At 35.5% G+C, this 72,089-nt stretch overlaps 1 protein-coding gene across 1 annotated transcript; it reads left to right on the top strand.

The window, feature by feature from the left end:
* Window positions 1–1,703: 1,703 nt before the first annotated feature.
* LOC149179954 (phosphoenolpyruvate carboxylase kinase 2-like) lies at window positions 1,704–44,198 on the top strand. Its single transcript, XM_089413710.1, has 3 exons — window positions 1,704–2,271; window positions 2,356–2,670; window positions 44,047–44,198. Exons 1-3 carry the CDS (start codon window positions 1,704–1,706, stop codon window positions 44,196–44,198), a joined length of 1,035 nt encoding a protein of 344 aa, XP_089269836.1.
* The last annotated feature ends 27,891 nt before the right edge of the window (window positions 44,199–72,089 follow it).

Raw genomic sequence — 72,089 nt, forward strand, 5'->3', positions numbered from 1 at the left:
ACATATGCAGAGCTCTAAAGTGTTTGTAAACCAGAAAGGACGAAAATATAAATTCTGGCCTATAGATATGCATGCAAACAACTAAAAATCAAGACAAGCCGAAATTACTCACAAACATAGGGAAAACGAAATTAACCCATTAATGAAACAACTGCAACATATATGTTCTGCATCGAGTTAAATCGGAGGGCTCATCCATGAGCTCAGAACATGTCGATGAATTTGATCAACAGCCAGCCAAAATAAAATATAAACGCATTGATTCGCAGTGAAAATTATACCCAAATAAAAAATTAATTTGACTTAACATACGTCCATGTATTCTAAACAGAAGTATCGCACTGCAGAGTAAACACGCAGAATCACGAAATAAATCATGTGTTCAATATAGTCTAGCTTTCGCTCTAAAGCTTCTGCATCTAGTCTTAGATCTCATAAATAAGTAGAATTCAGGGAATTGAATTTCATGGCTTGAATATTACATTTAAAAGAATCAGATGCAGATCTTATCTAATTTGTAACACGTTCTAGAAATTAAATGCGAGCAATAAAGAGGAATATTAAACAAATTTCTCACCAAAGGCTCCTTTGGAGACAAGGTGACACTGGATTCAATCCCGAAACCCCGCTATTTATAACCATAGAATCCAAAATTCCAGTCATTTCTTCTTTCAAATCAGGCAAAATAATAGAGCAAACGCCGTGACAAAACAAAGCGCTGATCCTTTCGGAATCCTAACTAAAAGGAAGGGTCAACCATGCTTAACAGGTCACAGAAAGTGATTCGATCACTACCCGCCTTATTCGAATTCAAATCTCGGGTATAAAGCATAATTTCGGTCTCACACAACCACTAAAATCGCATGAATAATCAATCGGTCTTCCAAAAACATTTCGCCCTATAGCCAAATGCAATTACTAAATTTATAATTGGGAGCTACTAAAGTGGTCCATCACTTTGATCTGATCTCTACCTTGATTTGTGGTTTTTTCTAACACATAGCTTTTAGAAGCTTGATGGAAGCTTAGCTATATGTTCATCTGTTTGGTCCCCAAGCTCATATCTCAATCCCCTTCAGTTTTACACCATCTAGCTGAGATAGCAGAGCTTAGAAGTGCCTTCAGATTAGTTGTCTTCTTCCTTTTTGCATGCGCAGCTGGAGCGTGGTGTTTCAGAAGGAAATTGCATCAACAGTTTCACCAATGGCTGGAGGTAATTCGTATCATTAAGTTTCAGTGATTCTTTTCAGTTCTTTCCGCATGCAGAATCGTTGTTTAAGTTTATTAGTTTTCTAACCATTTCTCGACTCAATTATTCCAAATTATTTTTCAACGCATAGTAGCTGTCTTGATTAAAAACAATTTTTCCTTCCGGTAATGTTCAAAGAGAAGTTTTAGAACAACGGTTTGTTACGGTAATAGTAAGAAATGGTATAAATAGATACCGCTGGTTACAATGTTTCCTCGCAATACCATTCTGCTTCCCCTCTCAAATTTTCAGCTCTCCTCCCCGGTACAACCGATCGAATAGCCACACATATCATACTTTACGTTATTGAATCTCCTGGCTGTTCTTTATCCACGCGTGGGTTCGCCATTACGTTCGAAAAAACTGCTCCGCTCTGTTCTTTAGAACGGCTCCTGTCAACAAACCGTGGTGTTAAAATTATATCGTCAACCGTTTGAGGGACGTTGAAGAAGCCATGCTGCGAACGATAAATTTTCTGTGCCGTTGTTGGAGCAGACGGGCTGACGATGAAGACGCTCACGAATTTCTCATGGAGAAGAATTATGAAATTGTGGAGGTGATTGGTAAAGGACGGTTGGGAGTGGTACACAAATGCATTGACAGGACAACAGAAGAGCAATTCGCGTGTAAAAAGATGCCGGCTACCGAGAACGCATTGAATGAAATGAATATATTCCAAAGTCGTCTACCCGGCCGACACCCAGGAATCTTGAAGCCCATAGCCCACTACCTGCAGGAAACGGTGCGTACATATGGCTCGTCGAAGGATGCGTACATGGTTTCAGAGCTGTGTGATGGGGGAAATCTCCAGCGTTTTATTGACTCCTATGGCGGCGTTCCTGAGAGACTAGCAGCCAGAATCATCCAATCTCTTGTCCAATCGCTTCAATACTGCCACTCATGCAAAATCATTCACAGAGATGTAAAGCCATCGAGTATTTTTATATTAAACAATGGAAGGAATGCACGTCCCTGTACATGGGTTTTTAAACTTGGGAATTTTGATAGGTCAATTTGGAATGGTACGTTGCAGAAATTTTCTTGAAAATTTATTTGTAAATTTTGCAGTCACTTGTAGTACATTGATGCATTATTTATTTTTGCAGGTCCGAAAAATGCAGTCATTAAAATGGATAACGTGGGGACATTGGTATATTCTGCTCCAGAGATGTTGGGCGGAACTGGGTACTCGTACGAGGTTGATATATGGAGCGCAGGAGCGGTGTTGTACCGTCTGCTCTTCGGGAGGACACCGTTTTATGCAGTGGACGATGCCGCGCTCATGTATGAACAAATACAAAATACAGAACCAAAGCTGAGTGACCCCTTCTTGCCCTCCATATCGGAATCCGCAAAGGAACTCGTTCTTGGAATGCTGCAGAAGGACCGCACGCGCCGATTTTCTTGCGATCAAATCTTGAGTGAGTTTTCATTTTCTTTCCACTTTCTTTATATCCAAACATTGGTTAGGATGGGCGAGGTACTAAATTATTGTTTAAACGTGATGGTTCAAATCTTGAGTGAGTTTTAATTTTCTTTCCAGTTTCTGGATGCCCAAAATTTGTTTAGGATGGTCCAAACTTTGTTCAGGATGGGCGAGGTACTAAATTACTGTTTAAACGTGATGATTGCAATGATGTAGATCATCCTATCCAATATAAAATTGGACGTGGGTTTCGGCTCCACCATTAACACAGAGATTGTGTCTACTAGCGGGAAAGATGATGAAGATTGACCAGGCGAATACAGATGAATAAATCGTTGGCATGGCCAATACAGATGATGAAGATTCACCAGGCGATAGTCTGTAATGTTAATTGGCTTGTATCTTATTATATCACCGATTCACCAGGCGATAGTCTGTAATGTTAATTTGCTTGTATCTTATTATATCACCGCATATTGAGAGATTTAGCTACGAGTCAAATGTAGTCAATAGTTACTCCGTGATCTGCTATGTTATACAATGTGCAAAGTGCACGCCGTTGAAAAACATTGAAAGGGTTTATAATTCCTTTATTTTGACATCCATTTTATAAATGTACATTTGAGTAAATCATTGAATTATCTTTAAACAGTTTATATTTGAGAATTATTTTGAATTTAATCAAATATGATGTTCGACATCAAATGCAATCTAAGCAAACGGTTCACGATTTAATCCGATATAATGTTTGAGAAAGATGTTTTCCATTTTTTATGTAGTTATAGAGAACCATCTTTCCATTTTGCTTCACATAATATAGCTATGGAGGCAATTTTTTTGATTATGCTAAAGACGATAGATACGATCAGAATTAAAATTCAGATGGAAGTGATAAAGGGACTGAATCGTTAAATCCATACTCCGAGATCTGCACCTACAACTAACGGTCCTAGGCTCATTATCATGCTCATACGTACATCCCAATGACTCATGAGGAGAAATTAATGAGGAGAAATTCTTATGTTGCATGCAATTAGAAGGTTAGCATGTTAGGACGATTTTCTTTCTTTATATTGCATGAAATATTTATTTCTGAGCATGTATATTCGTGTGTTATGCTTTGAATATGTATAATAATATTGCAGGAAGCACTGGTAAACCTGATGACGGGTATGTTACCTTTACCATTGATGATTAATTAATATGATCTTTCCATGAACATCCAGGAAACTCTATCATAAGTTTGGATGCATTGTTAGACGCCTTATTGCAATGTGGTTTATGTCCATATTTTGCTGTTGACAAAATTCATGTTAGGATGTCTTTTATGTATAGATTTTATGTGGTCGGTCTAATAATTCATGTTAGTATGTGTTTTATGTATAGATTCTCTGTGGTCGGTGTAATCATTGTCGTAGTATTTTCGAGCAATAGTATTTTCGAGGAATCAACTTATTGTAAGCTGACAATTTGGTGAAGAATGGGGAAGTGCACTTAAAAAGGAAGGATATTTCAGCTTAGCAATTAGGAAGTTTTTGAAATGAAAAAGTGTGTGTCTTAAAGTTAACATTTGAAAGGAAAATAAATGTAATTTAATTGTATTTTATTTTTCAAACTTGAAAATTCATTCTTAAGATAAAAATAGCTTTTACGTGAGAAGAGAGAAGGTTATTAATTAAAATTTTGAAAATGTTACAATTATATGTATTAAAAAAGGTTTCGTGTTCATGGTTGGTGTGGGTAGTTTCATGATAAAATGGTATGCTATTTTATAATTTTATGACCATAGTATTTGTGATTTCAAACATTAAAGGCTTTGCAAGAGTAGGATAACACTGTTTATTGTGATTTTAATCACCAATTAATGGCGGTAGTAAGTATTTTTTATGGGGATATTACTATCTTGGGTGGTTGGGTCACGAATGTTGAATGTAGTGGCAAGAAGTTAGAACCCTATATGCTAGGCTTCTAATGATGTTTGGTAGTCTTTCAAGTCTAGGAGTCTCCACAACAGTAGGGTTAATAAATTGAGAATATGATCCATGATAACCCTTTTGGGATATGTTTCAATTAGTTCCACAATATTCCACTTTTAAATGTGGTTGCAATCACTTCAAATTGGGTGATAGTAATATCCCAATCATAAAACCTTATTGAAAACTGGTTTTAGAAGTTTGAGACTAATTATCTCAACCTTTAGAGAATCTAAAAGTTTATTTTGTATTGAAGTATTTAAATATGATTTTTTAGTTATTTCAAATGAAGATATGTTAACATGTTCATGATCCCATGTTAAAATTCACTATGTCGTATACAAAATATCTTTTAAGTATATGCTTGATGCTTCTAAATTTGGATTGATTTGATGTATAAGATTTAAAAAGGGGAAAGTATAACTAAAGTAAATCTAGCTTATATTTTTATACATAAACATAGAAATCATAATGTAAGATGTATGTTATGTCTTGGAAAATGTATAATGGTTTCGGAGTTGTTCATGGGTTAGGGTTCCATGACCCCACACATTACATTAAAATGCAACCTTATACATATATGCATTACGATATATTTATATATCGTGGACCACTCTACAGGTAGTTATTTACCACCAAACTTCCCATCTATTGGGCTCTGTTAACTGACCAGTTTTAATTAGTTTTTCTCTAGGTTTGGGTTGACCCATTTCTCGCTCCACACATCTACACTAATGATTTGTTAAGGTTTTTTTTTTTATGGAAGAAACAAAAAACGTGAAACACGGACTTCCACATTAAGTCATTCAATATTTGGAGTCTCCTTGATTCCTCAATAGCTTATGGAAACAGATCAATCTCAGTCCAGAGATCCCATGGAAACCCTTGAAGGTCCAATCAGCACGACAAACTTACAACTATCACCAAAAATCATATGATTCCCAAAACGCTGCAACTGAATCAATTACAAGCATGGTCCATAAGCATTTTCACTTAACTAGTGATAACACAAGCTTGCAATCATCTCATTCAAATAGGAATTTGAGGCGACTTGACCAAAAAATTCCCCATTATATGAATACCGAGTATGGAGTACCAATCAAATTGATCACCATCTCTAAACCCAATTATTTAAGAAGACATTTTCCCATGACATCTCCACACAGAGATAACAGACTCAACCTTGAGACTTCAATCTTAACAAGTGCATCACAAGGATGCATTTTTGTATGGAATACACCACTTTAATCTAATTCATTCAAGCTCATGAGGTCGTCCCTCAAACAACAATAGATGGATATTTATTAGATTAAGCCCTTAATAAAATGGATGTGCAAACCTAACACCATGATATTCATCACTGAAGGCTTGAAGAACGCTCAATGAGGATAAAAGAGGAAATCCTCCATATTACCACCTTGCAACACAAAAAGGAAATACATCCTTGAAATCAATATAATTAGCATATTGCAATAAAGAAGAAGAATTCTCATGCTAGTAGTGTTGTAACATAACTAATATTTTTACATGCTATATCAACAACCTTAAAACAATAACAACACATATGATTCAATTGCATAAATATGTACCACACAAGCATGTCTCATGTATTAATGAAATCATTCCAAACCGTAAATACAAGGCACATTCATTAACATAGACAACACATGAGATACACTTATGAAGTTTTGGGTAACTAAGTCTAGGGTTATCAATCTCAACCCAACCATAGATCGTTGCAGCCAATTCTCACTTTCATTTATCATACCTGAGCTATTTTGGAGTGCTTGAGGCAAAGTCCTTTCTAGAAAGGAAACCAATCCATATTTTCAACTGAACAAGGATGCAATACCTTGACCCAGGAAGCCTCTTCTCGTTTTTTCTTTAGCTGATCTCTCAATTCCTCCTCCTTGTAACCCTCTTCTCAAGGAATTTTCAGCGGGTAATTTTCTTTTCTTTTTTAATTCAATGCTCTTCACAACACTCTTCCTCCTTTTTTTTCCATACACACTCATAGTTTATAGGTTAATATGAAATTATCCTCCATGTTCATCCACGGGAGTCTTCATATCTCCTTCATTTATGTCTCCTAACTAAGAAAATAGTTCCTCCTTTCTCTAGGCCCCACACAACCCACTCAAATTTGACATCATGACCATGCTAGCTCCATTAATTTTTGTCCTATTTTCTTATTGTTAGAGGCCAAGCACATTTTTCCCAATCATTTTCATTGCAGTTATCTTAATGCCGAGTCAGCTTATTCAATTGCCCCAGCCAACCACAACTCATGTAGTTAGCTTTTCTCATTTCCTCAAGCTATCTCAATTTTAAGAAAACTAGAATATGTGTCCGATCTGTCAAACTTTGTGTAATTACAATTATTTAGAATTGGGAGATAATTTCACTATGGATGTTATAGTTCTATAGTGTAGATGAAACTTCTTTACTTCCATCGACAACCAAAATACTCAAATATAAATGGATGAAAGTGTCGTGATTTTCCTTTAGGTAAATAAAACTTGCTCCTCAAATTGGAGAAGTAATTAATGATTTCTTCAAAGTAGAATGTGTTGAAGGTACATATCACTTATATTAATTTATTTTAATTTTTGTTAAAATAAAGGTGCTTAATTTTTGTTATATAAAAGTTGGACATAGAAAAAAATGAATTTAGAACCAAGTAATTATATAATTTAAATTATGTAGATATTTTTATAATAATTTTTAATGGAAAAATTGTAATGCAATACACTTGGTATTGTGAAAGGAAATAGTAAAAAGTTAGACAAAATGTCATTATTTTCTCAAATCAACATTCAAGTTCATTAAAGAGAATGTCAAAATGCACGAGTATCCACTGGATAAAGAAAAAATTAAACTTGCATTGGTAGTTTGATCTCCAAATTTCCATGGATATATTTCATTGAAACAATCTAAGTAATGGATTGTAACAACATATCTATTAAAATTACTGAAATATATACTATTAATTTTTTGTATTCAATATCATTTTGTTAGGAATTACTATATATAATGTGACAATAAAAAATAGAAAGAAACACACACACCATCCATAATACACACAAATATTTTTTATGGAAAATCCTTACTCAACTAGAAGGTGAGGTTATTTTGTTTGTTTTTATTTGTTATTTCATTTTCTCATTTTTATTTTTTTCTATGGAAAATGATGAAGTACGAAGGTAGATTTACTCTCTATGGAGTTAATTCACGCCTATGGCATGTCTAGTTGTGATAGAAAATTAATTTCCACTAAAAATTGATCTTCCCAAATATGAAGCAACATAAAATAAGAGAGAATATAATCCCTACTCCTCTAAGTAGCTTGATTTATAACATAGTGCAATATCCAATTAGGGGTAATGTTAAAATATGTCAACCCTCAACTAGAGTTATAGGTTTTAACCTTTTATATTATTCTTCATAGTCTAGAAGAAGCTCGCCAAATATGCGTAAGTAGTGACGACTATAATGACACTAGCTTATACCATTGTTATCAAACATCATAAATCACCTAAGTACATGCAAAACACCACTTTCATATGCAATGTAATTTTATAGAGAGAACATACTATAATTTCAACCAAGCCATTAAAAAGTGACAAGTACAATAGTGATGACCATAAAATAGAAGTCACGGTAAAGGCAAGCTCTCTTATGATCCAAAAAAATACTAATTCCCAAATAGGAATGGAAACTAGTTTTTATAGATAAGAATCATCATGATAATTGCTACATTACCACATAGTTGTTACTCAATGAAAAGGGTCATGAACTAGAAGTATAATACCCTACAAATGACCCATAGCCATTTTCCACATGGACTTGATATATATCTTAAGTACCACCACTAATTGTACTTCCACTAGAAAAGCATTCGAACATGTATAATACAAAATTATTTTAAGGGAGATAGTAGCCTCATAACCTACTTATAATGCATATCCAATGGGTGATTACAAATGGAAATCCCATTAAGGGAGCCAAAATGATCTATGAAAATATAGAATGGAAAAAGGTCCATTTGAAGGTGCTTAAAGAAAATAAAAACATGGCCAACAACTACCTCTCATCTATTACTGAGTGTAAATAATGGAAAAGTGAAATTCAATAACCTTATAAATGAATTAATCCCAATGCTCATGTTGACTTGTATTATTCTATCCTTTTAACCAAGTCACTAGAAAAGGAATAGATAAATAAGTGTATCCATACAAGAATATGAGACATTAAAATGGGAAGCCCTCGTAGGGAGCCATAAATAAATAATAATTTGTTTGGGAGAATGGGTAATATTTTTTATGTGAGTTCTTCCTATGATGATCATTTCCTCATTATCATTCATATGTTAATAAGTTGAAGGGTTTTCCAACTACAAACTAATCACCTTACAAATAACATATATCAATTTTTCACACATGCATAATAAGCAACTTTCTTTCCACCAGTATTTGCATGTAATGGCACTTCCACTAGAACAACTATATCACATCTACTATACATTAGTCTTTCAAGAAACACACTATCTTCATAATCCATCTAAAATGAAAATCTAGTAAAGCATTACAAAAGGAAATCCCTTCTAGGTAGCACAATTATCCCTAAATCTCTGTAATATAATGGAATGAGATTGATCTATGGGTTCCTAAAAAATAAAGCATAACGAATAACTACCTCTCATATATTACTAAGTGTAAATAGTTGTATACTAAAATCAAAATTACCTTACAATTGATTTAAGACCCGGGCTCATGCAAACCTATCCTATTTATTAAATTGATATGATAAAATGCATGTTTAATGAAAATACATTCTATCCTTCCAACCAAGTCATCATGAAAGAAAAATGAGCAATATAGGTCACCATAGACTAGTCAGTACAATAAAAAGGATGCCTTTCATATACAGTGATAAAAAAACACTAACCATGTAAGAATAGTGGAAAAACATTTTTTTATATATGTTTCTCCCATTATGAGAGATACCACATTAAAAAAAAACAAATGTATTAATTAGTCGATAAATAGAATTTGTATACCCTACAAAGTACCCATAAATTTTATTCCCATGCACCCAACAAATAGCTCACTCACTACCATTATTAGCATGAAAAGACACTTTAATCTATCAAATAATGACACATTTACATTTCCTTAAATTATTTCAAGAAATACAGTAGCTTCATAACCCACTTATGATCCAAATATAATGAAATATTTCAAAAGGAAATCCGCATTAACAGGACAATACAATCTGTAAACATCCTAGGTAGAATGAAAACGAGTTTGCTTACAGGCTCCTATGAAGCACAACAAAAAACTACATCTCACTTTTTTCTTGGTCTAAATGGTGTAAGAATAAAATCAAATCACCTAATACGTGACTCAAGTCCTATTTCATGCTAACCCTTTCGGGGAGCCACAACAAACACAAAACCTCTAATAAGAGTGTTTTTTTTTTCTTTTCTCACTCTCGTAATGAGCATGCCCGCCAATATGACCCATCTATTACTAGGTGTAGAGGGTAGTGATTCTAAATATTATTGCAATTTATAGAAATTGTGGCCATTATTTAGGTGGACCCATCAAACAACTCATTCACTAATACAATTCTCATGAATGATAGATTAAATAACAAAGGAATTATATCTATAATATGTTGTAGCCATCGAAGAAACACATTATACTCATAATGTACTTGCAATGAAAATTTCATGATATTTCAAAAGGTAAACCCTCTTAGAAGGTAAAAATGAGTCATGAACCTCCTAAGTGAAAATAAAAAGGGTTCATTTATAGGTGCCTCTCTCAATGAGCAAGGACAATAATGACCTCTCATTACCTATAGTGTAAGTGATGTAAAGTTAAAATATAATCATATTACGTATGATTTAAGGCTGATAATCATTCAAACTCACTTCATTTATCAAATTTTTATGCACAAAATTCCTCACGCCTAAGAAAAGAAAGTTAATGAAAATACTTTCTATTCTTTAAACCATGAAACTAAAAAGGGGAGAAGCACAATATGTGTCACACCCCTCCTACCACTTTACCTATATTATTCTTAATGTCACAAATGTAATACTGTCTATGTAGTGTATTGTTGATTTTGTTTATTTTTTTATAACCCATTTATAGATTATTGATATCGTACTTAGGAAATGCATTTGGCTTAGGTTCTCAATGTTATAATGGAGATGTTTTAACGTAAGTCTCCTTTGGCCCAATAACAAGTTAGGACTATAGTTACATCGTTGGGTACACTCATACATTGAGCATATAATGGTAATTCATGCACTTATATGATTTTCTACCTATATAAGTCCATCACATAGCTCCATGGTATGAATGGAACATTAATGGTTCCATGTCGAATTACATTTTATTTACCTAACCTATTCCACTATTTTGGCCCAAAATGTTGAATTGATATATAATTGTTCTCCAATTGAATTTCATTGCCAATCTACTCATTAACCATACATGTTTCCCATGTGTATTGCATACCCAGTCACATGAATTCTCACTGGTTTTGATGTGAGAAGACATCAATGATCCAGATTGTTCCCTGTTTAATCCATGACACATAATCACTGTAGGAACCCTAATGTTTTCTATCCTCTCATTTACCCTTAGTTGCTTTTGTTACATTTCCTCTAGAGTTGAGGGTTCTTCCATAGTGTTAGGTGGCCTCTGGTGTAGATGCCACTAAGTCCCTTTTCTATCACTATCCCTCAACTCATTTTACTCAGTTCAATCGACACACTGTCACTTGGTCTATGCCATTTTGCGTTGAGGTGGTTTAACATCATTACCCTTCAATAGTTTCCCTTGCCACCAGAGGATTATAAATATAGAAATGATGGAAAACATGCCTACAAGGTAAATAAGTCTTAGCCCATCTTTAGCTTCAACAATATTTTCACCACCCAACTTAGAAATTCCTCTAAAATATTTTTGTTTAAATCATCTAGGGTTTTGCCATTTTTTAGTGTAGGGTCAACAAGGATGGATACCATCGCTTTGAAATACGTAGATAGGTAATGCTCTTATTCTTCCAACAATATCTTACACTTTTTAATATTTTCTTCATTATCATGTTAAAATTTACATGCAATTTGATAGTTTTATGTTTACTGTGTTATTTACCATCGCAAGTATGCTCTCGGCTTGCTCTGGATTATGAATCCACATATTCCTGAGCTTTCAGCAGCCACTTACAAGGGTATTTTCACCTATAGGTCAGTTACCTTGACCATACTTCAGCTTCTTGGAGCCCTTATCTATCTTTATTTCGCTAAAAGAAATACCCTTTGTTTCAACTATGATAGCTTGTCGATGGTGCTTTCGACTATGGGTAGAGTATCTTGCACTATGGTGTCGAGAGTTGTTGTATCAACTATATTAGTCACTGGTTCCTACTCTTTCATTATATTCTGATTCCATTTTTATTTTATAATGCCCTAATAATTTTCTTGATTGAATGTTGTGGGAAAAGTAAAGGGCATTTGGCTCACTTCCTAACATTCAGAGTCTCGCTCCCCTCTTAGAAACATGTAATGGCTGAAGACTACCTAACAGGTCAGTTATTTCCACCCTTCACCATGGCATCCATGGTATTTAAGGAGTGGTATTATGGTGAAAAAAGATGCTAGTTGGGGTATTTGGGTGCTAGCCCCTACGCCAAGCCATTATCTTTTATGCCTGTAAATGTTGTTATGGCTGATGGTTTCTCAATGTGTGACCTAGGTTGATTTGGTTTCTTGTTGTGTGAGTTATGTTAATTTGTTTTCTCATTGTGAGAGTTATGTTAATTTATCATAATCTATTTATGAAGGGTTTGACCCCTGTCACTTCCACTTTTGATTTACTTTTGACTGTTGGTGCCATAAAAGGCACACAGATCTAGAATGTATAATACCACAGTGTTCTTTAGCGACTGTTTTGATACAAGTATATATATATATATATATATATATATATATATATATATATTATATATATATATATATATTATATATATATATATATATATATATATATATATATATAGATAGATATATATATATATATATATATATATATATATATATATATATATATATATATATATATATATATATATAATATATATATATATATATATATATATATATATATATATATATATATATATATATATATATAATGTGTCATGTATTGCTATGGTTTGTAATTGTGCATCGCCAGCATGCCTACCATAATAATTGTGCCTTCAATGTTTGAATGTGTTTATCTCTTGGGTATGTACTATCGAAAATTCATATGACTCACTTTTCATATAAGTTTGGACTCATAACATGAATGAAATAGTAAATATTATAGTATTCACATTGCTTCACTTTAGCTTATTTTCTTAAGTTAATGTCATGGATAAATACCCTCTATTCATTTGTTCTAGGCCATAAAAAATTAATGTGCCTAGTACATGTTTTCTTTTCTGTTATGATGGTTGTTTAATGTAATTAGTGATTTCAACTTAAGTTATTTACATTTTTAACTAATTGACTATAAATATAGTCCTTTACAGATTCAAATTGTTGAATCTGTTATCACTATCCCTACCAGGGTTTGACTAACTATGTTACCCTACATCCAATACTTCATGATTAGGGCATTCAGTTGTCTATGTCATTGACAGGGTGCTGCTCATAACATCTAAATTCATGTCATATTCTAGTCATGGGTAATTTATTATGACTATTAACATACATCCTAGGCATTGATCTTAACTTGGCTTTTTGGCTACTTGTTGTTACTCATTGGTTCCCTTCTTCAGGAGCCTCCTATTTATTTTTTATTTCTCTCTTCTTTTTATATATAATGGATTATCCTTATAAGTGCACAAAATTTGAATCCTATGTACCAATCCATAGTAATTTTCTTACATCATAATTAACCTACAGTGATAATACTTCCACTAGGGAAAGATAACATTCCAAGAACCTTTTTCTTCTGGTATAGATTCTACTAATTATAAACATCTTAGTTCTAAAATCAATCTTCGAAGTAGCCATCTATGTATTAAAATAAATATTACAATGTCTATTAATATTGAAGTGTGAATATGTATTGCAATGGAGTTAATTGAACTGACTGTAAAAATAACTCAGTAATTTAAGCATGGTTGTACAAAAACACCGTTGTTGTAACCATTCATTCAACATGGTCCACTATCTACAGTACAACTGAATCTTAATATAACTTTAGAATAATTATCTCATGTAAATTCTCGATAGTAGAATTAATATTTGTACCACTTTAAAAATGCATAAATTGTACAATTAAATGACACAAGTGAATATTTCCAAACTAGTAATATCGTACTAGGCATGACATAGGGAATTTACTCGCCATGAACTGTACTTCCATTTCCCCCCTGGCTGAGTATGCTTGTGCAGAGAATCAACAACCTCTGTTGGTTTCTCCTCTTAGGTATTTCATACCTTCTTCCATACTAGATTTTTCTATTAGTGATGTCCCTCTTTTGTGGTTTTCCACAACCACTAGCCTAGGCTTTGTTTCTTAAAATCTTGCTTTTCTCTCTCGTGAAGATTTAAGATTTTTCCAAACTTGGTATCTTTATCAAGCAAATTGATTTAATGGATTTTTCTCCCTCCATTAAATCTTATCTAAATATTATCTAGAATTTTCCATGGAAGAATTATTTCAGCAAGCATCTCAATTCTAAATGAGTTATTCCCCAAGTATATCCATTTTATCATTATCAATAAAATTTGTTTATTCACATAATGTCTCAATGTACTTTATGGATTTATGCCATTAACATATCATACTTAATTAAAAATAGTAACCATCAACATTAACACATGGAGGGGTATTACATCCTTTCCCCCTTTTATTCTACACCGTCCTCGATGTTTCCTCTATCTATTATTTCCCTCTGGAACAACACTAGGTGTTTTTCCTTCATTTCATCTTCTCCCTCCAAAGTGGCCTCATTGTGAGTAAGGTTCTTCCATTGTGGTTAAACCTAAATGACGACTCTATTCGGGATTTAGATCTATTTCCTATCTAGGATATAGTGAGGTTCAGTAAGAAAGTCTCCTTCAAGCTCCACCTATGGAAATTTCCAATAAATAACATGAGATTCGTCATCTACATATTTCTTAATTAAAGACACATGAAAAACATTATGAACTTTAGTGTGACTAGGCAGTGCTAGTTGGTATGCCATAGGTCCTATTTTGTCCAAAATTTCAAATGACCCACAAAATTGTAGTGCTAAATTTGTACAAGTTCCCATATTTAAGGTAATTTTTCTGGCTTTAACTCTAAGATATACATGGTCTCAATTTTGAACTCTTTGTGGGCTCTCTTTTTATCTACATAACTCTTTTATCGCACTTGAGATGTTTTAATATTTTGTTGAATTTTCTGTACAGTTTGTTCCATTTCCTATAATTCATCTAGCCCAAGAATCAACTTATCCTCTGGTTGGGTCCAACTAAGTGGTGTATGATATTTTTTTCCATACAAATATTCAAAGGGGCTCATTTTGATGGATTTATGATTGAAAAAAAATATAAGAAAAGTTAGCTAAATGTCCCATTTTCTGGGTCTGTCCATTACATACATTCTGAGAATGTCCTCCAAAATATGATTTGTCCTTTCAGTTTGTCCATCTGTTTGAGGATGGTATGTGGTACTAAAATTCAACTTGGTCCCCATGCCTCCAAACAAGGCCTTCCAGAAATTTGAAGTGAATTTGGTATCTTTTTCTGATACAATCATCTTGGGTATACCATGCAGCCAATAAATCTCCTTCATGAAGATGTGAGCAATTTATGTTGTACCAAAGGTAGACTGTACTGGTAGGAAATGGGTTGCCTTACTCAAGGTGTCCACTACCACCATGATAGAGTCATGTGGTCTCTCTGTCTTTGATAGCTCGGTGATGAAGTCTAAAGAAATTATCTCCCACTTCCATTCTGGAATGGGTAATGGATTCAGAAATCCTATAGCATGTTGATGCTCTACTTTTACCTGCTGACATTCTAAGCATCTTGATAAGTATTCAGCCACATCCTTCTTCATTCCTAGCCAAAATAAATTCTTCCTTAAGGATGTGACCATTTTATGATACCCTAGGTGTCATGCATAAGGTCTTTTATGATATTTCTTAGATATCCCCTATTTTAGAGTATTTACATTACATTCTATTTTGATAAAACAAAAAAAATCATAATTTTCAATCTAACCATGAAAATTAGCTTGTTGTAATTTTTGTTGAATTTCAACATATTTTGGATAATTGTTGATAGAATTCTTAATCTGCTCAAGAAAAGTTGTATTAACATTGCTAACTTCCACCCCACTTATACTATAAACCTGCCTACTCAATGCATCTGCTATCTTGTTTTCTTTTCCCTTTATGTGTTTTAAGTTGAATTCAAATTCGCTAAGAAATGTCATCCACCTAGCTTGTCTTACATTCAAATATGGTTAGCTGAATAGATATTTCAGGCTGATATGGTCAGTTACCAAGGTAAATTTCTTCTCGAGTAAATAATGCCTCCTCATTTTTATGGGATGGATGATCATGACTAACTCTAGATCATATACCACATGATTTATTTCATAGGTTTTTAACTTCCTTGACTCATAGGCTATCACTGAATTATCCTGCAACAAATTCCCCCCTAAGCCTTCCATACTAGCATCTATGAAAACATTGAATTCTTCATTAGGATCTGCAAGTTTTAATATGGGTGTCATTGTAAGTAGATGTTTCAGCATGTCAAAACTCTTTTGACACTCAGTAGTCCACTCAAACCTTGCTCCTTTTTTCTGTAAGGATGTAATAGGATATGCTATTCTAGAAAATCCTTCTATAAATCTACGATAATACCCTGTTGTTGAAGGTTCGAAAGTCATTGCCTCCACAAAGGGGATAACCGCCTAGTCGAGACCTTGGAACAACTCCTTTTCTGTTTGGAAGAGTGGCTCTGACTACAGATGATGGGGCCAGTTTCCCAATCTATTTTTATGCTTGTGCTAACGGGATGATGTTTTTAAATTTTTGGAGTAATACTAGCCTCAAACTAATCTATTTTAACTAATAATCATGTGCAGTTTGTCCTAATCAAAAATATTCATCTAACTATAACTATCCCAGCAGTAACATGATATATGCGATCTAAAATGATGTCTGAAAGAAATTGATAATAAATATCATTCAATTACAATAAGAAGTGAATCCATTTAACAATGACCATTTCATATAAAAAGTTAGCCGAAATGATATGAGAGATATATTGCATAAAAATCATTCATGTATTTAGCATAAACTATAAATCATCATCATGCAATAGTGTAATACTGACAATAAAAAAATTCAAAATTTCATACATAAATAACTTGAAGATAATGTACTACTTGACACATAAGTAAAAAGAACTAAGAGATAAAAGTACCATTTATAATACGTTCTACTCATGTGCTCCACCAATATTGATCTACTTTCAAATAATCCAACATCATATAAGAGTACAGAAGTGCAATTTCAGTAGAAGATGTCAAATTCAAGTAGAAAATAAATTTTGTTCCATTAATTTCACCAGAATTTCCTCAAAGGGACAAAAGTGCATGTTCTGAAGAATTTCCCTGATAAAATTTCTGGACCCCTCTCTAAATGCATGAGAGGGGTTTAAATACTAACTTATGAAACTAAAAATAGATTATTACAAAAGAATTTGAGGAGTTTTAAATGAATTGCCTCAATTTAAGCAAAATAAAACAAAAATAGAGATGTGCATAATGACTAATCCTGCATTCGATCTTTCAGATCGCAAATATCTAGCATGGTCATGAGGAGTGTAGGTTGGCCAATTTCAGCTTTCAGTTGTCCTATAAACACGACATTGATGAGAAATGGCACCATTTTTTCAGTAGAAACAATTAGGCATCTTAGGGTCTTCTACTGGCTATGTGGTTTTACTAGATATTACCAATATGCCTCCCAGTTTAACCTAGTCACTTGTCTAATTGCTTCTGCTCTTTCTTCTACTGCCCGTTTCCACTGTAACTCAAGTTGTTTTGCATTCGGAAGGAAACCAGGGGTGGTTTTTGCCACAATATTAGCACTTTGAAAATTTCCATTTACACTTTCAATGACACTGCTTGTCACTGCTGTTGCATCCTCTATTGCCTGTTCTGCCTATTTGGGCCGAGAACCCCAACTTTCAAATAAGATATCCTTATGTGATTCATCCAGTTTGGGCATGTCGACTCTTCTCCCATGTTTAGAATATTGCCAAGTTATGAAATATGAAACCTTTTTAATAATTTCATCATATTCGAGTCGCATTTCCACAACTTGGCTTGTTAATTTGTCACTTGTTTCACAGTGAGAGTTCCACTACGATATTTTTTTGGCATAGAACTTCTTTTTGGTGTGTGAGCTGGGAGTTGATGGCGACTGCTTCGGTGACAAATTGATCAATCTTTGGGTTGTCTTTATGCCGATTTGTTATGCTTTGTATCTATGCCTCCTTATCTACCAAGTTGCTTTGATGTTCTATTTGCATTTGTTGGAACTCCTACTGTAGCTTAGCCAATTGTATTTCTATTTGTTGGTTGGTTTTGGCTTGATGTAATTGTTGTTCGAGTGACAAAATTTTGTCTTATTTTTCTTAAAGCAACAATTGTACCTCTGTTGCTTTTTCAATGATTGTCGTAGCATATGCACCTGTGAATAGCGAGAGCCTGGTGAGGTTGGTCGATGGGTCGATGGATGAGTCTTTCCAGATGACATCCATCAGCTCATTGTCTGGAGCAGTAATAGTTGCGGATTCCAATTTTCTTTTCTTTCTCTTTCTCTTAACAATAACCTTGTGTTTTGAGCTGTAAAATGAAGAGAGGGGATTTCTTCTATTCTTAAAATAATCTCAAAGGTGGGGGTAACAGGAATGTGTTCTATTCCTTGAGTATTCACAGTTCCCCCCTGTTATAATTTCTAGAGTTGTTTCCTGATGTGTCATTTGCGTCTCTAGTGCTATTCCTCTATGTTGAGTTTTTTGTTGAAATTATCCAACTTCTCTTCCAAATTAATTACCCGAGGCGTTATTAGTTGTATAGAGGGAGTATGGGTTTCAGTCTGCTTGATGGTTGAAGTCTATTCATTTGTCTTTCCTACAGACTAGGTTGTATCCTCGATTGATTCTGTGCTCCTACTTTTACTATTTTCTAATGACTTCTTGGATCCCTTGGAAGATTTCTCTCGGGATTCCTTTCCATAATTAGTTTTAGATTTTTCCTTAGAGTCACCATCTATGCTTACACTGGGAGAGGGCTCCTTGATTGGTTCAATTAACAATTGGTCCAATGGGACCTTGGATAATCTCTTTTCTCTGTAGCTATAAAATGCTTCAAGACTCTCTTGATCAAAAAGTATTTGTGCCATATGCTTCACTTCTCTGAAGGTATTCTTCTATAAGAAAACATCATCAAATGGGTCCTTCTCATTGCTAAATATCTTTATCTTGACCATAATGGTGAAATCCTTGACAATACTGAATGGGTCATATTGTCTTCCAGGGAACTTAGGTAATTGTAGAGACAAGACATTATCTACTTCCGTGAACGCATGTCCAAGGTCATGTAATGCAAATTTTTTTGATAATTTAGCATCTACGGATAAACAGTAATTCACTAGACAAGTAGATGTGCCTAGAACAACAGTTTAAAGTGTTTTAGACTTTTCCTGTAAGAAATAGATATGAAGAGAGGATAGAAGGCATAATTGTATTTCTGCTTTCCTCTCGTCTCCCTTGTATCCATTATGTCGCTCCTTCCCATACTTAATTCACTTGAGAAGTACCCTATAAAGAGAATAGAAGACAAAAACTGATCAAATCATACGATCCATTGAATATAAATGAAAAGGAATTAGAAGCAATTCATACATATAAGCATTACGAAAGAACACAACATATGGAAAAAGGTTCAAACACTTTATTAGATAGAATAAGGAATTACAACCATCAGTGTCTGATTCAAGGTAATTTCTCCAGCTTGGATCCCATCCACATCACATCAAAAGTAATACAAGCTTGTGGCATCACATCATTTGCTCCAAAGTCAAGTCTCATAGCAGCATTATCTCCTTACAATTCAACATAATCCAACCCCTTATCACTTAGATGAGTGGTCAATTTATAGGAAGATGAAGGAGGTTTTGTCATTAATGGTGACATTTAATGGCCTTCCATAATTATATTTAGTTCCATGGAGGAAGGTATGGGAGGATAGGATGATCCTTAACTCATTTCTCATCCATTTTCGAGGTCATAGGAGTTGATAAGACAAGGAAACTTCTAGATGACTCCAAAAGATAAGAATATTCCCCAAACCCTATGTCAATTATGCTCATTCTCGCCCATCGTAGGTGAAAGGAAGCCTAAGTGCTCTACAGAGCACCCTGGCTATGGACTTAACTGCTCTGTAGTGCACCTTCATAAGGGCTTACCTACGTTGGTGCCTCTAGAGGCAATTTCTGGATGTCTTCAAGTCATGAAACTGTCTGGGAAGGAGGCATTCAAAGGGGTGACTTGTTTAGGGTATGAAGCAACTAAAATTAGGGTTTGATGAGCACTAAAACACTGATCTGGATGTTGGGATTTGATGTGCTCAAATGGATCTGTAAAAGTTGTCCCCTAAAGTATAAATTCAGAAAAGTGCCAATGTTGAATGAAATTCTTTACAATGTGATGAGGAGATATCGTAGTGGAAGGTGACCTGCATCAATTACTATACACATTTCATGATATTTTATTTTACATGAATTTCTTAGGGAAGGCATAGCCATGGTCAGCTTATAAAATTTCATTACATGTACATAAACAGTCATCTACAGATATAGACCGATGATTGGAATGACTATCAATGTAAAGCTATTGTACATATGATTTAGTACTCCTGATACTGTGACCTGCATGGATGAAACTAAATTTGGGGTCTTCAATCTCATTTAACCGTTCACTCAAGTATGAGTGTAACCATGTGAATATGTGATCTAAAGTTGAACATGGGAAGACACCTTCTGATTACCAGCCAATGATGTAAGCTGTTAAAAAATGCGAGAGAAATCACTAATAATGATAATGATCCTCAAGGTACTACGGTACATTCTGCATGGTGTGAATGGATGATTTGATGTCAAACACCATATAAAGTCTTTCGGTCGAAGGCCATTGATGTACACCTATCACCAGAAGCAATAAGAATGCCATTGATGTATGCAAGCTTCAATGTACTGAATGGGTGTTTCTAAGTCAACTTCTCGGATAATGAGCTAATATCGATTCTTTCTAAGTCAACTTCTCAGATAACGAGCTGATGTTGACAAGAATCAATTCATTGCAAGAGGGCCTTGACGTATCCCACATCAATGACACGAAATGAGTGTAGTAATTTTAGAGATGGAATTTTACTGAAGACACAAGGTTCAGGAATGGTGGTCATGAAAATGAAGGCTTATGGTATTGGAAAAGATGAATTTTGATTTAATGACTTCTCTTGAACATGTCGACGACACTAAAGTGAATGGGTAGCATTGACCCAAAACAAAGTGATGGATTGTATGATAAACCAACGATGTGATAACCATCAAGCTAGTAACCCAACCCAAATAGTCATGGTGATGGAGTGAAAGTGTCATGTTCAAGAGTGAGCTCCTAACATAAAGTGGTTTTCCCCTTTTCCCATTTTCCCTAGTCATTGCTAACCAACACCTCTTTATTTTTATCAAGCTTGAGGAGGATAACATATGCTTGTTGTATAATTTCACCCTTCTGGTGAATCCATCACTATTTGATGTTTTAACGAGTTTAGCGAAGGTGAAACTCTGTCTTGTCTATATGGACAAGTTTGTCGCTATTTGATGTTTTTAACGAGTTTAACGAAAAAGATAACTTGTTCCTTTTCATGTTTATAGAGTTTGAAAAGGGACAAAAATAAAACTCCACAAGTTCTTTTTCATAAATTAATCTCTCAAGCCTGAAAAAGTGTAAAATAATACAAGACAGATATCATTTCCAATCCATTAATAAGCTGGAAAGGAAAAGTGCTCGACAATCTTTTCATGTTTAGAGAGTCTGAAAGAGCTTAAAGAGGACTCCACTTTGAGGAAAAAGTGGTGTCTAGGATAGAAATGGGTTTTGGTGATGTTGGAACTTCTCAAAACATGTTGATTTATGTGAAGAGGCTGGCTAATATGACCACTCATTGAAACTGTTCCTCAAAAAAGTGTAAAACAACCAAGTGAAACCATATGATTGGACAAAGGGATGGTGGCGATGGGATGAAAACAACCAAGGCTTATTTGACGAAAGAGGCTGAAAGAATGGCAATCACGAGGGTTAAAATGGAAATGGGTTCATTTTTAGACAAGCTTGAACCATAGGGAACTATGCTTGGATTCAGTTTCATGTTTACACAAGCTTGAAATGAAAAATATGGTTGGATTTAGTTTCATGTTTACAAAAGCTTGAAATGAAAAAATATGCTTGGATTTAGTTTTATTTTACACAAGATTAAAACTAAGAACTATGCTTGAATTTAGTTTCATTTTTACACAAGCTTAAAACAAAGAACTATGCTTGAATTAAGTTTACATGGCCCTAGCCTGATGAAAGGGAGAGTCTCCTGTAACTAGATGGAAGTCGCTACGGTGAAGTAGGATGGTTATCCAACACCTTTTTGCCTCTGTCGAGATAGGGACAAAGGTGAATGGGGTGATTCCTTTCACATAACGTATAGGGAAACTTAACTTTACCACTAGGTGAATATCCAACACATTTTTGGCTTCGTCCAGATAGGGACAAAGGTGAATGGGGTGATTCCCTTCACATAATCTAATGGGAAACTTAACTTTACCACTAAGTGCATGCCCACCAAGCTTCATTACATTCACCTAATTGGACTACCCATGGCTATCAGGTGGATGGAATGAAGGTTCATTTACCAGATCAAGTGAAATACTCAAATGGGATTTTATGAGATCTACTCGAAGACTTCGACTTGGAACTTTGATCCAGGGGACCTTGTTTCATTTTTTAATGAGGTTTACAGAGAAGAAGAACTATCCTCACATGACCTGTTTCATTTTTTAACGAGGTTGACACAAGACAAGGAACTATCCTCATAGAAGTTGTTTCATTTTTTAATGAGGTTGACACAGTAAAAGAACTATCCTTATATTCCTTATTCACGACCGATACGAGGTCATGACTTCCAAGAGGTTCTCACCATATCGGAGAACAATGCTCTGGAAGGAGAGATCTTGTTCCAATGCCCCCATTACATGATGTACAACATCACTGAATTGATTGTCAGTTGATGTAGGTAAGGAACAGGTTGCCACATACTTGAGCCATGGTGGCAATGATACCATTGGTACAAAAGGATCATTTAGGGAATATGGTTTTCTGGAAGCCATATTTGGACTGAGAATTGAAAGTTGGTCAACGGTGACAATTATGCTTTCATGCAAGAAACAAATTACTCAAAAGAGTGTTGAAATAATAGCTCCCATGTCATAGAAATAACTGCGTCCAAGAAGTAGATTGTAATCTAAAGGGCCTGGGACTACCATAACATTCAGATAAATGATTTTTCCTCCCAAAATAATAGGTAATCGAGGGAGTATCCCTAATGGCTGTCTAGTTCGTTTGTTAAAAGCCAATATATTTTGGATAGCGGGCACAAGCAGTGGCAAACCGAGCGCTTTCCAAGCAGTTGAGGAAAGGATACTTACAAATGCACCTTCATATATATTAGTGTCAGATACAATCATATTATAAACTTGTAATATGATCTAGAAAGGCACATAAGAAGGAAGACAGAATCCATCCAGTCGATTCCAATCAAAGGAAATGATCAGACTACTTGGAGGGGGTTTCGTAAGAATGAGAGAATTAACCCATTGAGTTATGAGAGTAGGAGGATTTTCCTCCTGTCTTGATGGAATAGGAGGACTTCCCCCAAGCTCATTAGAATCTTAAGAAACAAAAATAACTTGAGTGGTATCATATTCACTCTCTTTGGGAAATGTACAATTGGCTGAAGGTGAAATCAGGTCAACTGTTACCTCGACCTGTTGATTTGGGTCGGGTATAGACTCATAGGATTCACTTTCAGAGAGAGTGGGTTTAACCGACGATTGATTTGAATCAATCAATTCATCAACTAGTGAAGGATTAAGGGAGAGTATCTTGTAACCACATGGAAGTCACTGCGGTGAAGCAGGACAGTTATCCAACACTTTTTCAGCTTCATCCAAATAGGGCCAAAGGTGAATAGGGTGATTCACTTCACATAACATACATGGAAACTTAACTTTACCCTTCTTTCCATGAACTTTACTACCACTAGTTGATGGTGTGTCACTAGAATGATCTCCAGAAGTTGATGACATGGGATGTGAATGAGAAGGCCATTCTTCTAAGATTTGAGGAATATCAGGACAATTTCGAAGAAGATGGTCTCTCGTACAAAGTTTGTGTGGATATCAAATTTTGTGAGGCTTAACAGACGATTTCTCATCAAATGTTGCATTCAAAGCAATGGTTTCTTGGTTGCCCCTTTGCTGAATTTTCTTCTTCCCTTTCTTATTCTTCTTAGACACCTGGTTACTAGTACCAATACTTTCACCAGACGAAGAGGAAGAAGGAAAAGGGCCAACTTTAGGATCAACTGGAGGTTGATTTTGTCTAGTTGGAGGAGTACTTGATTGCGGAGAAATCATGACATTTTGAACCAAGGAGGTTGAAAACAACCATATTCGCAAGCCAATGGTAAATCCCGGAAGTGATAATGTAGCCATAGATGGAGCACCAATATTTCCAAAAGGAGGAAAAGGACTAGGATTACCATCAAAAGGAATTCCTTGATCAATGGATTCCAAATTTGTCGCCATATGTTTCAACCTAAAATCAACTAAGGAGTGAGCATGGAGGGATAATCTAGGCAAAAGGTTTACCAAGCAACTATGAACTACAAAATACTGCCTGGCCAACCAAGAAGTACAAACATGTAGTCTCCCTGAATGTTGTGTTCGGTGTATCACAGTGTGCAAGGCAGCCGACTTGGTTACCTAAAGATGGACAACAAGCTAGTGTTGTCCTCCGATATATACCCGAAAGTATGTGGAGGCCCAATCTATATAAGCGATGTCTAATGCAAAACTTCACAGTGAGAGCATTCTCATATACTTTACGTACTGTAACATTGCCCTATATATGCCAAGGTATGTGGATGAGCTACGATATACTCACATACATGGGATGAGGTATCACACTTGGGATGTATTGCAGACAAGTTAGTGACAGTTGCTTTGTTTTATGACGTCGGAACATGTCTCTAGTGTAGAACCACTAAATGTTTTTTGTTATGTGACAATGCTCCATTAGGTAAATTCAGATAAATTTTAAGTTGATCTTCTTTAAAATTTTCCTTTCAAGGTTCACCGTGTTATATATGTTTGCAATTCCTAAAATGAAACTAATATGATAAGCATTATTCTCATTCAATTGAACAATGAAAACCTTAGCTAGTAGGGATAGAGAAATCAGATCTTTGACAAAGAGCAAAGAGCACAACTAATGCAATTTCCCTAACTATTCCTTTCAAGCATTCACAAACTATACTATGAATAATGAAATTTTTTCTTTTTGATTTCCTTAATGTTATGATGAACAAAAAGGAAATATGCACATACAACTAGTCAATCTTTTTATAAAAATGAAGACTTTTACAACAGTTTTGTTTTGAAGGAAAGGAAGACTTTACGACACTTTCTTTCGAACAAATATTAATAAACTATATTCTAACTTTGACTATGGATCGATAATGACAAAGAAAACATTTAAGAAAAATTAATCAACCAAGTCAAAGTAGGGCTACACTAGGAGATAAAAACTCATTTTCTGAGACATAACATTCATTGATCAATCAACAAATAGTCAAACAGAGAAAATTTGGCAAAAAACTCTTTCCAAAGGTGGGAAAGTGATCCTAGGAGGATCAGTGTAGCCTAGAGTCGGAGACAGTGCACTTCAGAGCACTGTCCCTAAGCCAGGGATGCTCTGTAGCGCACTGTGTCCCTCACAAGCCTGCGCTGGTGACAGTAAGCCATTTCAAGAGGCAATTTGACACAATTTTGACCAATTTTTCAATGTAAAAAACTGAATTACAATCGATGAACACAAATAAAGTCTACAAGGATGTCTTAGGAGGTGGATAAGCTACTAGCAAATAGAATTCTTCCCCAGCGGAGTCGCCAATTTGTTTTGGAGAATTTAGTATCTAAGGATAAACACTAATTCACTAGACAATTAGTTGTGCCTAAAACAATAGTTTAAAGTGTTTTAGACTTTTCTTATAATCAATAGATAAGAAGAGATGATAGAAGGCCTATTTGTAGTTCCACTTAATCTGCTTGAGAAGTACCCTGTAAACACAATAGAAGACAAAAACTGATCAAAGCATACGATCCTTTGAATATAAATGAAAAGGAACCAGAAGCAATTCATACATATAAGCATTATGAAAGAACACAATATATGGAAAAAGATTTAAACAGTTTATTAGAGAGAAGAAGGAATTACAACCATTGGTGTTTGATTCAAAGTCATTCCTTTAGCTTGGAACCCATCCACATCACATCAAAAGCAAGATAAGCTTCGGGCATTAGATCATTTTCTCCAAAGTCAAGTCTCATAGTAGCATCATCTCCTTACAATTCAACATAATCCAGCCCCTGATCACTTAGATGAGTGGTCAATTTATAGGAAGATGAAGGAGGTTTTGTCATTAATGGTGACATTGAATGGTTCCATACTTGGAATTAGTTCCATGGAGGAAGGGATGAGAGGATAGGATGATCCTTAACTCATTCCTCATCCATTTTCAAGCTCATAGTAGTTGATAAGATAGGGAAGCTTCCAGATGACTCCAAAAGATAAGAATATTCCCCAAACCCTATGTGAATTTCACTCATTCTCACCTAACGCAGGTGAAAGGAAGCCTAAGTGATCTACAGAGAACCCTGGCAGTGGATTTAATTGCTCTACAGTGCACCTTCATAAGGGATTACGTGCACTGATCCCTCTAGAGGCAATTTATCGATTTCTTCAAGTCATGAAACTGTCTGGGAAGGAGGCATTCAAAGGGGTGACTTGTTTAGGGCATGAAGCAAGTGAAATTAGGGTTTGATGAGCCCTAAAACACTAATCTGGATGTTGGGATTTGATGTTCCCAAATGGATCTGTAACACAAATACTCCAAATGACACAGGAAATTGAGGCCAAATGGCCTTGTTTGACTCCTTCAATGTTTTGCTCATCCCTCCTTCACTCCATGTCTGATAGGTTATCTCTCTAGCCATTAGTTTATCTGGGACATAGAAAGGGAGAGCATTGGGAGAGGCGATGCTACCAAATATTCTGATATATGTAAATGTCTCTTCCCCAAACCATCGGGCTACTGGGAGGATGTCTATCTCAGCTTATTGGGAGAATCTGGGGGCATCTCGTTTATAAATTTGTTTATGGATAGGAAGCATAACCCCGTGACAAATCTTGAAAAAACATGGTTCAAAATTGGATTCCCACATGTCTTTGTGGTGGATGTGAATAGGAAGTGGATCTTGAATAGTCCACTTCCATCCTATAAGAGGGAATTTAGAACCAAATAAATAGCATCCATTACATAAGCACACATGAAAAATGGACGGTAAACCCTCGAAGCAATACTTATTTTCATTCTATACTCTATAATTGCTTTAGCTAAATTATCGGACAGGATTTGTGGCCAATCTATTATTGTTGCACTAATGACTGCATCTATTAAGGGCAAACATTCAGAGGAGAATTTATTATTGTCGGGTTTTCTAAATAGTCTACATAGCATAGCCACAACAAAATCGAAATTGGAACGAATAGATGCGGTGGCGTACATACTGTTTTTGTCTTTCTTGGCTCTTTCATAATTATTTTACCAATTCTTTGTGCAGTTTGATGGGTCCTCATTTTCTTTGATGAATTTCTGAATAAATTGCCTACTGTAAGTGACCTGTGGCTCCAGTAGGTGGTACATAAGCCTTAGGTTATCTAGAGTGAAATATCATATAACTTCTTGGCCTCCTGTTTTGAATTCTCTCTCAGATATATCAGCATCATCAATGATCCATTTAATCATGTTAGTATAAAGGATTATTTTTGGCCATGTGGCTATTCGGTGCAGAAATGAGCATGCAAGCTCAATTATGGAAGCATAAGAGGAATCACGCCCATAAACTGTAATCGTTGTCTCAAGAATCCTTGGTTGTTCTTCCTCTAGTAACTGATACATAGCCTCCCATGTAGACGTCCCTGCTTCCTTAGTACATTTAGTATCTATGAACAGAGGAGTCATTTATGACTTCTAAGAGGCAAATGCTTTCCCTTTCTTCACCATTGCTTTTGGCACCGTGTTCTGCGGCTTTTTCCTGAAAGTTTCAAGAGGAACAGTTTTTCAGATAAAAATGATACTGAATGTAGGAATGAATCGATGAAGAAAACTAGTAAAGGTGATAAAGGTGTTTTGTTTGAAATCACATAAGAAGATATCAAATCACTCTAAATGGCCTTTCACACATAAATGAAATTACTTCTTCATAAATGCCCACTAATGATCCGTTATCCTTTAACATGAATGTCCATAAATATTCACATTGTAAATTGGGAAACAATCTTCTAGGGTGGTGAGCCTTCAAACTGCGATAATAGTGATTTTGTGATTTTCAAAGCAATATCGTAGATCGCTGTATCGCATAACTCGTTTTTGTTTAACTTGCCATTTTTGAAGTTTGTGCAAAATGCGAGAAGAGAGAAACACGCGTCATCACTTGTCGAGCTTATTTTTAATGAATAGTGGACCTCCACATGTGTTGTTGGAAAGGTTAAGAGATGGGTCCAAGACATGATCGCATTTTGAAATATCGGTTTATGTTAGGTTGAGGCTTGTGTCGTATGATTGAAATGCGATGAGAGAAGTCTATTATACCATCGCAATTTCGTAGATCACAAGCTCAAAGATCACAATACTTCAGGGTAACCTCTTAAAAGAAGTATTTTATAAACAATGATGTTGTGATGCGAGACTTTAGCTTTTTAAAGAAGCTTTAAGGACTTTTTAACATTACGACCATTTTTCAAATATAGATTTTCTTTTTTTATTGTTTCATTGTAGATCGTGGTGGGTTAGAAAGGTATCGTTTGAGATGCATTTCATGCTAAATATGAAAAAGTAGCATTTTAATGGTTTTATAGGTTTTTTTTTATATCTTGATTTATTCTAAAAATAGAATAAATACCTACATGCTAGGATTGATTTTTTGGGTATATATATATTTTTGAAAGGGTCGCCATTTATTAAAGTAATGTTTTACTACTGACGTTAATAAATGGGGGGCTTGTTAACAAGCACAACACCTGCGAGTCCCATAAAGGACCAAACAACAAACACATATTTGGGTATAGGCCAATCAACCATGGCTTTAACCTTCTCCAGTTCAACTAATAATCTTTCCTTACAGATGACGTAAGAAAGATATTGTATTCCGGTTTTGTAGAACTCACACTTTTTGAATTTGGCATTTAACCTATTCTCCCTTAAGGTTTGCAGCACCAACTCTAAGTGTTTCTTATGTTCTTCTTCATTCCTAGAGTATATTAAAATGTCTTCAATAAATACCAACACCAATTAAAGTTGGATCGTACTTTGTTGGATTTATTAAAGTTAAATTTCACGATTAGCCTCTAGTCATATGTAAGTTCAAATTTAATCTATAACTTTGGATAACGATCATGGCTAACCTATTATTATCAATAAACTCAAATTCAATCTATATCATTAGATTGGATTAATCTCCACAACCATATATAGGTTGATCTTAATCGTTAGATCATTCAGGTTCAAGTGACATCATTCTGAATATCTACAAAAAAATAATATGATCCTTATGATTAGATCAAATTTATCAAAACCATCATATCTTGAGGACATGTAAGTTGTGTACTAGAGATAAAGGTGCGAAGCCATACCCTCCCATCATAGTAGTTGTTAACAAGGAGCTACATGGATTGGTGTTAGAAGAAGTGGGACCCGCCCATCTCATTGATGGTTAGTAATATTTGACATGGACTGTAAGGCCCAGGTAGGAAAGAAAGGAATAGAGAAGGGGAAAAAGATAGTTGCATGGGTGCCAAGTGTCACCCAAAAATCATGCATACTTAATTCCTCTATCTAATAGACACGGGACAATCATTTGATCTTGTTTTTTGAGAGTTAACATGTTTTGCATACTTTCATATAGCTATAAGATATTTCATAATTGAGTTTTTGAAGAATTTTAACCAAGTTTGGATTTCCAATTGCATAAGAAAAATAGTAATTTATGACATTTATTCTTTATATTTTTCAGGTCTTGAACTTTCACGACATTTTTGAGGCTATAAAAAACATTTTTTGACACTATTAGTTTCAGGGAATAGTATGTGCTATTAGCCCATAGTGTCTATTATGTCTAAAGTGAACGAGATTAGTTATATCTTTCTAGTAATATACTACAAGTGAAAAATATTGTATTTATGTAAAAAATAAATTGAAAAATTTAGAAGGTAAATGAATCACCAATCTAATTCTAGCAGGTATAAATCCTTTCTTAGATCTCATGTTGGGCATAGAAAAATCTACGAAAATATATTGGATGATAGAATATATAGCGGTTGAATTAGAATTGAAATTTTTGTACCCAAAAGATCCAAAAATTAGTAAAAATATTATTTATAGGAAAAAATTGGGGAAAGTAGGCCAAAATTCAATTGGCCATAACATTTATCCCACAACTAAGACTTGGGTAAATAATTAGTCAATAGAAAACTATTGAGGAGATAAAAACATCTATTATCCCATAACCATTTTAATTATTATGGATCTACACATAGTTATATTGATCCAAAAGTTTTTGAAATATTTCATTTAAAGAGAACCAAGCATATAAGAATTTGGTTGGTCTAGACATCTACAAGGTTGAAAATGAGAATAAGATGTTGGGTGTGTGTTATATTCTTTCCATGACCAGTCACATGCATGGATTTTCCTATATTAGATGGGTAGACATACCTATATGGGTTTTGCACATTGTTTTGGGCATGATGGTTTTCTGCCCATGGTAATTTGTAGATCCAGTTAAGAGAACCACATTTATGTTCTAATTTAGGGTTAATGGTGTTGGTACTATTTTATTGCCATCCTTTTCTTCTAAAAATCCATCATTCATCTAGCATTTTCTCCCATAAACCCCTCATAGTCCATTGAAATTGATCAATTAAGCATTATAATTGTTATTTTACATTAAGTTTAATTTGTGGATTTTTATGTTAAAAATTAGAAATTTTCAACAAAATTACGGGATGTCATGACTTCCTATATTTGGTTTATGTTGTGACACGTGGCATGGCAGGACAATCAAAACAGAGGATAGGGACGTGATCAAAGATGTACATACATGGTGAAATATCTATTCAGCATCGCATCTGGAGCTCCTGGATACATGGTCAATGCTGGTCCAACCCAACCCTTTTGGTCATAAAAGCAGCAAAAAGCCAAAGTTACCTAAACTAATTTCATTTTGTTTTAGAAATCAGTTAAGATTAGAAAAGAAAAACAAAAATTCCCTTTTTGACTGTAAAAGTAGAAACGTCTGCGTGATAATGTATGTACATTCGATTGTAAACCTTAAGGAATGTTAGTGAGTGAAGGATAGGAGACATTAAGCAGACTTAAGACTGCGTATTTTTGTATTGTTACCGGAACTCTGTTCTTGCATGTAATTAATTTCCAGACTTTAATCACAGGCAACGTTTCATCATTCCAGTGTTTTATGTGTTAACGGTTTAAACATCTGAAGTTTTCTAAGTGTACCAACAATGCGTGGACGGGCCTTACGTGGGGACTGGTATACTTTCATTTCATTTTCATAGCATTTAGACTTCAGATCTGAATAGCGTTTGCTGCCATTTCTTTGCTTGTGAATTAATTAATTCGATTAGAAGTTCTTGTGTTATTGCATGATTCATGGTGATAGCTTGAAACTTCAATTGCTAAATTATTGAACAAGATTTTGTAAAAGATGTAATTGAGCACTGAATTTCAAAGTATCTCTATGGACTCTGTTTTTTATGCATTTGAGTTTTAGTATGCTTAAAAGAGTCTTTATTTTTCATGAATTTGATTGTTAGGATGCTTAGTGTGTTACCGAGAAAGAGTTTTTGTGAATGATCTCCTTGTAAGAGGATTGAAAACTCAGACTAGTAACACGCTGTGTTTTTAGAACAGTTAATTAAATTAGATGATCTGAGTGTTTAAAGTGTGAAAGGAAACATATTCCAATCTCTTGTAAAAGAGTGTTGTAGCCTGTCACAGTAGACACTTATCTAGGTAGATGAGATCCTTTTAGGTCTATAGATTGTAGACACGTGCCTCTAAGTTTACCTACCTTGGTTGACATTAAATTTAGTCTAATCTAGACCCCTGGATTGGTCACTACATTTTGGCGCTGTTGTCGGGGAGGCGCAGCTAGAGGATTTCTAAAAACAAAATATAAAAAAAATAAAACAAACAAAAACAAACAAAAACATAGATTTAATTTTAATTCATCATTTTAGAAGTCATGTTTACTTATGTCTAGATCTAGAGATGATAAAGGTAGATTCATAAAAACCCCCCATCCAAAAACTAATTCACCACTAGGAGCAGACCCTTTAGGAAAAGTTGAACATACAACACCAGCTGAGAAAGACACCATACAAACATTAGAGGATAAACAAAAATCAGGGCAAAGACTCACACTCATTGAGCGACAAATTATATTGGCACACGAATCACAGAAGAAACATCTCCCTGAATCCTCTATAAAATGAGAAAGTAGCACAGTAACTTAACAATCTTTCCTTGAACCTACTGAATTTGAAAAATCTCAAGAAGGAGAAAAATCACTAGAACAACTTGTCTTTGAAACAATTGACACTGAACAAGGAATTAAATCAACAGAGGAATCTATCAAAATGGCTGAGGAAGGAGATGGATCAGCAAGAGGACCAAAAAATCAAGGTTGAAGAGAGGAGGAAGAGTCAACCTTTAAATTTCCTATTCAAGAACTAGGAGAAGATGGGGAAATAAAAATGAAAAACATACCTCCCCCTGTGTTACCAAAATTTTATGGCATGGCTTCAGAAGACCTAGATTCATTCTTGTTTGAGTTTGACATAGTATGTCGAACATATGGTTACACAGATGATGCCCATAAGCTTAGACTCTTCCCAGCAACATTAAAAGCATTAGCATTAAGATGGTTCATGGGACTTGGTGAACATGCAATAACTGATTGGGATGGCATGAGAAGAATATTCCTAAAGAAATACCAACCTTATTGCAAATCGAAAGATTCTAAAGATGATATATTTAGGATGAATCAACAAGAAGATGAAAATATAGAGGAGTATTTGGAACGATTTGTTTACAATTTGCAAAAATCAAAACATAGGACCATGTCTCTTGATCTGATTCGAACAATATTTTTGAACGGCATTCGAGAGGAATACTTAGATGATATTAATTTCATGGGCAAAGGTGATATTTCCAATTTACCTTTCGAAGAAATTGCTGATTTATGTGAAAAGTATTCAAGGAGCAAAGCTAGATATGAAAAAAGAGCTCTATCATCCAAAGCCACAAAATCTGCTTCAGCAAGTGTCACAAGGGCTGAAATAGGAAACCTGTTAGAAGAATTCAAAATAGATCTATTAAGTACCTTAGGAACTCAAATTGACACTCTGAAAGCCAAGAAAAGAAAAGAAGAGGAAGATCAAATAATGGGCGTCTTTTGTCCAAAATGCCGGAAGAAACATGCCTTGAAAGACTGCCCATTAGAAAACATTCAAGTTTGTGACTTTTGTACTGAAAATCATGATATATTTCATTATTCTAAAGTCAAGATTTTGTAGAATTGTAATGTGGAAGCAGCTAGTACAGATATGGAGAATGTGTATTTCATGGGCGCCAAGAGACCGTGGCAACCTAGACCTCCACCTCCAGGTAGGTTTCGAAACCAAAATTTGCAATTTCTTGCACAAGATCAGATGTATGCTCAAAATTCTTGGAATGTGCCCATGCCATGGCAACACCAAAATTACCCACAGCAATAATGGAGACCATTTCAGCAGTACTCTCAACAATATCAACAATATCCTCAACCATACCAACAGTATTCTCAACCATACAACAATATCATTAGCCACATTCGCAATATCCTCAAACATATTAGCAACATCCTTAGCAGAAAATTGTTTACCAACCCCAAAACACTCAAAAAGCATTGCCTGCTCCTCCACCAATAACTCCACCTCACTTACAACTCCCATCTAACCAACAACCTCCTAGACCCACTCAGATTCCTGCTCAACCTGTACCAAATCCAAATAACAGAGCAGAGAGACCAGCCTATAATGTAGATGAGGGACCATCATATCCCACATTACCTTTACAAAATATCAATTTGAGGTTTGGTAAGGTACTTCAAAAAGAACCTCCAATAGCTAAAAAACTAGAAGAAAATGAAGAAAATGAAAATGAAACTCCAACTCAAAAGAAACAAAATGATGACATAAAAAACAAACAAATGCAACTGTTGCATTCAACACCTTTTCCAGATAGATTGGTCCAAACAAAACTTCCCATGTCTATACCACAGTTTGATGTTTTAGATGAACTAAAGAATGTCTATATAAAAATTCCACTATTGCAAGCCATAAAAGACATTCCCATATATATTAAAGCAATCAAAGAACTGTGCCTCAAGAAACCTACTAGGAAAAGAATTAATCCACAAACTATTCATGTTATTAGACATTTAGCTGGCCTTATAACAAACACCATTTCAATGGAAAATTATGTTGATCCTGGTATTCCTAGAGTCACTACAATCATTAACAACATACATATTCCAAATACCTTAATTGACCTTGGGGCCGCAATAAATGTGATGACTCTTGAAACAATGAAAACACTACAGCCCACAAACTTGCAGCACACAACAATTGCTCTAGAACTAGCTCATAGGTCTAAATTGATTCCTGAAGGGATTTTGGAGGACATAATTGTTTCACTGGACTCTTGGGAGTATCCAGTGGACTTTTTAGTTCTTCAACCAAAATATAATTTAGGAGGACACCCTATCATCCTTGGTAGACCATGGTTAGCAATTGCTGATGCATTCATAGGATGTAGATCAGGTAATATGATTATTTCACGAGGAATTGAAAGAAAAAAACTCACTCTTTACCCATCAGCAAAATCACCAGAAGTAGCACACAATTTATGGCTTGACGATAAATACAATGACAAGGAAGAAGTTCAATCTGTTTTCAGCATCAATCAAATCTATGATTTTCAAGAACATAATAATGATGATTTGGTAGAATTGTTCCTTTCTCAACCTGATATTTCTGAAGAATTAAGAAATGAACAATACCATGCTGCAGATGAACTTTTGGCACAGAATTTTCAGGAAACATGCACCATTCAATCTTTGCAAACAACATTTCAGAACATTTTTCCCATTCAATCTATCACAAACACATAGAGCAAGACCATAGAGATTAGTCCAGGAAAAACTTTGAATATTAGCACTCACCTAGACTCATCTTAGGAGGAAAAATTGATCCAATTATTAATAAAATACTAGAAAGCATTTGCTTGGGACTACACTAACATGAACGGAATTCACCTTGAAACATGCAGTCACCATATTTATACCGATAGTAATATCAAACCAGTGAGGCAACCGCAGAAAAGAATGAATCCCATGCTTCAGGATATTGTTAGAGATGAATTACAAAAACTACTGAAAGTCAATTTTATTTATCCTATCTCTGACAGTCAGTGGGTATCCCCATTGGTTGTAGTGCCCAAGAAAAATGGAAAGTGGAGGATTTGTGTTGATTACCAACAATTGAGCAAAGAAACCCTCAAAGATTATTTCCCACTACCATTTATTGACCAAGTGCTAGACACCTTAGCTGGGAAATCATCATTCTCTTTCCTTGATGGTTTCAGTGGCTATAATCAGATCATGATAGCCTTAGAGGACCAGGAAAAAACCACTTTTACTTGTCCCTTGGGCACTTATGCCTATAATGTTTTAACATTTCAACTTTGCAATGCTCCAACTACATTTCAGAGAGCTGTATTAGTTATTTTTGCTGATTTAGTGCATGGTTGTGTTGAAGTATACATGGATGATTTTTCAGTGTATGGTAATTCATTTGAGCATGCATTAGAGAATCTTGAAAAAGTTTTGAAGAGATGTATTGAAGCTAATCTGTCCCTGAGCAATGAAAAGTGTTTTATGATGTTAAATGAAGGGATAGTATTAGGACACTATATTTCTTCTCAAGGGATTAAAGTTGATCCATAAAAAATCTAGATCATTGTCAATTTTCCAATTCCGAAGACTCAAAAAGAGGTAAGAAGTTTTCTTGGGTATGCAAGCTATTACAGAAGGTTTATTGAACATTTTAGTAAAATAGATTCACCTTTGTTTAAGCTTCTAGCAAAAGATACACCTTTCAACTCAAATGAGAATTGTCAGCAAGATTTTCAAACACTCAAAGGAAAGTTGTCAACCACACCAGTCTTAGAAGGACCTAACTGGACCCTACCATTTCACATCTTTACAGATGCATCTGATACTGCAGTAGGTGCCTCATTAGGCCAAAAAGAAGAGTCTTCCAATTATGCCATCTATTTCATTAGCAAAAGTCTAACACCTGCAGAATTAAACTACACAGTCACTGAAAAAGAAATGCTTGCCATCATACATGCTCTGAGTAAATTCCAACATTATATAATTGGTTATGAGGTTTTTGTACATACTGACCACTCTACCATTAAGTATTTAATGAATAAACCAATCACTAATGGCAGAGTTACCAGATGGATGTTATTATTACAGGAATTTAATATTACAGTGTTAGATAGACCAGGTAAGGAGAATCAGGTGGCAGATTTTCTTTCTACACTGCAAAATTCAGGTGAGGTTGTTCCGGTTGAAGATTCTTTTCCAGATGAAATTTTATTTGCAATTTCAATAGTGAATCCTTGGTATGCTGACTTAGCCAATTATTTATCCACATGAATAACACCTCCATATTTTACTCCAAAGGAAAAGAAGACGTTGATCAAACAAAGTGCTAGATACTCATGGATTAATGGAGATTTATTTTACACCGGTTATGATATGATTATTAGACGATGTGTAAGTAATGATGAAATAATTTATATTTTAAAATCTTGCCATGATGAACCGTGTGGTGGGCATTTTGCAGCCAAAAGAACAGCATTCAAGATTCTCAATCTTGGATACTATTGGCCATCTATTTTTAAGGATTCCAAGAAACATGTGAAAAGTTGTGATAGTTGTCAAAGAATGGGCAGATCAATAGCTACAGATGCAATTGCACTTCAGCCTCAGGAACATTTAGAGCCATTTGAAAAATGGGCTCTAGATTTTATAGGACCCATCAATCCAACTTCAAAAGGTTGAAAGTACATCCTAGTATGTATTGATTACGTGACAAAATGGGCTAAAGCCAAAGCACTAGTCCGGGCAACTGAACAAATAGTTGTAAACTTCCTTTTTGAAGAATTTTTTGTAAGGTATGGAGTACCAAGGTAGATAGAGACAGATCAAGGTACTCAGTTTACCTCAAAGCTGGTCAAAGACAACACAGAAAAATATAAAATCAAGCACAGGAAAAGTACACCTTACCATCCACAGGCCAATGGCGAGGTGGAATCTACCAATAAAACATTGGAAGGAATTATCACTAAGACAATAGAAATGAACAGAAGGAATTGGGAATAAAAGCTCAAAGATGCACTTCGGGCTTACAGAATCACGTGGAAAGACACTACAGGGTGTACACCATATCAGTTGGTGTATGGAAAAGAAGTAATGCTTCCTATTGAATTTCAAATACATACTTATAAGATGGCTGAAGATTTAGGAATTGATCTCAATGAAGCACAAAAAGAGAGAATTATGTAATTGAACCAGTTAGATGAAATGAGGCAACAAGCAGAGGAGACAACAATCCTAATGCAGAAACAAAGGAAGCAGTGGCATGATGCACACATCAAAAAGAAATAGTTCAAAGAAGGAAACTCGACTTTACTGTTTGACTCTAAATTCAGAGATCATAAAGCCAAATTTACCACACATTGGATGGGCCCATATGAAATAGTTCAAGTATTTGAAAATGGATCAATCAATCTTACTACCTTTGATGGAGAAGGCAACACCTTTCTTGACAATGGCCATCGATTGAAACTCTATCATAAGCCCATCAGCAAGGAGGATTTTATTGACACTGTATCTCAGCAATGGGAGGTTGAGATATTGTAGCCTTCAGCTGTGGTATCTCTTCCTTAGTTCATTCAACTTCATTTTTTTTTTTTTAAAACACATAAATAAAAAAAATAAAAAAAAAAAAAAAAAAAAAAAACAATAACGGTTTAGATGTGAAAACAAGAATCTGGCACACTCTAACCCAGAATTCTTACTAGAAAACCATTCATTTGGCTGGTAAGAATTCCTTGTTCTACTTGTTTACTGTTTTGTTCATCACTTCAATAATGACTTGAGGACAAGTCCCAACTTTCGTGGGGGAGAAGAATCAATATTTTGTCTTCCTTATCTCATCTCCTCATTTGTAAATATTTAGAGAATTTGTTTCAGTACTTTAGTATTTCAATAAAAGAGCTATCTTTTTTTTTGTTATAATCAGAGGGACCTGTTCAAGCAATATACAATGGGACCTGTTCAGAAGACTATGTTACCAGTAGCAATATTAGAGGGACCTGTTCAACAAATATCAGAGGGACCTATTAAAGACTTCATTCAAGATACATCAGGCTACTTCAACAAAGTTTCAAAGGTTGCTTATCATCAAGGCTACATCAACAACAAGGATAAAAGAAGCTGCACAAACATATTTCACATAGTTCTTTAGAGTTCTCCAGAGTTCTTTAGATTTTAAAGGGACCTGTTAAATTCAATTTCATTTCAAAGGGACCTATTTTGGACAGCGAAGACCAGTCATATTTGGACAGTGAAGATTAGTCCTACTTGTGCACGCCAAATCAGCCATTGTCAACCAACAAGTGTAATGTATTGGTGAAAATTTTATTTTTAACATTTAAAATTCTTGAATTATTTTAGTGTTAAAAATGATTATTATGATTGCCTGTTATCAATTTCAAAAACCCCTATACCCGTCACCCTTGTAACATTCCTAACTACTCAACTCTGCTATCACTCTGCTATCATTTCCCATCACACTTTAGCCTATTGCCATATTCCTACTATGATTTTCAAACCTTTTCCTACACCACTCTTCAAACCTTGTCATCAACTCCTCATTTTTTTTAAATCGGCCATCAAACCTTGTCATCGATCCATCATTTTTCAATCGGCCAAGTACCAACACGTAGTAGACAAGTGGTAAACCATTGGAAAGACAAGTGGTAAACCATTGGAAAGACAAGTGGTAAATCATTGGAAAGACAAGTGTTAAATGATTTCGTTCATTTTGAATGTGGGAGTTATAAAAAAATCTTTTGACCCAAGTCGGCTCATGAAACATATATCTGTTATCATCACCACAACACTCTTTATATGTGTATGGTGTTCTCATGATTATACCTATGCAAATTAGTACCTCTCCTCCATCTTTATGATGTGAATGTGCCTTCAACTCTGCATTATCATTATAGCAATTGGGTGAAGGTCGGTTGTTAAGTTTTCACTTTATAAAACTCTCAGCTCATAAAGTGCGTTACCATGTGAGTGTTCAAACTCTGAGATTTCAAAGAGGGCCGAGACAGCAGGTGCTACAAAGGGAGAGCATAGCCAACAGGCTTACCACGAGTTTCTACCGCCGCCCAAGAAATTAAAGAAGGAAACTCTGAGAATCGAGGGTGTTACTAGGTCGGCTAAAGCGTAGGAAAAGAGGTAACACATTGAAAAAAAACCCTGATTGAATTGTTAAGCATAAACAAAAGGGTTAGAACAGAGGTATTTAAAAAAAAAATGACCATTAGAGTAGAGCCTGAAACATTTGATAGTTCACAATATCATGAAGACTATGTCACGATTTTAAGGGAAAAACACTGGTTATCCTTTCTAGAGAAATTCAATGGAAACAATGAAGAAGTGACAAAGCAGTTTGAATTCACATTCAATGGAGAGAAAGCATTAATAGGAAACTTCTCTTTTAGAATTTCAGAGGATCATAGCACAAACATTGGGAATTAGTCCAGAAGGGGAAAGGTATTTCAAAACCAAACAATTTAAGGAAAAAACATGGACTTAGTTTATGTCTAGGTCAAGGGTTTCCTCTGTCAATTGGAAGAAGGGTGTTCCCAGAAGTTGGCTAATTCACCCGTGGGATGAAATGGTATACATTATTCAAAAATTTGTTTGATGTGAAGGACATTACGGTATAGTATACCTATATCACATCAAACTTCTGTTGCACTTAAAAGGTCAATGCACCATTAGTTTGCCCTACTTCCTGTTACAGAGTTTGATAAAATGTCGAAGACCATTCAAAAACAAAAGGGGAATGAAGATAAGAGTTTGTGTCATTTTGGGTTGATCAAAATTCTAATTGAATTTGAGTTGCAGACGAGGGGAAAAACATGGAAAGAATTTTTAATTGCCAATCAAATTAAAGAAGATGAACAGGAACAGCAGCAAGAACGCACCGAGTCTATGCTTGATATTGATGAGGAAATCCCTGAGCGTAAGTCAAGCAATGTTCCTCAACCCAGCAGTGGTGTAAAGACATGAAGGATGAGGCACGAAACTGCAAGGAAAATTGAACGAGACAAAATCTTCACTACTTATACAAGAAGATCAAGGAGAATACAAAAGAACCAAACACAAGATGATCAGCCAGAGTCAAATGAAAATGCACCAATGGACATTGAAAGCAATGCTCATTCACAGCCAGAACAAGAAGCAGAAATGGAAATCAAGAGTAACAAGGGAGAAAGGAAAGAGCCAATACCTACAAACAAGAAACAGAGAAGGTTAGAGAAACAAATTGAAGAGCTAAAAGAGGAATTGATGGAAGCAAACATGTTGCAGAAGGTCATAAAGAAGGAAAATGAAATGTTGAGAGCTCAAAGCAAGAAGATTCAACAGAAAAATGAGAAGCTGAAGAACCAACTTAAGATTGATCAAACTGAAACGTGTAAATGGGCAACAAAATGGTACACTAAAAAAAAAGCTCTCAAAGAAAAATATAAGAATCTGAAACATGAGTTCCAAGTTTAGAAGAATGCCCAAGTTCAGAGGAGTATAGATGTCTTGCTACAAGTGGCAGAGGCACAAGCAGGAACAGAATATAAAGGGAGCACATCAGGATTAGCATGAGGACATGCTAAATCATTGAGCTTGGGGGAGATGTTGGTACTATTTTATTGCCATCCTTTTCTTCTAAAAATCCATCATTCATCTATCATTTTCTCCCATAAACCCCTCATAGTCCATTGAAATTGATCAATTAAGCATCATAATTGTTATTTTACATTAAATTTAATTTGTGGATTTTTATGTTAAAAATTATAAATTTTCAACAAAATTACGGGATGTTATGACTTCCTGTAATTGGTTTATGTTGTGACACGTGGCATGGTAGGATAATCAATACAGAGGATAGGGACGTGATCACAGATGTACATACATGGTGAAAGATCTATTCAGCATCGGATCTGGAGCTCCTGGATACATGGTCAATGCTGGTCAAACCCAACCCTTTTGGTCATAAAAGCAGCAAAAAGCCAAGGTTACCTAAATTGATTTCTTTTTGTTTTAGAAATCAGTTAAGATTAGAAAAAAAAAAACAAAAATCGCCTTTTTGACTGTAAAAGCGAAAACATCTGGGTGATAATGTATGTACATTCGATTGTAAACCTTAAGGAATGTTAGTGAACGAAGGATAGGAGACATTGAGAAGACTTAAGACCACATATTTTTGTATTGTTACTGGAACCCTGTTCTTGCATATAATTGATTTCCAGACTTTAATCACAGGCAGCGTTTCATCATTCTAGTGTTTTAGGTGTTAACGGTTTCAACATCTGAAGTTTTCTATGTGTACCATTAACATGTGGACGGGCCCTACATGGGGACTGGCATACTTCCGTTTCATTTTCATAACATTTAGACTTCAGATCTGAATAGCATTTGATGCCATTTATTTGCTTGTGAATTAATTAATTCTATTAGAAGTTCTTGTGTTATTGCAAGATTCATGGTGATATTTTGAAACTTAAATTGCTAAATTATTGAACAAGATTTTGTAAAAGATTTGATTGAGCACTGAATTTCGAAGTATCTCTGTGGACTCTGTTTTTTATGCATTTGAGTTTTAGTATGCTTAAAAGAGTCTTTATTTTTCATGAATTTGATTGTTAGGATGCTTAGTGTGTTACCGAGAAAGAGTTTTTGTGAATGATCTCCTTGTAAGAGGAATGAAAACTCAGACTAGTAACACGCTGTGTTCTTAGAATAGTTAATTAAATTAGATGATCTGAGTGTTTAAAGTGTGAAAGGAAACATATTCCAATCTCTTGTAAAAGAGTGTTGTAGCCTGTCACAGTAGACACTTATCGAGGTAGATGAGATCCTTTTAAGTCTATAGATTGTAGACACGTGCCTCTAAGTTTACCTACCTTGGTTGACATTAAATTTAGTCTAATCTAGACCCATGGATTGGTCACTACAAATGGATTGAGTTTTATTAATGCTTCTTCATGTACATATATGTATTGTAAAATTGAAAGGAACATAATGAAAAATAAATCTAGTAGTCCTAGTTTTGGGATCCAGGGGAAATTCTCTGTGTATTTATTTTGTCTTTTTCACCATTGTATATTTTCTATTTTTAAGAATTCATTTGAAGGTAGTTTATATACAGGGTTAAGATCTACATTTGGTATCATAGTTGTTTAATATTCAAGGGGATGCCTTTGCTATTGAGGGGTTTTTCTCGGGCTTGTTGTAGACCTTGTTCAGTGAGAGATCTGCAGGATTGATTCTTGCAGTGAAAGAAGATGGTGAGTAATGGAAAGATAGAGATCAATAAATTTAATCGTAAAATTTTTGAGTTGTGTAAACTCAAGATAGAGGATTTGTTGGTGGATAAAGATCAGTGGATCACGGTACATCCGAGTACTGAACCAATGACAATGTCAACAGAAAGTTAGATGAAGTTGGATCAGAAGGCGAAGAGCACAATATTGTTGTATATCTTAGATTTAGTATTGTTGAATGTATCAGGGGAAGCTACTGTTAGCGCTCGAATTTGCCTCAAGCTGAAGAAGGCAAAACTCAAGGCAACATCACCAAGATCAGCCTCGTAGCTAGCCCTACGAGGACATGAGAGGGCTCTCTCTGGGTCTATCTCGGCAGAAAAGTCTTCAAAGGGGCTGAGATGACCAATAAGGAATACTGATTTTAGGCTAGTAAAATGATAGGAAAAGGGGTTTTAATGGATGATGGGGTTTTCTGGGTTGCATGGGGCAAAGAAACAACTTGAACAGAGAAATATAATCAAAAACACAGATTATCTCCTGAGGCAAGGTAGGCAAGAAATTTAACAATTAAATTGAGATAAATGGAATGGCAAGACTGCTGAGAAGTCAACAAGGGCATAGAAGATGGATCCTTGTCAAACAAAAGAAAAAATTAACTATGAATACTTCCTCAAGGCAGAGCAAATAAATTGAATTGTGCCTTTCTCACTTAAAAGTATTCAACAGAAATGAGTTAGGAATGAAATGAGAAACATTACAAGATACATATGAGACAGAGAAGAAACATATGTCAAATGTCATACCACAGGAATCTCAGGGATCAGAGCTGTATTTTTCATTAAACTCTCTGTCAAAAACTGTACAAGAATTCCCTCTGTTCTCCTCCACGCACACCTCTCAGAATTTTTTCTCCCTCCCTTACAAATGATTTTTTAATACATTAAATAAACTCTGCTAGGGGAAAAACAATCGACCCCAAGGCAAGGAATTTGTTTTATCATTATTAAATAAACAAAACTAAGAGCCAATCAACGTTTCTGAAGATAGAAAAGCGCTCCATTTTCTACTCGAATCTGTTGATAACTGATGAAGAGGTGGCATTTACAGGTGTCAATCCCATTACTGAAAACAAACATAGGCAATCGGATCTTGTTCTCTGCCACTTTGCACATTCTGGAAATTACAACTGCCTCCAAATTTCTGGAAATGCATTGGCCATTTTACCGAAATTAGGAAAAGATCTTGATAATCTGGAGTAAATCCACCGCATATATTTTGAAGACGGATCGAATGCCGGAGTATTTGCAATTGACTGCCACATCATAGAATACAGACCCCCCCACGATCTTTCTTATCCAATAATGATGGGCATATCTGTCTGAAGATGCCAATGAGGGATAGAGCCGCTGATGATACTGCTTTTTCATGAGACTTCTTATACAGGGCAAGGTCACGAAGTAAATCCTCAATCATCAACAATGGCATTCGTAGACAGATTTCCCTTACAACATTTAAACCAATAGCAATCATCTCAGTACGAGCTCGATCGTGTACAAATTGATTCACCAACTGCTTCAGTAATGGTTCAACTGCATCAGGAGGCACCATATCATGACAGGCCTGGACTGCTGCTGCCAGAAGGTGTGTTACATCTTGTTGATGAGGCTGAACATATTTATGAAGAAATGGATAAAAATTCAACAAAATCAAACGATGGAGTCCCACTGACCTAGCAATCACTTTAATAATCATCATTTTAACCTCAAATCGCTCATTGCATGTCTGAAGGCGAGAAAAAAGCTTCTCAGCAAACCCCTGTGGATCCTTCAAATGTTGGAGAGGCGAATAGCTACCCCAATCAAGATTTTCTGAATTTACACGCTGTTGCTTTTTTATGCTACACATAACACGCTGTAGCTTATCTTTTTTCTTCTTTTTACTTGAAGTTGTACCCTTGTGGTTTGCCTTATAGATAGATTCTCTACTTAGAACCACTTGAGGCTTCCTTGTAATCATATCTTCATCACTGCTTGAATCTCCATCCACATCATCTTCTACATTCTGTTCATATCCAAGTAGAAAAAAGAGAGAGCAGGTATCATAATCTTGGAAGATTTATGAAAGCATGCACTGCAAATAGAATTTCCAGTCCTCTCATCAAACCAGACCTTCCGTCGATGAAGATCACATAGAATAGAGAGGGCACTCTTTGCTTTTGACTCATGTTCTTCCTAGCAATAAGCGGCTTTGGATTCTCCTGAGTGAGGTTGACATGAATTATTTGGTCATTATTGACTTTCACAGTAATATTCTTGAACTGTGATGCCAATAGCGCCATACATATATTGTAATGGTGATGTCAACGAATAGAATGCCAATGCTGCTATTCATAGAACTGAACTGAGACACATATCTAACTGAACCATATATACAATACTGCTATCATACATCTGTGATGCTCTGCAATTGATCATGCCATACATACAGTTTATATGACAGAGCCGAGACTCATCTAGTGCTGAAACAGGTCGATATAATAGTGACGCTGAGACTATAGGGATGTCGGGAGAGTGCTTGTGCCAACCATATAAGTACCGCTGACCATAGACATTATTCTATATGTATATATGAATATAGCTGCTAGCATAGATCTGTAGAAACAATACACCCATCGCAGAACAACGTTGAGACCTCCATACATATCACTGTGACCATAACGTAGAGACAACATATTGTGTATCAAATTGCAGAGAGTATACGCCCAATCGAGAGAAATAAGAGGAATATAGCATGTCATCAGATTCCATGATGGCTTCAATACTCGGCCACTTAAGCTTCTGACTACAGCACCTGGACCATCCACCCATGCTAGACATAGAGAAAGAAAATTATATATGACCCATGCCTCATATATTTCCCGAATCGAATTAAAGTAAATTGATTTATCGCCCATCACCAGAGACATGAATGACATTGTCGCATATACCGGCACCATGAAGATAATGCGAACAATATATCGCTGATATGTTGGCTCTGTGTAGTTCAAGAAATGTCTGTAAATATGCGATATTGCCAATGAAATCGCTATAATAGTGCATGGAAATGCTACTATTATGAAAAATATGGAAGCCATTTATTCCATGATTTGTTTTACATAAGCAAAATCAACATAAGCACTAAGGTCTGCATTTCCTGGGTCAACTAAAATATGAACAAATTTGTGCTTCCTTATGGCCTGTAAGCTGTCTGAAATTATTCCATTTTGTCCATAATCAATGATGAGTGCACCGCCACCATCTGATGAAATCCTCTTTGCAATATTCCTTGCCAATTATACTCCAACACATTATTACAAACTCTGTTTTCTAATTCCCTTTTTAAATTTGCTGATTTTGAATGAGGGCTTTTTCTTTGTCTGCTTGCAGGGATAATTAATATTGAACTTTGGCAAGGAGAACCAGCCTCTGCAACTTGGTGAATTCGACTGCGCGAGCTGACAAGACGGAGTCTAACATCAGCTCCAATGGGGATGGCAGCTGCCGCTTTTTGGAGGTGCCAAGAACCTGCAGAGCTTTGCGAGAGCAGACATTGCCTCCATCCATTGGGCAACGGAGTCCATTATTTCAAAAAATTGACACAACTCTTGACTCAATTTTCAAACTGAAAATGAACTCAAACTGATTCGATCTCAAGACTGAAATAACTGAAAAACTGGCTTAACTAACTTCAAACTAAAGCTGCAATGAAACTGGAACAAGATGTTGCCTTTTGGCTGCTTATTTATTTACAAAAGCTACCCTACTTTGCTGTAAAAATAGTAGATCAGGTAATACTAAAATGCCAGATCAACCATTCAAGTAAACTTGAGAATGATGTCGCTTGAGAATGCTTCCACCAAGACACATATATAATTGATGGCAGCCCTTCGTGCACGTAATGGTCCTGGTCACGTAGAAAACAGCCTGATCTATAAATCAAACTGAAAAACATTTCCATGTATGTTGCCATTGGATCGCGAAAGCCAGACTCTGTTGGTTGCCCCAACTCCGCAATACATATTTCCAGCTGCACACTGTCAATGCAAGCATTTGTAGGCAATTCTATTGTTTCTTGTTTCGAAGGAGGAAGGATTTCCAAGAAATTTTTAGGGTCTTGGAAATCATATGACTGGATCTTCTCATCTAAAAACTGAATCTCCTTCTCAATTTTTTCAACAACTAATTCGCAGAAACCAGTTTTAGTTTCAAGAGGGAACTTTGGAGATTTCAAACATTGAAACATAGCAATGAAAAATCCTTCATCATTAATTTCAATATCTGCTAACCAATTTCTAACCTCTTTTACAGCTTCACAAAGTGCAGGGTTTGCCACATACCCTACCATTGCATGAGTGGATCAGCGAGCACTGGACTGTCTGGATCAAGTTGGAGTCGCCAGGTGAATGTCTCAGCCTTCATAAGTGTCTGACTACTGTCCACCATCAGCATCAGATCTGCAATTTGATTTCATGTACTGGGACAAGACAATCTACAAGTCGAATGTCACATCAACAGAAAACCATCTTCCCCAGTATGGTTGCCACTATGTTAGTGCTCGAATTTGCCTCAGGCTGAAGAAGGCAAAACTCATGGCAACATCAAACCAAGCTCAGCCTCGTAGCTAGCCCTACGAGGACAGGAGAGGGCTCTCTCCGGGTCTATCTCGGCAGAAAAGTATTCAAAGGGGCTGAGATGACCAATAAGGAATACTGATTTTAGGCTAGTAAATTGATAGGAAAAGGGGTTTTAATGGATGATGGGGTTTTCTGGGTTGCATGGGGCAAAGAAATACCTTGAACAGAGAAATATAATCAAAAACACAGATTATCTCCTGAGGCAAGGTAGGCAAGAAATTTAACAATTAAATTGAGATAAATGGAATGGCAAGACTGCTGAGGAGTCGACAAGGGCATAGAAGATGGATCCTTGTCAAACAGAAGAAAACATTAACTATGAATACTTCCTCAAGACAGAGCAAATAAATTGAATTTTGCCTTTCTCACTTAAAAGTATTCAATAGAAATGAGTTAGGAATGAAATGAAAAACATTACAAGATACATATGAGACAGAGAAGAAACATATGTCAAATGTCATACCATAGGAATCTCAGGGGTCAGAGCTGTATTTTTCATTAAACTCTATGTCAAAAACTGTACAAGGAAGCCCTCTATTCTCCTGCATGCACACCTCTCAGAATTTTTTCTCCCTCCCTTACAAATACTTTTTTAATACATTAAATAAACTCTGCTAGGGGAAAAACAATCGAGCCCAAGGCAAGGAATTTGTTTTATCATTATTAAATAAACAAAACTAAGAGCCAATCAGCGTTTCTGAAGATAGAAAAGCGCTCCATTTTCTACTCGAATCTGTTGATAACTGATGAAGAGGTGGCATTTACAGGTGTCAATCCCATTATTGAAAACAAACATAGGCAACCGGATCTTGTTCTCTGCCACTTTGCACATTCTGGAAACTATAACTGCCTCCAAATTTCTGGAAATGCATTGGCCATTTTACCTAAATTAGGAAAAGATCTTGATAATCTGGAGTAAATCCACTGCATATATTTTGAAGACGGATCGAATGCTGGAGTATTTGCAATTGACTGCCACATCATAGAATACAGACCCCCCCACGATCTTTCTTATACAATAATGATGGGCATATCTGTCTGAAGATGCCAATGAGGGATTGAGCCACTGATGATACTGCTTTCTCATGAGACTTCTTATACAGGGCAAGGTCACGAAGTAAATCCTCAGTCATCAACAATGGCATTCGTAGACAGATTTCCCTTACAACATTTAAACCAACAGCAATCATCTCAGTACGAGCTCGATCGTGTACAAATTGATTCACCAACTGCTTTAGTAATGGTTCAACTGCATCAGGAGGCACCATATCATGACAGGCATGGACTCTACTGCCAGAAGGTGTGTTACATCTTGTTGATGAGGCTGAACATATTTCTGAAGAAATGGATAAAAGTTCAACAAAATCAAACGATGGAGTCCCACTGACCTAGCAATCACTTTAATAATAATCATTTTAACCTAAAATCACTCATTGCATGTCTGAAGGCGAGAAAAAATCTTCTCAGCAAACCCCTATGGATCCTTCAAATGTTGGAGAGGCGAATAGCTACCCCAATCAAGATTTTCTGAATTTACACGCTGTTGCTTTTTTATGCTACGCATAACACGCTGTAGCTTGGCTTTTTTCTTCTTTTTACTTGAAGTTGTACCCTTGTGGTTTGCCTTATAGACAGCTTCTCTGCTTAGAACCACTTGAGGCTTCCTTGTAATCATATCTTCATCACTGCTTGAATCTCCATCCATATCATCTTCTACATTATGTTCATATCCAAGTAGAAAAAAGTGAGAGCAGGTATCATAATCTTGGAAGATTTATGAAAGCATGCACTGCAAATAGAATTTCCAGTCCTCTCATCAAACCAGACCTTCCGTCGACGAAGATCATACAGAATAGAGAGGGCACTCTTTGCTTTTGACTCATGTTCTTCCCAGCAATAAGCGGCTTTGGATTCTCCTGAGTGAGGTTGACATGAATTATTTGGTCATTATTGATTTTCACAATAATATTCTTGAACTGTGATGCCAATAGCGCCATACATATATTGTAATGGTGATGTCAACGAATAGAATGCCAATGCTGCTATTCATAGAACTGAACTGAGACACATATCTAACTGAACCATATATACAATACTGCTATCATACATCTGTGATGCTCTACAATTGATCATGCCATACATACAGTTTATATGACAGAGCTGAGACTCATCTAGTGCTGAAACAGGTCGATATAATAGTGACGCTGAGACTATAGGGATGTCGGGAGAGTGCTTGTGCCAACCATATAAGTACCGCTGACCATAGACATTATTCTATATGTATATATGAATATAGTTGCTAGCATCGATCTGTAGAAAAAATACACCCATCGCAGAACAACGTTGAGACATGCATACATATCATTGTGACCATAACGCAGAGACAACATATTGTGTATCAAATTGCAGAGAGTATACGCCCAATCGAGAGAAATAGGAGGAAGACAACATGTCATCAGATTCCATGATGGCTTCAATACTCGGCCACTTAAGCTTGTGACTACAACACCTGGACCATCCACCCATGCTAGACATAGAGAAAGAAATTTATATATGACCCATGCCTCATATATTTCCCGAATGGAATTAAAGTAAATTGATTTATCGCCCATCACCAAAGATATGAATGACATTGTCGCATATACCGGCACCATGAAGATAATGCGAACAATATATCGCTGATATGTTGGCTCTGTGTAGTTCAAGAAATGTCTGTAAATATGCAATATTGCCATTGAAATCACTATAATAGTGCATGGAAATGCTACTATTATAAAAAATATGGAAGCCATTTATTCCATGATTTGTTTTACATAAGCAAAATCAACATAAGCACTAAGATCTGCATTTCCTGGGTCAACTAAAATATGAAAAAATTTGTGCTTCCTTATGGCCTGTAAGCTGTCTGAAATTATTCCATTTTGTCCATAATCAATGATGACTGCACCGCCACCATCTGATGAAATCCTCTTTGCAATATTCCTTTCCAATTATACTCCAACACATTATTACAAACTCTGTTTTCTAATTTCCCTTTTTAAATTTCCTGATTTTGAATGAGGCCTTTTTCTTTGTCTGCTTGCAGGGATAATTAATATTGAACTTTGGAAAGGAGAACCAGCCTCTCCAACTTGATGAATTCGACTGCGCGAGCTGACAAGACAGAGTCTAACAACTACGATGAAGTAATTATGGGTCAAGTTAGGATCTTTGTACAAATATAAGTCTCTGGTCAACAAATTATTTCTATGGAAAAAATTGTATAACCTGAGGATGAAGGATGGAGACTCGGTGACAGAGCATCTGAATGCCTTTAATACTGTGGTAAGTCAGTTGTGATATGTTGATATAAAATTTTTAGACGAAGATGAGTGCATTAGTTTTTTATGTTCTCTACCTGGTTTATGGGATAATATGGTTCTTGCTATAGGTAGAAATACAATTACCTTGAAGTTTGATGAAATAGCGACATCATTGTTGTCTAAGGAGATGAGACAAAAGAATATGGAGAGCTAGAATGGAGATGCCTTGTCTATAAGAGGACGTTCCCAGAATAGAAACAAAAATAATTCCTGGAGCAGGAGATCTAAATATAGACGGATATCTAAATATCCAGGAAATCCTGTAAATGTGTTCTAGAAATGCAGAAAATAAGGGCACTTCAAAAAGGACTGTAGATCTAAATCTCCTGAAGAAGGAAAGGGATCTGATGATGCTCCTTCTGGAGAGACGAAAACCACCTCAGATGAAGGTGGGGATGTGTACTTGGCTTCTTGTTCAAGCACACATGTAGATCATGAGGCATGGTTGATTGACTCAGATGCATCCTTTCACTTCACTCCCCATAAGGAGTGGTTCTGTGAGTATGATAAATATGATGGTGGTGGTGTCCTCTTAGGGGATGATAGGAAGGCTAGAGTCATCGGATGCAAAAAAGTCAAGTTGAAGTTGCAAAGTGGAAGGATTATAACACTTCTGTGTGCTCTACATATCATTGCATTAGCCATAAATCTGATTTATGTAAGAAATATGGATGACGTAGGTGTAAAAACAATGTTTGAGAATGATACCTACAAGATGGTTCATGGAGCATTGGTATTGATGTGGGGAGTTTGGATTGGAACTTTGTACAAGCTTCTGGGTAGTGTTGTTATTGATGGGTGCAACAGTTCTATGGTTCCTGAAAGTGGAGTAGAAAATCTAGTGGTCTCTAGAGAAAACACCATGCTATGGCATTAAAGGCTTGGGCATATTGGAGAGAATGGCCTTTGAATACTTCATGGTAATGGTATGGTAGAATATATATCTAATTTCTCTCTGGATTTCGATTTATATGAACATTGTGTATATGGTAAGTAGAATCAAGTGAGTTTCCCATTTGGTGCTAAGAGGGTGAAAGGGATATTAGAGCTTGTGCACAGTGATGTGTTTGGACCTATGCCAGTTCCATCACTAGAAAATTCTATGTACTATGTATCATTTATATATGACTTCTCAAGTAATACATGGATATATTTCCTTAGGAAGAAATGTGAAGTCTTTGACAAGTTTAAAGAATTTAAGGCTATAGTGGAAAACTAGACAGAGAAAAAGATAATGGTGTTGAGGACATATAATGGTGGAGAGTTATGAAATAAGAAATTTGAAGAGTTCTTTAAGAATTGTGGTATAGTGCGATAGAAGACTACTCCATATACACCTCTACAAAATGGAGGCAGAAAGAATTAACATGATTTTGACGGAAAAGGAAAGAAGCGTGCTAAGCGATGTCGGGTTAGGACATGAATTATGCACAGAGGTGGTGGAGACTCCATGTTACCTAGTTAATAGATCACCTTTGTCAGCGTTGGAGGATAAAACTCCACTTGAGCTATGATTAGTAAGAAACTCTTTCACATCTGAGGGTACTTGGATGTGATGCATATGTACACGATCCAAGGGGGAAAAGAACCAAGCTGGATTCTAACTTTGAAAGGTGCATCTTTATTAGGTATAAGGATGGTTTAAAATGTTTTAAGATTTGGAACCCAGAAATAAGGAAGGTTGTGTACAATCAAGGTGTGGTGTTTAGATAGGTGAAAGATGCTATTAAACATGAATTCCTGCTAAATGAACCTAAGAAGATGTAGTTTGAGCTAAAGGAGGAAGAATCCGACTCTATAACAAAATAAGAATCAGAAGACGAAGAGCCATAAACTCCAGCTGTGAGAAGATCAGTTCGATAAAAAAGGAAGCCAGAAAGGTATAGTCCATCTACTTTTTGTTCAAATTTTTCTTTATCAATTACTGATGATGATCCTAGAAGTGTCACGGAGGAAGCAGATTCAAAGGATGGAAAACTTTGGAAAGAGGCCATGGTTGATTAAATGGCATCTTTGGATAAAATTGACGCTTGGGATCTCGTGGAGTTGCCAGCTAGAAGGAAATACATTGGAAGGAAATGGGTGTTTAAGAAGAATATGAATGCTTAAGGCAAGGTAGAGAAATACAAAGCTCGATTGATAGAAAAATCTTACTCCCAAGTGTCGTGAATTAATTTTGGTGATATTTTTTCTCTTGTTTCCAAGGTAGATTCTATTGGATTACTTTTAGTTGTTTCTATCGCTTTTGATTTTAACGTAGAATAGATGAATGTCAAGACAAAATTTCTTCACATGGATCTGGAAGAAGAGATCTTCATGAAGCAACCTAAAGGATTTGTGGTGGAAGGTAAGAAAAAACTGATATGCAGGTTAAAAAAGTATATTTATGGGTTAAAATTGTCACCAAATATGTGACATTAGAAATTTGATTCATATATACGGGGAATTGGATTCACCAGAAGTAAAGTGGATCACTCTGTGTATTTTAAATTAATTGGTGACCATTTTATTTATCTAGTCTTGTATGTGGATGATATATTTCTCATTGGAGCCCATGAGGCTTTGGATTGATGGTGAATGGGTGCACTGTTAAGGCACTCCTTGCAATAGGTCACTTGTTCAAATCCCCCGTGGGTGCTTACCTACCAAAAAAAAAGGATATATTTCTCATTATAAATGACAAAGAAATTATCCACGATTTGAAGAACCAATTGTTCTCCAAATTTGACATGAAGGATCTTGGTGCTGCAATATAAATTTTGGGCATGGAAATTAAATGAGACTAGGAAAAGAGGAAGCTCTGGTTAAACTAGAGGAAGTATGTCGAGACAATAGTGCAAGGTTTAATATGAGGGATAGTAAACTAGTGAAGTTTCCTCTTCCTATAGGTGTAAAGTTATGTGTTGAACAGTGCCCTAACACACAAGAAGAGGAAGAGGACATGTCTCGTGTTCCATACACAAGTGTAGTTGGTAGCTTGATGTATGCAATGGCTTGTACTAGACTAAAAATTTCACATGCAGTCGGAGTATTGAGCAAGTTTATGTCAAAACTAGGGAAGGAGCATTAGACAACAATGAAACAGGTTTTTAGGTATTTGCGTGGCACTAGTGATTATGTTTTGTGCTACCAAGGGAAACCAGGATTGGATAGAGTTTTGGACATTCATGGCTTTGTTGATGTAGATTGGGTTGAAGATCCAGATCATAGAAGATATAAAAGTGGGTATGTGTTTAACCTATTTGAAAGTGTAGTCAGTTGGATGAGAAGGAGATAGTTTGTAGTGGTACTTTCAACAACAGAGGCAAAATACATGGTAGCCACTCATGCAAACAAGGAAGTAGTTTGGTTGCAGAGATGTGTTCAAGTATGGGGTTAGTACAATGAGCTATAAGGATAAATTGTGATAGCTAAAGTGCAATTTTCTTTGCAAAGAACCCTGCTTAAAATTCAAAGACAAAGCACATTGATGTTTAGTATTACTTGGTGAGGGATATGGTTGAGGACAAAAATCTGTCGGTAGTATAGGTGGACACTTTGAATAATTTTTCAGATGCATTAACGAAGTCTGTGAGCACTGTGAATTTTTCATGGTGTATAGAAACAATGGGTGTTGCAGGGTTGGACCGATTACTAAGCCCTCCTATGACCCCCTATGTGGAAACGAAAACAACAAGTGGGAGAATGTTGGACCCTATATTAGGTGGGTGGACCTACCTCTATTTTTGTGCATGGTTTTTTCACATGGTTTTGAGCATGATGGTTTTTTTCCCATGGTATTTTGTAGATCTAGTTAAGGGAACTACGATTATGTTCTAATCCAGGGTTAATGGATTGGGGTTTATGAATTATTCAACATGTATATATATGTATTGTAACATTGAAATGAAAATAATGAAAAATCAATCTCGTGGTCCTAGTTTTCTGATCCAGGGGAAAAGTTTTGCATATTTGTTTTGTGTTTCTTGCCATTATATATTTTCTGTTTTTCATAATTCCTTTGCAGGTAATTTCTATACAAGGTTAAAACCTACATAAGACCTAGGTTGAAAAGGTTGGAAAGGAGTATAATATGGAAGAAGACCTAGACACTCACGAGGTAACATTAGAAATAAATTATATAACTGAGAGACTTCAAAATTTGATACAAAAGAAGAAAGAAGAAAATATCTAAGACATTCATTAGAAGATATTTGAAGTAGAACCTGATCTAGTGCATGTACATGTCAAATATGATGATATTGCTTCCATGGTGAGAGTAAACAAAGAACACTCAAAGAGGATATAGGAGGCCATTATCTCTTAAAAGAAGACATATAAAATGGGTATGCAAAGTGAAGGGAAACCATCAAACGTGGAACCATAATAACATTATCATTAGGAAGAAATATTTCATAGAAGACAAGAAGATCAATATCAACATCATGATGAAAAAATTGAAAACATCATCAATTTTCATGGAATGTGGCATCAGTAGACACATGGATGGTTCTCAATGAGAAGAAGAATGTAGGCATGTAAGGGAAACATATTATTTGGTTTTCTTACATGTAACACTATTAATTGCAAACTCTGAGGAGAAAACTCTTTGTACGAGAGTACAATAATATTACCCAAAGAGAAGATATGGTGTTAAATGTACATGTGACGTGTAAACACACATTCAATAGAGTAGACCTAATAAGGAAAATGCTATACAAAGATCGTCTAAGAAGATATAATTTGGATATATAAACAAAATTGGGTATTTGAAACAAAATCTCATATTGTTTAAGAAGAGTCATTATATAATTTATTGATTCAAATAACTAATATTTCTTATTGTTAGAGATTTCAAGACTAACACTGTGTAATGAGTGTGATTTGTCAAACTATTACGATGCTAACTCCATCCATAATCAAAGACATATTAAAACCAATGGGTTAAGCACTTGAAGAAAACAAGCAACAAACCATACTCAACAAATCTATAAGCATTTAAAGACATCAAAATTGAAACTAGACTCCCTAAAAGAATCTTTCCTCACATATAATAATATGTGATGTGAATTTCGTGGACTAAATAATTTACTGCACGTGATATCCACAGTTTCTTTTGAAGCCTACCCATAAAAATAGAATGGTCACAAATCAGCCATATCACATATTTATATAACAAATGAGATTCAGGTAAGGAGATACCCATTGCCACCATAATCCATCAAATACCATGTATAAACTTTTCTATGAATTGTACAACCTTCACCAGATCCCTACAAATGCATTTCTCAACTCATACGTTTTCTATGAATTTTACAACCTTCACCACATCCCAACGAATGCATTTCTTGACTTATATGTTATCCCAAATTATCTTTGAACAATCATTTCTTCTGGTAATAGTCAAATAAGAGTTTTATAACGATGGTTTGGTTATGGTAATACTAAGAAATGATATAAATAGATATCGTTGCTTACATTGTTTCCTCCCAATCGCATTCTTCTTCTACTTCTGCTTCACATTGTGATTGATCCTCCTTACTGGTACAACGGAGTAGCCACAAATATTGAATCTCCAGGTTGTTCTTTATGCACATGTGGGTTCACAATTAGATTCGAAAAAACCGCTCTGATCAATAGACCGTCGTGTTAAATTTATATTGACAATAGTTTGAAGGACATTGAAGCCATGATGCAAGATATAAATCTTTTATGGAGCGAGAATGAAGATGAAGACGGTCACGAATATCTCTTGGAGAAGATTTATAAATTTTGGGAGGCTATTGGTAAAGGACGAGGGAGTGTTACACAAATGCATTGACAGGACAAGAACAAAGAAATTTGTTAAGAATTGAAGAACTAACTTTATTAATCAAACTCGTCAACTCTCAGGTGAGAAGCTTCACCTGGAGATTGCCTATAGCTGAATGATCTACAAAATTCATCTTACAATCAAAAATATATATATTTTTCACACAAGTAGTGAAGTTAGAACAGATGCCTAAGAAATAGGAACTAATTCGTAATCTAAGGTTTTAGTGAACCGACTCTCTCCTAAATTACATATTCTCCATTACCTTCAACACTCCCCCTTAATGGAGAAAGGGGTTCACAAGTATTCCTAACACTTACGTAAATAATTCAAAATTGATTCCACCGAGAGGCTTAGTGAAAATATCAACAACCTTGTCACGTGTAGTACAATATTCAGTATGGATTTCCTTTGACTAAACTTTCTCCCTAACAAAATTAAATTGTGTATCAATGTGCTTTGTGTTCTTATGAAATACTAGATTACTTGCAAGTTTGATAGAGCTATGGTTGTTGCATTTGATAACTTTTGTGAGCTTTTGTTCTTCTCCACCATCATGGAGAAGTCTCCCTAACCAAACGGCTTCACATGTTGCTGCACATATTTCTTGATACTCAACTTCTGCTGAAGACAAAGATATTATGTTCTACTTTTTCCTTCTCCGTGTAATGACCCAAGACCCGATGCTGAATGCATAACCTATCATGGATCATCCGTCACCTAGATTTCTGGCCTAGTCAGAGTTTGAGAAACATGTCAATCTAACATCAAAAGAATTAGTATGAATAATACCAAAGTCTAAGGTTCCTTGCAGATACCTTAATATGCCTTTCACTGCAACCTAATGAATCTCAAGAGGCTTTGACATGAATTGGCTCAATACACTGACTACATAAGCAAAATCCATCCTAGTTGTAGTCAAGAATATTAGACTCCTATCCAATTGACTATACAATGTACATCTTCCTCCTTAGAACCATCATCATTCTGAAGTTTGGTATTATGCTGTAAAGGCATTGCTGCAACTTTGCACTGATCCATTTTGAACTTTTTCAGTAAGCAACTGACATACTTACTGTGTGAGAAAAATGTCTAGTCAGAATCCCTCCAAATTTCCAGATCAAAACAATAGTGTAGCTTTCAAAGGTATTTCATCTCAAAAAACTGTTGCATCTGCTCTTTGATTTCTTTAATGAGTTCATCTACATTGCTTGTAATGATAAGATCATCTACATATTAAGAAATCAAAACAATTCACCCCGCTTTGTCAAACACGATATACACATTACAGTCATTATTGCTTCTTTTCTAACTATGTTGTAGGAAAAATGCATCAACTTTATCATACCATGACCTGGGTTTGTACTTTGGTCCATACAATGCTTTCTTCAATCTACAGACTAAATGTTCTTCTCCCTATTTAAAAAGCCACTCATGTTGCACTAAATACACTTCTTCTTTTAATACCCCCTTTAAATATGCAGATTTCACATCTAGCTGGTGTATCATTCAATAATGTTTGGTAGCTAAATCAATTAACATTTTGATTGTGTATAATTTAGCTACAGGCCAAAGATTTCCTCATAGTGTATACCTTCTTTTTGCGAGTACCCCTTTGCAAACAACTTTGTTTTATATTTGTCTATACTCCCATCTGCTTTAAATTTAGACTTGTATAGCCATTTGCAACCTATGGGTTATTTTCCTTCAAGTAATTCAACTAGATCACAGGTTTTGTTTTTAAGCATTGATTCATATTCCTCTTCCATGGCTGCCCTCCATTCACTATATTGACTAACTTCTTTAAAAATAGGGGGTTCAACAACATTTAACATACTAGTTATAAAAGCATTCTCCCTATATATTGCTAGCAATTGAGTTTTCCTATGTTATCTCCTGAGTGGTGGAGTGTCTTCAAACATGTTCTCATCATCCCTTGGTGGGTTTGTCTTGGAAACTACATTTGTACCATCCACCTCCTATTTCTATTGTTGTTGTTGTTTCTACTCATGGTTGTCTCTTGTTTCATCACTCCCTTCCTGCATGAGCAAAGGAATGTGCCACTATTCATTGTCACTTTCATGGTTTCCATCATTAGCCTGCTCATGAAATAATACATCTCTATTTGCAAAGACTTTATGAGTAGAGGGATTAAACAATTTATAAGCCTTAAACTATGTACAATACCCAACAAAAGTTAATTTAATGGCCTTTGGATCTAGTTTCTCCCTATCCTCCTTTGGAACATGAGAAAAATCTTTGAAGCCAAAAACTCTTAAATGACTTACTGCGGGCTTAAATCCTAGCAAAGCTTCGAAGGGATTTTTAAAATCAAGACTTTTTTTGGAATCTTATTCTTCAAATACACTGCAATATTTGTTGTTTCAACCCAAAATCCATTAGACATATTCTTACCTTTTAGCATGCTGCGAGCACACTCCACAAGGGTTATGTTTTTCCTCTCTGCAACCACGTTCTTTTGAGGAGTGTAGGGTACTATAAACTTCTGTAGTATCACACGCTCTTTACAGTATTTGATGAAGCCAACCTTCTTGTATTCTTCCCCTTGGTCCAAGAGGAGAATCTTAATGAATTTTCATGTCTTCTTCTCAATCATGCTTCTGAATTCTTTAAAGTATTCAAAGGTATGACTCTTTTCCCTGAGGAAATATACCCAAGTAAATCTCGTACTGTCATAAAAAAAGTAAGAAATAATAGGCACCTCCTAATGACCTCATATGCATTGGCCCACATAACTCAGTGTGCACTAGCTCTAGTATATTTGTCTTATTTCTATCTACATTTACAGGAAACTCGTCTCTTTGCATCTTCCCAAGAGCACATGCTTTGCAATCAAAGTGAACATTCTTTAAAACAAGGATACCATTGACCATCCCTCGTTTTTGAAGTAGGCAAAGGTCATTGAAATTAATATGGCCGAATATTTGATGCCATAAATATTCTGCAGTCATAGCTGATGATGTCAATTCTTGGTGTCGTGCACCTCTCACATTCAACCTATAAAAACCTCCCACGCAAACACCTGATGAAATTGGGTTCATACAATATAGCAGATCTTTAATAACATAATAAGATTTCAAAAACTCTACCTTAAGATTCTGATCTGTGATCATCAAAACATAGATTAGATTCTTTTTTATTCTAGGTATGTACATTACATTATAAATAGGCCTAATATTTCCATCAGGCAAACCGATAGGAACATTACCATATTCTTTGATTTGGTACCCTCTATCATCACCAAGATAAATGTTTGCTCCGATGTTGGTCTCTTTGAAATTTTCAAACCAATCCCTATTTCTCATCATGTGGATGGAAGCTCCTGAGTCCACAAACCAAGTTTCTGCTTCATTTTCCTTAGCAGAAAACGCAAAATCAGATACAAACAGTCTGAGATTTTGATTATGTTCTTCATCAACAAAGCGACCTGCATGCTTCTTGTGTGTCTGTTGACCTTCGTCAAAATCCTTCTTCCAACAATGTCTATGACCAACTCTGCCTCAGTGAAAACATTTTGGTCCCGAATCAATTCAATTTGAAGACATACCTTAAGATGGAGGTGCCTTTCTTTGAGGGGTTCCTCCACTTTTGTGTGCGACATTTTCGTTTCCTTTGAAAGGTTTCTTCTTTTCCATTAGGGCAATATTCGAGCTCTGGGGTTTCAGGGTCATCTTCCTTTCGTCCTCCTGCATTGGGATCTCTGTCAATTCTTCAAACTTAGGGGATTTTTATCTCACGTTCAACCCAGTGATGAACATTTGATAGTTGTCAGTCATATCATTCATGGTAATCGTGACCAGATCAGTGTTTGACATTGTTTTTCCAATGTTGCCTAACTTATTCTTAAGCTCCTTGATACGAGAGATAAACGCTGCTACTGATTCATTCTCGTCCATTTTAATGGAGAGAATCTTGCTCTTTCGAAACATCAAGTGATCTGTGTTCTTGATCTTGTACAAGTATTTGAGAGTTATCCATATGTCTGTTGCAGATTTACATTCTCGAATAGGAGGAATAATGTATTCTTTCACAAAATATTTGGGCAACACCTTTTCCTTATTCTCTCTTTTTTCTCAGTCCTGGATTGTTGCTATTTTTCCTCCTGTAGCTAGGGTTAGCTTCAACTCATCACCGGTTGCAATCACCCATGCATTTTCCCCCTCTAACTGGGTCTGCAACTTAAATTTCCAATTGGAGTAATTGGAACTGTTGAATTCATTTATCTCATTTAAATAAGCCTCTACCATCTGGTTGTTCATCTTGATAGATCTCCCTCAATTTTTTTTTTACCTATCTCCAGGTCTATCTCGTGATCCAAAGAGCAATTTCGAAAAAAATAGATGCTCAATAAAAATAATTCCTTAGAAGAGATCCCTTTGCTTAAAAAAAAAAAAAGAACTCCTTTCTTTTAAAAAAGCCCTTTTTTTTAAAACAATAGAGAAACTTGATATAACCAAAACCAAAAATTGTATTTTTTTTAAAATATTAAAACCCTAGACTCTTTAAAAAAGAACCGGCCTTCGAAATTCACTCGAAAAGCAAGGCCTACCTTTAAACATTTGACGTTACCCACAAAGGCACTACCGACAAAGCACTTCACGCACTTCAGTTGTGGAACCTTGAGCCCAGTTATATCCAGTGCCAGCGATCCTGATTGGCAACCTTCTCGACCACGATTTCAAAAGAAAACTTTCATGTTTCAAAAGAACATGCAGATGCAGGGCTTGGTAGATGCAGGGCTTGGTAGCGATTTGGAAGCCTCCATGCAGCTCCTCCAAACCAACCTCACACGGGCTACGCCACTGCCGCTGATCTAACTCTCTCATAGCACGCACATAGCAACAACACTACTCCTCATGGCGGTCGTAGAGAGATTAGTTGCTCCTCGACCACGAGCTCCTTTGTTCAGCCTCTATCAGCCTCCACGCTTAACCTCTGAGCTCTTCTACTGCCACAATCCACGTTGCTCTTTGGATTTTCGGCTCTTGTTGATTCCTCGCATCATGGCTCATGATCTACGTAGAAGATTGTTCCATGCTACCACAACAACATTCCAAATTACCACATGCCTTTGATTCAAGGTGCCAGCAAGCGAGCTTCACCAGCACGTAGAATAGATCGATAGTCAAACTACTTTCAAGTAGTAGTACGATTTTCGAACTTAGATCCGCACTTTTTAGGCGCGTTGATCAAGTTCGTTCTAAGGAAGGCATGCAATAACGTGTCTTTCCCTCTGAAATCCTTGTCGGTCAGTTCCCTTATTCAATCAGCAAAGGCGTTGATCTAGTTAAATTCATAGTTAAAAAGACATTGTCTCGTCATGTACTATCTTCACTCAATCTACCAGGGACCTCTCCTCCGCCACCTAGATGCTATCAAAGCACACTGGCTTTGACTCACCAACCTTGCAGATACCATGTTAAAAATTAAAAATCGAAGAACCAGAACCAACTTTATTAATCAAATTGGGCAGCTCTTAGGAGAGGAACTTCACCGGGAGATTACTTATGGAAAAATGCTCTCCACAATTCATCTTACAATAAAAAAATATATATAGTTTTCACACAAGTAAGAAAGTTTTAACAACTGCCTAAAATATAGGAACTAACATATTCTCCATTATCTGTAACACAATTTGCTGGTAAAAAATTGCCCATTACCAATAATAGATTGAATAATAGATGGAATGAAATTAATATATTCCAAAGTGTGAAGCCATACCCTCCCATCATAGTAGTTGTTTACAAGGGGCCACAGGGATTGGTGTTAGAAGAAGTGGGACCCTCCCATCTCATTGACGGTTAGTAATATTTTACATGGACTGTAAGGCCGAAGTGGGAAAGAAAGTCATAGAGAAGTGGAAAAAGATAGTTTCATGGGTGCAAAATGTGCAACAAAAATCATGCATACTTAAGGTTTTTATCAAATAGAAATGGGACAATCCTTTGATCTTGTTCTTGGAGACTAAAAAATTGCCCATTACCAATAATAGATTGAATAATAGCTTGAATGAAATTAATATATTCCAAAGTGTGAAGCCATACCCTCCCATCATAGTAGTTGTTTACAAGGGGCCACAAGGATTGGTGTTAGAAGAAGTGGGACCCTCCCATCTCATTGATGGTTAGTAATATTTTACATGGACTGTAAGGCCGAAGTGGGAAAGAAAGTCATAGAGAAGTGGAAAAAGATAGTTTCATCGGTGCAAAATGTGCAACAAAAATCATGCATACTTAAGGTTTTTATCAAATAGGAATGGGACAATCCTTTGATCTTGTTTTTGGAGAGTTAACATGACTAAGATACTTTCATATAGCTATAATATATTTCATAAATGAGTCTCGAAGGATTTTAACCAAATTTGGATTTCCAATTTTATAAGAAAAATAGTAATTTGTGACATTTTTTAGGAAATTGTATGTGCTATTATCCCATAATGTCCATTCTATCTAAAGTGAAAGAGATTAGTTATATCTTTCTATTAAGATATTCCAAGTGCAAAATATAGTCTCAACATAGAACTTTTCGCTTTAAAAATTTAGAAGGTAAATCAAGCATGAGTCTAATTCTAAGAGGTACAAATCTTTTTTTAGATCTCATATTGGGCATAGAAAAATCTATGAAAATATCTTGGATGAGAGAATATAGTGATTGACTTAGAATTGAAATTTTGGTATCTAAAAACTCCAAAAACTAGCAAAATTACGTTGTATAGGAACAAATTTGGCAAAGTAGGCCAAACGACTTCACTTGGCCATAAATTTTATCCGGAGATTAGGTTTGGGTAAACAAGTAGTCAATAGAAAGCTATTGAGGAGATAAAACCATTTACTATCCCATATCCATTTTAATTATTATGGATCTAGACATAGTTATATTGATCCAAAACTTATTGAAATATTTCATTTAAGGATAATCAAGCATATAAAAATTTGGTTGGTCTAGACAGCTACAATGTTGAAAATGAGAATAAAACCTAGGTTGAAAAGGTTGGAAAGAAGAATAAGATTGAAGAAGACCTAGACACTTATGAGGTTAAAATTAGAAATAAATTATAGAATTGAAAGACTTCAAAATTTGATAGTCACATTGCCACTTCAAAATAAAAAAGAGGAAAACTCATTAGAAGATATTTGAAGAAGTTGAACTCCATTTAGTTGATGTGTATTTCAAATATGATGATATTGCTTCCAACGCTAAAGTAAACAAAAAACACTCAAAGAGGATAGAGGTGGTCATTATCTCTAAAAAGAAGAAAGATAAAATAGGTATCCAAAGTGAAAAAAAAACCATCAAATGTGAAACCATATTAATATCAAATGTGAAACCATATTAATATCAAATACGAAACCATATTAACATTACCATTAGGAAGAAATATTTTATAGAATGAACATCCAGGAAACTCTATCATAAGTTTGGATGCATGGTTAGACGCCTTATTGCAATGTGGTTTATGTGCATATTTTCCTGCTGACGAAATTCATGTTAAGATGTGTTATATGTATAGATTTTCTGTGGTCGCTGTAATAATTCAGCGTTAGGATGTGTTTTATGTATAGATTTTCTATGGTCGGTGTAATGATTGTCTTCGTATTTTCGAGGAATCAACTTATTATAAGCTCACAGTTTGGTGAAGAAGAGGGAAATGCAATTAAGAGGAAGGATATTTCAGTTTAGCAATTAGGATGTTTTTGAAAGGAAAAATGGCAGGTGAAAATGATCTTAAAGTTAACATTTAAAAAGAAAAGTGAAAAAAGAAAAGAGATGTAATTTAATTTAATTTAATTTTTTATATTTGGAAATTTATTTTTCTCAAATTATTTTTGATATGAGAAGAAATTAGCTTATACATGAGAAGAGAAGCTTAATAATTAAATTTTTTGAAATTATTATAATGATATGCATTATAAAAGAGGTTTCATGCTCATTGTTGGTGTTGGTAGTTTTATGATGAAATGCTATGTTATTTTGCAATTTTGTGATCATAGTATTTGTGATTTTGGATTATGTTTTTGGTTAAGTAAAATACTTAAAATCAATAATCATTTACTTTTATATCATTTTCTTGGGAACAATTCTCAGGACATCACAATGCATTGTATGCTTTCAAATATTAAAGTCTATAAGGTGGTAGTAATTTGTTTTGGAAGAGTAGGATGACACTATTTATTGTGATTTTGATCACCAACTAATGGTGGTAGTAAGATTTTTTTTTATCGAGATACTATATTTTGGGTGGTTAGGATTATGAATGTTGAAGATAGTAGTAAGAACCCTACATGATAGATTTCCAATGATGTTTGCTAGTGGTTTAAGTCTAGGAGTCTCCACGACACTAGGGTTAATAAATTGAGAATATGATATATGATAATACTTTGGGATTTGTTTCAATTAATTGGGCAATGTTCCACTTGTAAATGTGGTTGCGATCACTTCAAATTGCGTGGTAGTAAGATCCCAACCATAGATTCTTATTGAAAACTAGTTTTTCGAATTTTGAGACTAATTATCTCAACCATTAGACAATATAAAAGTTCATTTTATCTTGAAGTATTTAAATATGATTTTTTAGTTATTTCAATTGGTGATATATTAACATGCTTGTGATCGCATGTTAAAATTCATTATCTTCTATACAAAATATCTTTTAATTATATGCTTGATGATTCTAAATTTGGATTCATTTGATGTATAAAGTTTAAAAGGAGGAAAATATAACTAAAGTAAACCCCGCTTATATTTCTATACATAAAAATTCAAATCACAATGTAAAATGTATGTTATGTCTTGCAATACTTTTATCCTTACACCATTGAATGAAAAGAAGAAGAAGAAGAAGAGTGTGCCATGATCTACTTACAAACAAATCCATCATAGATGTATATATGATATTGACAATCGATAGTATCCAATTGCGAGATCTCTTAGGTCTAACGTAATGATGTAATGAAATGAATACGGTCTCTAAACAATGCAATCCACATCTACTCATTATCATACACTACTTATATATGTGACTAAGCTATAGAGTTAATGACTATAAAGCCTCAAAGCCATGACATTCCTATGGTCCAAAATCTTGTTAAATGAGTAGATGGTCTCAACATTACCTATAACAATGTTCACTAACTATCAATGGAATGATGAGTTGAAACCTTTCGATGAATTTCCATGGCCTCACACTAATATGTTCTTGTAATAGACCACCCTCCTATTCATCACCATAACATCGATTAAGAGGCCTTGGTTACTATAACGATCCAATATCTAAGGTGTCGTTATGGAAATGGAGTCTAGAAAGTTAAATCTCTTCAACTCACAGAAAGACTTATTTTGACATCACCATTGTGTTTGTCTCATTATGACGGTTCTACTGATATAAAAATTTACCTCAATCTGACCTTTAGATCAAGAGATGTGATCATTAACTTTGGCGAATTAGAGAGCACCGCATCATCATCTTAGTCATGTGGCTATACCCTCTACCTAGCCTCCTAGCTCCACATGGAAAATGGATAATGGTTACCGACCGGTTTATAGGTTAGGATTCCACGACCCTACATGTTGCATTAAAATGCAACCTTATACATATGTGCGTGATGATATATTTATATATTGTCAACCACTCTATAGGTCATTATTTGTCGCCAAACGCCCTATCCCTTGGGCTCTATTACCTCACCCATTTCAAGTATGTGCTTAATGTTTTTCTATAGGGCTAACCCTCTAGATTGAACCTTTTGTCGCTCCACACATCAAAAAAAATGATTAAGCTATTGAGCGTCAATGTATGTTGCTGCATCTCAAGCTCACATCACTCCACTCATTTAAGCATGTGCTCCTCTCTATACTTTCAAGGAATAGCCTCAAGTTTTACATGCCCTACGGGCCCTCCCCCCGATACTATCAATGCTTCCAATTGGTCCTTAATGACATCAAGCTGAGACTATTTCTAACTCATCGCTATCCTTGTCAGCCTGACTCTTATATTTGAGTGACATTCTGTGAGCTTCCAGGATGTGACCCCTCTGGGCTTAGATCATCTTAGACCTTTTCCCAATTGTCGATCACCCTCATTCCCTTATCTTGGCTACTCATAACACTAGAATTGCATTGATTTATGTTGCATTCTTATGGCTATCAATCTGGCCTTGAAGCTAGCCCTTACTCATCTTGGTATGTCCCGCCTCAACCATGGATAAGGATAAAGGTTAAGGGAATGATATAAGGCTTTTGTTGGAGCCATTTGTAAAGGGATTTGACTATGTTTCAACCACAGTGATTCTTCAAATTCCTATACACACGCCAAGTCTCAAACATCACTTATTTAGGCTATGTGAAGCACACACTAGTGGTATTCCTTCTGAGCCTATGACTAGATCATCTAAAGTTTTTTTTACGAAAGAAACACAAAACCTGAAATAAGGACTTCCGCATGAAGCCATTTGAAACTTGTAGTCTCCTTGATTCCTCAATAGATTATGGAAATGGGTCAATCTTAGTCTAGAGATCCCAAGGAAATCCTTAAAGGTTCAATCATCATGACAAGCTCACAACGATGACGAAAAATCACATGATTCCCAAAAGGCTATAAAGGAATCAACATTACCCAAAGAAATAAGGAACTCTCCCATTCAGTGCAATTACAAACATGGTCCATAGGAAATGTCACTTAATTCACAATAACACAAGTTTACAATCACCTCATTTAGTTGAATATGAATTCCAAGCAAATTGACCACAAAATTTCCCATTATATGAATACCGAGTATGGAGTACCAATCAAATTGATCACCATAGCTAAAACTAGTCACTTAAGCAAGGATTTTCCCATGCCACCTCCACACAAAAATAACACGCTCATGTTTGAGACCTCAATCTTAACAAGTGGATCACAATGATGCATCTTTATATGTAATACATAATAGTTAAGACAATTCATTCAAGATCACGAGGTCGTGCATCACACGACACTAGGTGAAACTTTATTAGATTGATCCCTTAATAAAATGGATGTACACACTTAACACCAAGGTATGCATCAATGAAGGCTTGAAGAAGGCTCTTATATAAACAACACGCCAATGAGGATAAAAGAGGAAATCCTCCATATTTCCACCTTGCAACAAAACAATACAATAGAAGATTAAAATCAACATAATTAGCATATTGCAATAAAGAAGAAGAATGTTCATGCTAATAGTGTTGTAACATAATCAATATTCTTACACGCTATACCAACACCCTTAAAATAATAACATAACATACCATTCCATTCCATAAGTATGTACCACACAATCATGTCTCATGTATTATTGAAATCATTCTAAACCAGAAATACAAGGAACATCCATTAACGTAGACAATACATGAGAAATACTTACGAAGTATTGGGAAACTGAGTCTGGGATTATGAATCTACACCCAACCATAGATAGTTGCAGCCAGTTCTCACGTGCATTTATCACCCCTGAGCTAGATTGCAGTGCTTGGAGCGGAGTTCTTTCTAGAATGGAAACCAAACCATGTTTTTAGTTGAACAAGATGTTACAAGGATGCAATAGCTTCACCCAATAGCTAAATAGATTTCCTTTTAGTATTCAAGAATTACAACCAAATTTAGCCACGATCTTCCCTACACCAAAATTACTTGAAACCTTGGAGGTGTGAGACTCTCTAATTAGCTACAAATTCTCATCTTTAGGAACTCATAGCTTATATATACCATAGAGTAACCCATCCTAGAGATTGTAGTCAACAATGTTGTCTTCATCATTCACATGACTCTAACTTTGGAATTGTCGATACACCTCCTTGATGTCCTCATCTTTTCAATATGCCTCTTTGTGTGCAACATGGGTGAATGGATCCATGTCCATAAGAGTCCCCAAAGCTACAATCTTTGATGTGGGTGGCCTTGAAAGCATATTGGGCAACTTGTTTGTGCTGCCCTTTTTATACTTGATCATCAAATGAAACTGCTTTAAAAACCCCATCTAGTTGTAATGCCTGCTCTACTGTAGCTTACTTTCAGCCTGAAATTATTGTAACAGTTGGTGATATGTGTGGATTATTTCCTCCTTCCCCATTAAATAATGCTTCCACTTCTTCACAACTTGCACCATGGCATAGAGCTCCTTATTGTAGGTAGTGTTATCACTCAGAAGTCTTCTCTAGAAGTTATCAAAGAAGGAATAATCCAAGGTAACCACAAACCTAATCTCTTAGACTCAGGTTCTAGCCAACCTATGTCTAGAGAGGGCTCTCTCTTTATAATTTAACTTTGTTTTCAGCAGGATTTCAAGCTACTTCTTAATGCTCATGGTGTTTTGGTCTTGATTGGGTCGTGAACTTAAGAAAACAGATGGCCAGAACAAGTATTCAGGCGGAGTCAATCAAAGAGTGGCTTAACTAGATTAGATCAATTACGAAAGGAAGAGTTCACAGGGTAGGCTAGCACAACAAAAAGAAAATCTGCAGGTTTAAATGGATGAGGTAGTCTTAACCACGGTAAAAGGGCAATGAAAAATCCTTAAACCGAGATCAAGATGAAGAAAAGAAGGAGATCAATAGAAACGGGAAACTAATAATCCTTTACTATGGACCTAGGGGGGAAACTACGGAAGTAAGGGAGCAATTAAGAATTCCCAGACCAATATAGTTTAGCAGAAAACAATGAGAAATCAAACAGTCAAGAGAGAGAGCATTAAATCTAATTCTGAGATATCATTCCTTGTTTGCTATTCAGATTTCATAGAGAAAACATGTGAATATTTATAACATGACGAGAAAATAATAATTAAACATAAAGAGTTAATACTTATTTGGTGCAAACTGTGCACAAGAATCCACTAAAATGTATTTAGCTTTATTTCATGACCCAGCAAAACTACTCCAGTCTTGAATATAATAGATACCTAGCTTGATATAAAATGTCTACAGAAATGTATTTTAATCTACCCTAATTACTTCAAATTGTGAAGTATTTATACAAAAAATGTTACGAAATATCTCATAACAATATGAGAACTATTCTAGGAGACCAAAAGTATCTTCAAGCATAAAGATAGAGATAGATGGAGAACTGTCTTCTTGTTGTCCCTTTTATTGTGACTATGCTGGCTATTGTAACTCAGATTTGGCTCCTTTAGTTGCTTGATACTTATGTGTTGGAATCACTTTATGTCTTCTACCCACTGATACTCTTTACCTGCTACACTTTGACTTTGTTTTATCTGTTTTACCTGGCTTCCATATAGATTTGTTGTAATAACTTTACAGTAAATCTGTTAGTTTCATCCACCATTCACCTTCGGGTAATTTCATCTTTATCATATTTCTATATATCTCGTCAGCTTCAGTGTACTTGGAAAAATTTGGCTTGTTGACGAACAGGTGCTTTACCTCATGCTCTAGGAAAAATAGAGTTTCCAGATTATCATATAATACCTTTCTTGTGGGTAGAGCTTTTACCCCTGAAGTACTAGCTTGGCTGTTGGCCAACTTGTTTAGTCTTTCAACTTAATCATCTTGGGTCATAAGCTTGTCATGGATTACCATAGGAATGGGGAGTCCTTTTTCCCTTAAAATACCAAACTTTGTTTATAAATCTATCAATATCATCTTGGATGCTTTGGCATTTTTTTTCAAGATTGAGCATAAGGCTCCTCTTGGTAAGAATCTTCTTGATTGATGGTCCTTGTTATATCTTCTATGCCCAGTTCATCCAGCTGATACATGTTCTTGCTGTTCAAGAATGCTATCAAGTGGTTGGCCTCTTCAGGCTTGTCTCCCAACTCTTCCATTGTCTTGTGAATTGCTTCTGTGGCCACTTTTACCAGTTCAGTTTGCTAAAAAATTACTTGAATAGATGGTCAAACATCATTGACAGAGTCAATGATGTTGGCCCAAAGCATTTCCTTTATATCTCCTAGTGGTTGTTGCAATGTCAAGTCCTTTTCAAGGACGTTTATCCTTTCTCCCATTCTTTGATTCTTTTGAGCCTCTTCCTTCTATTGTATTTGTGCAAGTTTGTAATCAGTTTCCAAACTTGACACTTTTTCTAAGATTTTTGAGCTCAGTAGACTGGATAGTCATTTCCTCCATGCCTTTTACCAATTTAGCTATCTTTTCTTTGGATGTACCTATGGTTGTAGATGTACCTGTGACTGGTAGAGCTTTAGCTGGTGGAGCTATTGGTGCTAAAGAAGCAACCAATGTGGACGGCATTGCTGTAGAGACTATAGGAATTGCAGTCTGTGGAGTGGTGGCCAACTCACTCTGTCTAGACTGTATCATGTTATCCAGTTCTTTCTCTATTTTTTTTAGTTGATCATTCAACTTAAGGACTAAGTCCATAAGCTCTTCCTCCTTCCAAGCTTCCAATACTTTCGATGTTTGTGGATGATGCAGAGGAGTTTTGAGCTACTTTTTCAATGCAACTATGTCATCATTTTTCTTTTTGATTAGTTTTTCTGTAGCCTTTACATCCTTGGGATCATGCCCCAACTCCATGATTAAGTCCTCTAAGGACTTTATCTTGGTATCCTTGGACTATGAAGAGGCCTTCTCTAACTGAAATTGTACTAATATATTATTCAGCGAATTTCAGAGTTGATGTGCTGCAATGGCCTTGCTGGTCAAGGTGGAATAGACCATTTCCCCATTTGTTTGTGTAATTTTATTTGGTCAATATGATGTATATCCTTTGCCAACACTTCAAAGTATGTTTTCAAGTAATCTACTATAGACCTGGGCTGCTGTGTGGTAGGCTTCATGAAAGTCATCTACATCTTACCTTCTTTTACATCAAAGGACATTAACCTTGTTTGATTGGTAGGTGCCATTTTAAGGTATTGTGCATAGCTTTGGGCCTTCAATATTTCATTTATGGCCTTTATTTCTTTGTATTTCTCTCCAATGTCTTGGTTCTAGCAAGTTGGAGCCCTGGATGAGGATACTTCCATGCTCTGTTGTCTCTCCAGCATTTGAGCCTATAAAATGGAACATTCTCGTGTGCCTCTAGGGGAGTGGTTTGCCTGCTTTCTGCTCTTTCTGTACCTGTAGTTCTAGCTATTTCCTCTGTGAAATCTTGTTCTGAAAAAGGATTTAACCTTTTCCTCCTGATATAAGTCTATGCAATAGGCCTACTAGAAGTAGTGGCCTCCTCTCTGTCTCTTTTGGGATTATTATCCTCATTTAGAGGATTCCGTACAATAGGAGGGTTACTCATGATGTGTTCTGGCTGAGCCAGCTCTTCTCACAAGTTTGGTTGCTCCGATTCTTCTTTCTCTTGAGGTTC

This window comes from Pinus tabuliformis, chromosome 3_2 (genome assembly GCF_031772625.1).
Source record: "Pinus tabuliformis cultivar Carrire ecotype Pingquan chromosome 3_2, CPIR1, whole genome shotgun sequence".
Lineage (NCBI taxonomy): Eukaryota > Viridiplantae > Streptophyta > Pinopsida > Pinales > Pinaceae > Pinus > Pinus tabuliformis.

Bases quoted from the DNA above. Each gene is read 5' to 3' on its own strand.
- LOC149179954 (XM_089413710.1), top strand. From the start codon at position 1,704: ATGCTGCGAACGATAAATTTTCTGTGCCGTTGTTGGAGCAGACGGGCT. The intron at 2,272-2,355 runs GTACGTTGCAGA...TTATTTTTGCAG, and splicing joins TGATAGGTCAATTTGGAATG to GTCCGAAAAATGCAGTCATT. The intron at 2,671-44,046 runs GTGAGTTTTCAT...TGGCATTTACAG, and splicing joins TTCTTGCGATCAAATCTTGA to GTGTCAATCCCATTACTGAA.